This window comes from Primulina tabacum, chromosome 1, assembly GCF_025594145.1.
Source record: "Primulina tabacum isolate GXHZ01 chromosome 1, ASM2559414v2, whole genome shotgun sequence".
Lineage (NCBI taxonomy): Eukaryota > Viridiplantae > Streptophyta > Magnoliopsida > Lamiales > Gesneriaceae > Primulina > Primulina tabacum.
The window spans coordinates 45114808-45186896 of record NC_134550.1 but is presented as its reverse complement, the minus strand read 5'-3'; the positions used below and the strand labels follow the sequence as shown (position 1 = coordinate 45186896).

Genomic DNA, 72089 nt, shown 5'->3' with positions numbered 1-72089 from the left:
AAATTAATCTTGGAACTAAGTTCCAGACATTGTTATGAGTAAACTGATTTAGATCTTCTTGCATTGCATTTACCCAGTTAGGATCAGCAAGAGCTTCATCAGTTTTCTTTGGTTCTATTTGTGAAACAAAAGCTGAATAGATAAATAGATTTAGCATTTGATTGCGAGTTCTTACTGGATCAGATGGATTTCCTATTACCAATTCAGGTGGGTGTGATTTTCTCCATCTGTACTCAGTATTTGTTGTATCAGCAATTTCTTCAGCTGGTAACTGAATATCATCAGTTTGCTCTATCAACTGATCATTAGGAATGGCTTCTGGTTCAGTTGATTGATCTGACACTTCTGGTTCGGGTGTTTGAAGAGTGTTTTGATTAATATGATTGTCTTCTTCATTATCATCCTCCAAACTGATATCTGTCAGTCGATCAACTAGCTCAACTTGATCAGTTGGCTTATTAATTAGTTCAGTTTCATCGAAGTCAACATGAACAGATTCTTCAACATTTAGGGTTTTCTTGTTAAAGACTCTGTAAGCTATACTAACTGATGAGTATCCAAGAAATATTCCCTCTGTAGATTTAGCATCAAATGCTTTTAAATAATTTTTATCATTATCAAGGATAAAACATCTGCACCCGAATATTTTGAAATAAGTGATTATACTTTTTCTTCCATGCCAGATCTCATATGGTGTTTTCATATGATTCTTATTAATCATTGATCTGTTCTGAGTATAACACGCAGTGTTTACTGCCTCTGCCCAAAACCTTTGAGAAATACCAGAATCAGCAAGCATTGTTCTAGCAGCTTCTTTAAGGGTCTGATTTCTTCTCTCAGCTACACCATTTTGCTGAGGAGTTCTAGCTGCTGAGAGCTCATGCTTGATTCCAGCATTTTCTAGAAAATTTGAAAGAGTTTGATTGATAAATTCAGTTCCTCGATCTGATCTGATTCGATCAATTCCAACTAATTTTTCATTTAAAAGTCTTTTGAAAAGCTTGATCAGTTGTGCAGCAGTTTGGTCTTTTGATTTGAGAAAGATAACCCAAGTAAATCTTGAAAAATCATCAACAATCACCAAGGTGTATTTAATTCCCCCTAAACTCATGACTGGTATAGGACCAAAGAGATCCATGTGCAATAGTTCTAAGCATCGGGATGAAGATTTACAGCCCTTGTTTTTAAAAGACGATTTTACTTGTTTTCCAAACTGACATGCTGAGCAAAGTTTTTCTTTTGAAAATTATATTTTGGGCAAACCAGTTACAAGTTCATGTTTACTTAGATAGGCAATGGATTTAAAATTTAGGTGACTTAGTCTCTTGTGCCACAACCAGTTTTTAGATGATTTGGAAGCAATAAAACAAACTGGTGCATTAGTTTGATCATTCCAACTGACTTTATATGTGTTTCCACAATGTTTGCCAGTTAGTATGATTTCATCAGTTGAAGTTTTAACTGAGCATGAGTTTTTGTCAAAATGTACTGAAAATCCACTGTCGCATAATTGACTGATGCTGATCAAGTTATACTTCAGGTTTTCTACTAGTAGAACATCTTTAAAAGTAAAATTACCATGGATAAGCTTACCCTTACCCACAGTTCTACCTTTGGAATTGTCCCCGAAACTGATATTTGGACCACTGTATTTGATCAGTTGAGATAGCACACTTGCATCTCCTGTCATATGTCGCTAGCATCCACTGTCCAAATACCATATTGAGTTCTTGTTTGTACCTGTTACCTGCAGTCACACACATAATATAATTTGGTACCCATATCTATTTGGGTCCTGAACTGATTAGTCTCTTAGGAACCCATACCTGAATTAGTCTAACAGACTTTCCAGTAGCTGTATTCCAAATGGTTTTTCTCGGCTTTTGTGTGCTTGTGTAGTGTATGGATGATACAATATGAGTTTTAGCTTTATTCAACTGATTGTTCAGTCTATATCTCTTCTGAACTAGCTTGCAGTTATAGTAATTGGAATAGTCCATTCGAATAGTTTTTGTAAAAGCTTTTTGGTGACTGACTACATGAATCAGTTACCACTTTTGGGCTATAACCAATACCATATCTTTTGCCCTTATTCATACTTTCAGTTGTCTTTTCAACCAGTTTACTTGGCTCTGATTGTTCTTGTACCATAACTGATTTGACAAAGTGAATGTATTTTCCTTTGCTCATATTCAGTTTTGGTTGAGTATCATTGGTTGACATTTCATCTTGGTTACAGAACCCCAAATCAGTTTTATCAGTTACTGATTTTTGGGAGTTCTGTATATCAGTCAATGCGATAGATGATTTGTTCCACGACTGAATAAGCTCAGTCTGTTTTGTGTTCTCAAGCATCAACTTCTGTATTAATGACTGATTTTTATTTCTTTCTGCTTTTAGCTCAGCAATTTCCCTTTTTAGAATTAACCCTTCAACTGATTCATCAGTTTTGGTTTTATTGTCTGTGGGATCAGGTTTGCTTTGCTTTGAGTTTTTCAAATGATGATGCAAATTTCTGATACTCATCTACCATATCATGTAATGTGAAAATGAGTTCTTCTCGTGTAAAATCAGTTGAACTAAAATCAAATACATGTTGGCTAGATGACTCTTCTGCTGCATCATTAGCCATCAAGCACTTTACTTCCTCATCATCACTAGAACTGCATGAGTTTTCTGGTTCCGACTCTTCACTGTCAATTTCTGCCCATTTTGATTTGTTTTCTTCAGCTAAGAGTACTTCATGTTTCTTTCTGAAGAACTTTTTATCTTCTTTAGGTCTTCTTTTATGTTCATATGATTTCTTTCTTTTATCAGTTGAGCCTTGAACATCCTTCTTAGGTTTAGGACAATCAGCAATAAAGTGGCCTGATTTGCCACAGTTGTAGCATGCATTTGATTCATCCTTGGCGTTGTTTCTTTGATATGGTTTCTAGAAGTTCCCTTGATTCTTTCTCATGAACCTTCCAAATTTTTTGATAAACAATGACATAGCATCGTTACTCAACTGATCAGCAGATTTTTCAACTGAACTGATTTGTTCAGTTCTGACAGTGGCTAGAGCAGTTGTGGCTGCAGAAGTAGATGGTTCTCCTTCTCTGGTGTGCAGCTCAAATTCTTAGGCTTTTAAATCAGCAAATAGATCATGGAGTTTGATTTGGTTCAGATATTTGGACTCCCTCATTGCCATGGTCTTGACATCCCATTCTTTGGGAAGACCTCTCATTACCTTTAGTGCAATTTCTTTGTTGGTATACACTTTTCCAAGTACATTTAGCTCATTGATGATACTACTTACTCTTTCATCATACTCGTGCATCGATTCTCCTTCTTTCATTTTGATGTTATCAAACTTTTGCACAGCAACAGAAAGTTTATTTTCTTTGGTTTGATCATTTCCTTCACACAGCTGGATCAGCTTTTCCCAAATTTCTTTGGCTGTTTTACACATCTTTATTTTGCTGAAAGTTATTTTGTCCAGCATTTTGTACAGAATGTCTTTAGCCACATTGTCAAGATTTGCTTTTAATTTGTCTTCAGTTGTCCATTCATCTCTGGGCTTTTCTATTCTTTTTGATGCCCCTTCTGTGATGGCAATTGCTGTATTTGCTTTTAGAATCTTCATGGGTCCATTAGTTATGACATACCACATGTCATCATCTTGTGCTGCTAAATGAGCTTGCATTCTAATTTTCCAATCATCGAATTCTTCTCTGGAGAACATAGGAATTTTGTTGAATGAAGTCATGCTAGCAAGTTTATATATCAAAAGTATTCAAGAACAAGATTCACCCGCTCTGATACCACTTGTTAGGATCGGTTAACGTATCAAAGGTGTTTAGAAAGGGGGGGTTGAATAAACTACTCACAATTAAAATTGATCTTTTCAAATTTTGAGTTCAGTTTGGTGACAAACCGATTCGCGGAATCTTGTTGATCAATATCAATCAGTTGCGGAAGGTAACTGACTGAAAGATAGAATACAAAAATAAAATGTGCAAGGGTTGTTTCTGGATGTTCGGAGATTTCAATTACTCCTACGTCACCCCTTCTATCACAAGGATATGATATTCACTAAAAGACTTTGATCAAATACAAGAATTGTACTGACCCACTTCAGCTTGGACTTAACACTGCCAAAAACTAAAACTCTTAGTATAACAGAATGTTCTCAGTGCTTAACTGATCTTAGCACTATCGAATTTCAATGATTATTACAACTTGCTTGTAAGCTCAAATTGTAGCCTTAACTGCTACGAATAAATCAAGTAAGAGGTGAGTTGAGATTTTGACAGAGTGACATCAAGCTTTTTGAATAGTATTCACTTCGTTGTTGTTTTCAGCTGCTCTTCTGTCATATTTATATGCTTTTTTTCCAACGATAACTTGAGATAAATTTGAATCTATGTATCGTTGATTTCCACTTCATTATTCTTTGGACTTTGTTTGCGGCGTCTTAATTGCTTTAGCCGGAATGAGTTGTTCTAGGTACTCTTGGTTGTGGTGCGGCGTTTCATATTCAGTTGTAATCTGTTATGTCTCTTTGTCGGTTGAAAGTTCTTTCCCGAGACATGTTCAGCTGAGAGATACTTAACTTTAAGGCATTCTGCTGGATGTATTAACTGATCGGTTTCCAACTGATCTGACAGTCGATTTCTGTTGTTAAGTCCAGTTGCTGAGTTCAGTTGGTTTGTATTTTCAGTTGGTTGATCAGTTTGTCAAACTCCAGAATTTAGTTTCCAACAGAATTGCTGGTTCAGAAATCCCTTTTAACTTTGTGGCTGGGATTGCAGGGATTGGGGCAGGAACGAGTGGTGCAGAAAGATGTTTGACCAGTCTGATCTTTGCTGGTTTTGGGTGTGCAGTTCTCTTCTTCTTAAAAACTTGAGAGACTAGAACGTCATCCTTGGACTCATCATCGGAACTGGATTTTATAACCAGCTTCCTTTTGGTTTCTTTGGTTGTTGAAGCGGTTTTGGATGATTTCTTCTGTTTCACGAACTCTTCCCCAGTTTCGATTTTAATGGGGACTAACTCCTCATCTACCGGCTGATTTTTTTTGATAAATTTTTCAATCGATACCCAGTTGAAAAGCTTAGTTTTGCCAACTTCTATCATATCAACCGGTTGAACCACGGCATCAATCAGCATATGGCACATTTGAACCGCAAAACCTTGCGATTGATTTTATTTGTTGATCATGGCCACCAATATCTTGAAGAGAACGTCAGACCAATTTATTTGCAATTTGGATGAGATAGTGGCCATAACAAGAAATTTTTCCAAGGTGATTTTATCATAGGCACCAGCTTTGACAAGTAGTCCTTTTGCCACGATATCTGCCAACAGTCTGAATTCAATCTTTAAGTCACGTTTTTGACATGTTGAATGAGAAATTGGAGAAACTGTGTTTGAGAAGGCACTACGCCAAATGTCAATATTTTCGACCGGGAATGTGAAGAAATTAGTAATTCCTTCCGTGAGTAAGCTGAACAATTCAGAAACATCTTCTGTGTGAACAGAAGGTTCTTTCTTTGAACAGCACAAACAATTTCTTCGTTTTTCATGTACGCGGAATCAAAAAATTCCTTCAGTAGTCTGTCGGAGTAACTGTAGCGGTAGCCCAGAATGTTCTATCGTGCGAAACATGGCTTTCATAGATTTGTTGGGCATGGCAAAGATGGACGCAAAGTTGACAGCGACTGTGTTCTGAGCAATTGAGGCAGCCATTTCCTTGATTTACCGAGAAGATTTGAGTTTAACACCTGCAAGTTAAGTGAAAACACGATCGAGTGTAATAGCAAGGTAATATCAACAAGGTTGAAAATATAGAGTATGTATGTGCGGTTCAGATAATCACCAGTCAGTCTACGTGGAGGGCTGTTAGTGGAGAGAATTTTGTAAGTTTTAAAAAAATTGGGCGGCGATAAAATCATTAATTTGAAATTTCGAAAGTAAAAAACCGTCACGTCAGTCAGAGGCAGTCGAAAAGTTTGAGTAATTTTTTCGCAATGACGTGGAAGTATCGTGCCCACTGAAAATGAACCGTATGAATAATGTGATTAGGAAGAGACGGTTGAAAAGTCAATTTAATTAATGACTTAACCAATTTTCCCCCTAAACATGTTGATTAAAGCTATTCTTGGGAGATGGACCGGCGGTAGCTTTGACAGAAAGCTTCTTCAAATTCTGGTAGCAGTCATCATGAAAGAGAGACCCTTAATATGGTTCTTTATCTATAAATACAGGTAGATAGGTTAGTTTTATAATCACTCGAAACATAAGGCAGATAACAAGATGGTGAAAGCAAGCAGTTCTCGTGAGCCAGACTTGGCTAAGGAATTCATGAAGTCGGTGGCGGCTACTAGCAAGATTGGTTGGAGAACAGCGTCTCGGAGAAGATGCTGTCAACCTGGATGAAAGTCCAGGAGCTTCAGTCCTCCATTAGTGGGAGGACTAGTTGCTATCCCCAAGCGGGTAGCAACACTGAAGAAATATCAGTGATGTCTCCACGTCGCTGAGAGTGCAGACGTCTTCACTGATGACGACGTCTACCTCCTCATGCTCCTAAAGAGCAGAGGACTCTGAGAAGGATTGCCTTCTCTGAGGACTTTTTACGTACCTCTACCGAAGGGCTAACCACCTGTTTGGCCACCTGGAGGGAGGACGTCATGAAGAAATTAGGGTTGTACGCTCCCGCCTTTTTTAATGAAATACCTATTATGTATTTACTGATTGTCTCTTTATCTTTCTTTTCATTTCCTGCATTACAAACTGAACACATGCAAGAACTAATCATATCAAGATAAATCAATTAATCCAAGCATATTTCGGAAATGAGAGAACTTAGCCTCCGGTAATGGTTTTGTGAATATATCGGCCGTTTATTGATCTGTATGAACATATTCAAGCCGTATTTCTTTCTTCATGACGTATTCTCGGATGAAGTGGCGTCTGATGTCAATATGTTTTGTCCGAGAGTGCATAACAGGATTGTATATGATGGCTATTGCGCTGGTATTGTCGTAAAAAATGGGTGATTCAGTAGCTTGGATGCCATAATCTTTTAATTGTTGTTGTATCCATAGCATCTGTGCACAGCAACTTCCAGCCGCAAGGTATTCTGCTTCAGCGATTGATGTAGCAATTGACTTTTGTTTTTTACTAAGCCATGATATTAGTCTTTCGCCCAAGAACTGACATGAACCGCTCGTACTTTTTCTGTCGACTTTGCAACCGGCATAATCCGCGTCTGAGTACCCTACATGATTGAGACTTGAATCTTTGGGATACCAAAGACCCACATTAGCAGTACCTTTAAGATATTTAAGGATATGTTTAGAAGCAAACCCTCTGTACATTTTTGTGTCCACAGAGATTCTCCCTTCGTCTTTATCCAGTTTAATTGATGAACTCATTGGGTCGGAAGCTTGAGAGCAATTTTCCATGCCAAATTTCTTTAGCATATCTCGAGTATATTTGGCTTGATTGATAAATATACCATTTTCGACTGCTTGACTTGCAGTCCTAAAAAGTAATTTAATTCGCCCATCATGCTCATCTCAAATTGCTCCTGCATCATCTTAGAGAATCTCTCACATAGCTTAGGGTTAGTTGATCCGAAAATAATATAATCCACATATATTTGCACAAACAGTGAATGATCATTTTTTGAGAATCTAAACAGCATTTTATCAACCGTTCCGATTGTGAAACCATGCTCAAGCAAGAATGTGGTTAAAGTGTCATACCATGCTTTTGGGACCCTGTTTTAGTCCATATAGAGCTTTGTCAAGTTTGTAAACATACTCAGGGAAGGTATGATTAACAAAGCCGGGTGGTTGTTCTATATGAACTTCTTCATTTAACAATCCATTAAAGAATGCAGATTTAACATCCATTTGATATACTTTGAAATCTTTAAATGCTGCAAATACCAAAAATGTTCTAATGGCTTCTAACCTGGCTACTGGGGCAAATGATTCATCAAAGTTTATACCTTCCTCTTGTTTGTAGCCTTGAGCTACAAGTCTAGCCTTATTTCTTATAATCAAGCCGTTTTCATCCATTTTGTTCCTAAATACCCACCTAGTTCCAATCACATTAGTATTATTAGGCCGAGGAACTATATGACAGACCTTACTTTTTTCAAACTCATTAAGTTCCTCTTGCATGGCCTCTATCCAATTTGAGTCAAGTAGTGCATCATCGATTTTCTTTGGTTCTATTTGAGATACAAACGAAGCATGCATAAATTCATTTACCATTTGATTTCTAGTTCTAAGAGGAGCAGTCGGGTTACCGATGACCAGTTCGAGTGGATGATCTTTTCTCCACTGGAGACATGGTCCATATGGATTTAGCTCAGTTGGTTGAATGATTTATTCTTCTTGTTCCAGTGCTCCTTCTTCTATTTGTGTGTTTTGCATTTGTTGATTTTCTTCCGGTTCGTTCACCTGTGGAGTTTGTTCTTGAACGGTTGGATTTTTTTTTGCAATGTTTCCACCTATTTTTCTCAGATCTACCTCATCATCACTGCTTGTTTCAAGGTTAGTAGCATCAAGATTATTTATTAAATCATGTATACTGCTACTACTATTGTCATGACATATAAAAGATTCATCAAATACAATATATATGGATTCTTCAACAGTGAGAGTTCTTTGGTTATAAACTATGTATGCTTTGCTCACTGCTGAATATCCTAAAAAGATACAATTGTCAGCTTTTACATCAAATGCAGTGAGATGTGTTTTGCCATTTATATGAATGAAACACTCACAACCAAAAATGCGAAAGTATCCAACTTCTGGTTGCTTGCTGGTCCTAATTTCATATGGAGTCTTTTCATGACTTTTGTTGATCATGGACCGGTTTTGAGTGTAACAGGTTGTGTTAATAGCTTCTGCCCAAAACCTTTGTGAAATACTAGATTCGGCTAGCATAGTTCTAGCTGCTTCCTTTAATGTGCGGTTTCTTCTTTCAGCAACTCCGTTTTGTTGAGGTGATCTAGCCGCTGATAGTTCATGCTTTATGCCATGATCTTCAAGATATGATGACAGGAATTGGTTTAGAAATTCAGTTCCTCTGTCACTCCTGATTCTGTCAATGGCTTCGCTTTTCTCATTCTGAAGTCTTTTGAGCAGCTTGATTAGTTGATCGGCGGTTTGATCTTTGGAGTTTATAAATGTTACCCATGTAAATCTAGAGAAATCATCAATTACTATGAGAGTGTATTTCTTTTCCCCTAAGCTCGTTACGGGTATTGGCCCAAATAAATCTATATGAAGAAGTTCCAGACATCTTGCTGATGAGTTTCTTCCTCTGCTTTTGAATGTTGAGCGAACTTGTTTTCCTAGTTGACAGGTATTGCAAATTCTATCTTTGGCAAAGTCAATGTTAGGCAAACTAGATACAAGTTTAAGACTGCTAATAGTAGCAATGGATTTAAAGTTGAGATGGTTGAGTCGTTTATGCCAAAGACAATTTTTATTTCCATTTAAGGCAATAAAGCAGGTAGGTGCATTAAGATAATCATCATTCCATTTGACTTTATATGTATTTTGCTCTCTATGACCAGTTAACATGATATTATCAGCTATGGTTTTAATAGTGCATAAGAGTTTTTGAAACTCAACTGTATAACCCTTATCACATAGTTGGCTTATGCTAATCAAGTTATAACATAGATTTTCTACAAGAAGTATATCTTTAATGATAACTTTGCCATGGATAATCTTACCTTTACCCACAGCTCTACCTTTAGAATTATCACCAAATGTGATGGTTGGGCCTCTGTAGTTGACTATTTCTAATAGAAGATTTTTGTTTCCAGTCATGTGTCTAGAGCAACCACTATCCAGGAACAAGATGGACTTTTCCAGCTCCTTTTTCTTTGTTGCCTGTGATTATTGAAATAAGAGATTGGTACCTTTTTCTATTTTGGTCCTGAGTTTATTAGTCTTTTAGGAATCCACACTTGAATTTTTCATGATGTGTCATAAAGTAAGTGTTGTTGTGAGCATAATCAAGTGGTGTAGGTTGTTTCGACCGTCTGTCATTGTCACTCAATCGGTAGCCTCTTTTGAACAGGTCGGCTATTGTGGTGATGGTTAGATCTAGTTTTTGAATGATTTCCGGTTGACCCTGACTTTCTACTAACCCAACCTGAACCGTTGTGGGCGGTTGTATTTGGCATGCGTCTGAGCCATGATCGATTGGTTTTAGCATTCTCAATTTAGACGTATCCTAAACCACATCGCCTTCTGTTGTTTTCAAGATTTACATTCTGAGTACCTTGATCTTTAGTCTTATCATGTTCACATAACGTACTAGATCTGGCAAATTTAATTGGTTTTAAATTGTCTTTCTCTATTAACGGTTGAGTTGATCCTCCAGAGGTGCTGCATTCATTAATGCCATAACCTAGTCCGGTTCTGTCTCCGACCGGTTTCTGCATTTCATGTATCCTATTAAGAGAAACAAAGGACTTGTTCCAAGTGTTGATTGTATTTATCAACTGTTTATTTTCTTTTAACGTAGCATGGAACAATCTTCGCAAGTCATTGTTCTCAGCCGTTACAGACTTAACATTACTCTCAAACTATCAACCTCTTTTTGCTGCGAACAGCTAGAGATAGTTAACTTGTTTTCCAAGTTTTGTTTTTCTGTTTTGGCTTCATTGAACTGCTGTGATAGCCTCTTAAACTCATTTATTATATCGTGAAGTGCGGTGACAAGATCTTCTCGTGCGAATTCATCAGAGTTAAAGTCAAATACCATTTCATCGGTAGATTCTTGATCTTCTTTGGCCATGAGACATTTTACTTTCTCATCTTCGCTTTCACTTGAAGATTCTTCAGAGATGGACTTTTCAGACTCTGATTCAGCCCATTTGCCTTTATCTTCTTTTGCAACTAAGACTCGCTGAATCTTCTTTTTGATGAATCTTTTGTTGTCTTTAACTCGTCTTCTGTCACTTGATTTCTTTTCATCTTTTCTTGGCATGTTGCATCCTGCAATGAAGTGTCCTTTCTTTTCACAGTTAAAACAAGCTTGACCATCATCAGTATAGTCCTTGTTGAAGTGAGGTTTATTAATCTGTGATTGATTCTTACGCATGAATTTACTGAATTTTTTAACAAATAAAGACATGGCTTCATTGCTTAATTTCTCGCCCGATTTCTTACTTGTGGACTCTTCGACCGGAAGAGTCACTGTGGTAGCTGCCAATGCCTTCGCTTGTTGAGAGGTGGATGGTTCTTCTTCAGTTCGTATCCCAAGCTCGAACTCATACGCTTTAAGGTCGGCGAAGAGATTATGAAGTTCCAGCTTGTTTAGATTTTTGGATTCTCGCATTGCTATAGTCTTTACGTCCCATTCTCTGGGAAGAGCTCGCATAACCTTCAAGGAAATTTCACGATTAGAGCAATCTTTTCCTAATGAAATGAGTTCGATGATAATACCGCTGAACCGTTCATCAAATTCTACCAGAGTTTCTCCTGGCTTCATTTTCGCATTATCAAAATTCTGGATGGCGACAGTTAATTTGTTTTCTTTTGTCTGATCGTTGCCTTCACATAGTTGAATGAGTTTTTCCCATATTTCCTTAGCAGTAGTGCAAGTTTTGATTTTGGAAAACATATTTTTGTCCAGAGTCTTGTAGAGGATGTCTTTTGCAACATTATCCAAATTTGCCTTCTTTTTGTCTTCAGCTGTCCATTCGGATCTGTGCTTTTCTACCATCTAAAGAGCACCTTCGATTGTAGCGGCAGCTGTATTAACTTTCAAGATTTTCATCGGCCCATCAGTGATAATATACCACATATCATCATCTTGGGCTGCTAGATGTGCCTACATACGAATTTTCCAATCATCATAATCTTCTTTAGAGACCATCAGAATTTTATTGAAAGAAGCCATAAGTGTCCAAAAAGATATCAGTGTTTGAGAAAACCCTGTTCTGATACAACTTGTTAGGATCGAGAAAGAGTTTAGAAGGGGGGTGAATGAACTCTTTCAAATTTTCTTTTGTAAAATGTTGGTTTCGACTATTTTAGGCGGTTGAAACAATTCTTCTCAAATGGTTGGAAATGTGAACCACTATTTAGTGCGGAAGACGGTTCACAATTTCCAATAGAGACTTGGACACGTTAACAAGCTAATTCAACAATTTGAAACAAATCAAATGCTTGCGATAAGTAAAGTGACACAAGATTTTTTATGGATGTTCGGAGATTAAATACTCCTACGTCACCCCTTCTTCCTTCTTAGGAAGGTTTTCACTAAAAGACTTTGGCTCTACAAACTTTTTGCAACAGCCCACTCCAAACAGGACTTATCACACTGCCTGTTGGAACTCTTAGTGATCACTTTACACTTCTGGGTTTTAAGAACACTTAGTTCACCAGATATCGAAACTAAATCCAATAACCAAAAGGTTACTGATATGAACAATCAGTTTGTTTTGAGTAAAATTGATCCTTAGAAGATCGAATGTAATGATGTTTAAATCGTGCTGAAAGAACGATGAAGTATGTATGCTTTTGATAGCGCTATGAGATCTTTGTGTATGCTAGCAAAGAGATTTTTAAGCTGTCAATCAAGATGTGGTCTAAGCTAGCACACTCCTCCGATAATATATACGCGATCTTCTTAACGGTCGGAAAGGGTGCATCAACGTTAACCTGATCCACTGAACAGATGTGTTGCTATCGTCTTTATGAGCATTAAATGATCTTTCGTAAAAGCATTTACTGTTCCTTTTGCTCAGCGTAGTTCTGAAGCGCTTTACCTGAGGAGTTCCTTTTATGACAACTGTCTTCTTTAATCAGAACTTGAAGTCTATACTTGGTCTACCTTTTCTGGGATAAAGATATAAATGCAGATCATTCTTAAAACTGATGAGTGTATACGTTGACTTCAAGGCGGAGTAATACTTTGAATGTATTAAGCCGGTCAGAGAATGTATTTGAGCAATAAATGGTTCTCTTTAATGATCCGGTTCTGAGGATAATTAAAGTCCAAGATGAATCTGCTATCGATCTGAAGTAAGCGGTTGAGACTTCTTTGAGTTTTAGCCGGTTAGGAAGATATTCCAGCTGATGAGCCGAGCGGTTGAATTGATGCTTATCTCATTACGAACCGCAGCTGTTTTCGAGCTGACTTGTTTTTGTCATACACCAAAATTCTTGGGAATAATATTTTCTTAACAGTATGGTAATTGTAAACGATATAAACTTATAAACATAGTTTTTTTCATATTTAGAAAGTTCCGTCAAAATAATATGTTATAAAAGGAAATATTTATCAGGATTAATGTATTTATCTAATGAATTAAATATTTGAAAAAAATTTGTAATTAAATATAAATTCCTTTCAATTTCTTTTTAAAATTCGAATTTTAATTTGATGTCTCTTAAAAATATAAGCTACATTTAAGTGTCTGAATTGATCTTTATCATTTCATTTAACTTCGTTTATAGTTTTAAGTTTTGTGTTATTTTTACATCTTTAATATCACTATTCTTTATCATATTAAATAAAATATGAATTTTTTTATAGAAAATTACGTTTTCTAACTTTTTAAAAAAACATCGTCGTCACTTTTTTTATATTGATTGTATGTAAATTACTATTATTATTGTTGGGATCATATTGAAGTTTAGAAGGGGAGGTGGTGATTAAAATCTAATTAAAATTTTAACTTTAAATTGTTCTTAACAGTTTTTCAGGGCTGTCAAAAAGTATTCTTGAATGGCTAGACTTGTTGGACTACTAAAACGTGTAAGCGCGGAAATAGTACGACTTGACAAGTGATGAATTATATTTGACAGTAATATATGAAATAATTTATAGTGCGTAATGAAATAACATAGGTGTTTTATGCATGTTCGGAGATAAAACTCTTACTTCACTCATTCTTCCGCTCAGAAAGGTTTCCACTAAAAGAATTTATTTTCATAATTTCTTGTAACAATCAACTTCAATTAGCACTTATCACAACCTAACTGATAGATACTCTTAGTGATCACTTTATAACTCTGGACATTTAAGAACCCTTGGTTCTTCAGACACCAAATATAAAACTTCAAATGGCCAGACTTAAGGATACAACAACACAAAATGATCTTTGGATGATCTGATGTATTTTGATAAATGTGTGTTTGAGTGAGCAGATTATGATCAAAATATTAGTTGTGCTCGAAGATCTTGAAATATACAAGCTTGAGATAAATTTGTTGATAGCTTTTGTGCACTTCTTCTCTTCAATGTTCTGGATATTTATAATTGAAAAGCTCCAACGAACGGATTTACTTTTCAACGATCATATGTACTATCACTCGACAAAATGGATATGTCGCTTCATTCGTTGTACATATAATTAAATTCTCATTTAATGTTCCTTGTGATTTTGCGACTTTAAGCTCTTGCTTTTTAAAAAATTGACACATAGGTAACTTTCTGTCATTCGAGAGTTTGTAGGATACTATTAAATAATTCTACATGAAAAGATTTTTGAACGACTTGATTTCAACATCCTATATAAATACCACTTTTATGATTGGTGGCAGTTTGGTTGGATCTTCAACAATTTGAACACGTGTTCTTCCAATCAGTTTGATAGATGATATCTTGCAGCTGGAGTTCAGACAATCTTGCCAAAGCATATTAATATTCTAGTGTTCTTTGCCCGAATGACTTGAACTGATCAAACGGTCTGAAAACCTAAAAATACAATAAAAGAGTGGCTGAACTTAAAACATCTCGATGCTGTTATTTTGTCAATCACTAAAACTTCAGATAATATAAATATCTAACAATTTTCTCCTTTTTTGTGATAACAAAATCAGACTGCAAATCTATAAAAAAAATTATAGTAATCAATATAAAATATGCATAGAAGATAATGACTTTCACTGAGCAAATGAATTGTCATTTGTACAGGTGGAAGAGAAAAAATAAGGCCTAATACACCTAAGAAAAAAAAATATCTATCTTCTGTAGCTTCCACCACCATCGCTGCCACGTCATCTTCTTCTGTCATCCTCTTTCTACCTTCTCATCTCATCTAATCTCTTATACTCTTCATATCTTCCTCTCTCAGATCGACGCTTCTTCTCCTCTATTTTCTTGTAGTCCACCACCGTTTCCATTTTTATGGCATCACCAAGTTGCATATAATCAAGAATTTCTTTCAACTGGCAGCCCATAGTTTTGAACCGCTTGTGCATATGCTGTCTAACTTGAGCAATTTAAGCTTTCATCTCAGTCTCCAGATGATATTGACTTCGAGATATCTGAGCTGAAATTTCAGTGTTCGTGGAAACAACTTGACTTTTGATTTGAGTCTGATCATTCTTGGTCAGGCGAAACTAGGATTCAATGGCAGAAAAATTCTTGATTACTTGAACCCGAAAGCTATTGAACATCACTCGATGAGCATAGTTCTTGACTTCAATATCATTTACGTCTCGAGAGAACGAGACTAGTTGAGACATCAGATGTTCAAATGGAGTCTTGGTCTAAGAGTGTGATCTTTCATGTAGAAATTCATCTAGATAAGAAGATGACTGATTTATTTGTTGTTCCAAATCACCACCGGCTGGACAGGAGATGATGGCATTGGCTGCGGAAGTTGGAACTTGATCTGGCAGCTGATCTTCAATGTGTACCCTTTTAGCCTATTCTCCAAAAATGATTTAACTCCATTCCATACATAATTTAGGTGAAGCACTGAGATCTTCTGCTTTCTCCTCATCGGCTGGAGTGGTATGTGGTGACTCCACATTCAAATCTTTGTCGGCATAATTTTCACTTTTCTCGACAGTAAGATCTTCTAACATAGGAGTGGCAAGATCCATCTTGTTTTGTTGGAAGCCAAACTGGGAGAGAGACTTCATAACTTCATCAACATATATTAGAGGAATATTTGGGAGATCTTCAGCTTGTGCTTTCTATGGTGGTGAGAATGGGGCGTCTTCATTAAATGATTCAGACAGCTTGTCTGAATTACAGATTCCGGGTAGTTGGAATTTAAAGGAGTTCTTCCACAGGAGTGGGTATCTCAACCTCTTTATTGTTAATCACAATTTTTGCAACATCTTGTTCTTGAGGAGCTTCACCTTGAAAAATTTAGGGATGGTTCCCATTCTGACTCTCTCCTAAGTGAAATATGGCTTCAACTGTTACGCCGTCAGTGGTTGGAGGCTCTAGATCTTGTCGCTTGACTTTAACTCTCATTGATAGGGAGAGAGAATCCATTTTTAACTGGCTGATTATGACTGCATCATCTTTGACAGTTGGACAGTGGACAACAAAATCGTCTCTCTTCTGTTGAATCGAGTATCGCATGATACTTTCTTTAAACTCCAACTCGATGAACTCTCACCATTGTATAGCCTCTGAGATGACATCTATTTCTTCCCATTTCAGCATTTTTTAGGGTATCAACTTCCTTCACACTCTTTTCCTTCTGGATCAATTCAAAGTGAACAACAGTCCTAAAATCCTCCTAATGGTAAAATTCCACCATCTTCTCTTCAGTGATTTGATTTACACTCTCCACTGCAAGGTTACAGTGACTAGAACATTTGACATCATTGGCGCGACCATAAGGATTTTACTTCCTTTGGATTTTGGATCAATGAGGACTAGACCAGACTGTGAGAGGTTTAGTCCTATTCCACAATAGAAATTTTCTTAAGTTTTGATGTGGGAATGGAAGAAATTGGGGCAGGATGAAGCGGCTCATACGCATGATTTATTAGTTTGATTCTATTTATTTTGGGCTTTTTATTCTGCTTCTTATTGTCAAAGAATACTTGTGTGAGAGGAACCTTCTCTCTAGTATCTTCGGAGTTTGAAGAGAGAACCAATTATCTCTTAATCTCCTTGGCTGGTGTCTTTGCTTTATCGGTCAACTTCTTCTTCTATTTCTTGTTCTTTTGTTGTTTCTCAACTTTCTCAATTTAACACCGGGGAGTTTCTCTTTTGTTGGAATATTATTCCAAGCAAAATATTTTACAAAGTTCCAATCAAACAACTTGACTTTTTGTAGTTTGGTAGCGTACAATAACTTGAATTTCATCTGCTCCAGGAGATAACACAATGGGATGAAAACCTTGGAGATTAGGCCTCTTTCTTCACCATGGTTATGAAAATCTTGAAGAGTATATTTGACCAGTTAAAGTTAAGCTTTGTGGAGATGGTCGCCATGACCAAAACGTTTTATGTAGTAACTTTGCCGAAAGCCCAAGTATTGACCAACAATGACTTACTCATGATATCTGCCAGCAATTTGTATTCTAGCTTGAGATTTTTCTTCTGAGCAGTGGGCTTATCCAGAGGAAAGCTGGAAATGGTGAACCATGTTCTCTAGTGATCAACATTATTGTAAGGAATTTTGTGTTGTTCGACAGATAATAAAGTATCTCTAAACTAATCAGATCAGTATAAGGTGTAAAACAGAGGATTTGTGTTTTATCGGAATTAAATGTTGTGCCAGATGTTCCAACATCTAAGGCAACATGCAGCGGAAAATTAAAGTGTGTAACACAAATTCGCTTAAAATAAATAGATGGACGAGATTAAATATGCACAAGTATAAATACTTGTGCGGTGCCTTATGGCAAAAATTAATCACTAGAAAACCAAATCGTTTACAAAAACCTATCACTAGTGATTAAGACTAAAATCAATTTCCTCAATGCTTTGAGAAAATAAAGCTTTCTAAAAACTACCAATAATATTAAAACTGTAAATAAGAAAGCAAAAACTTGATTCCGGAAAGCACGATCAATTGGATGTAATCTTCAGTCAACATCGTTACGGATGTTGTCTGTAAATGTTGGCCACATTCAGAGTAACACGGTGATCATCACTCTTCACACAGCAACGACTTCGAGAAATATTTTTTTTCTCTGAAAAAAATCTTCTCTTCAGTGTATGTATGATTGATATTCAAGCCGCCCTCGCCAGTATCCTTGACCTCTTATTTATTGGTGAACTATCTTATCTCTACAAGGAAACCTATAACAAAAAGAAAGTGAGTTTTATTAGGAATAAACTCTTTTTAAACACCAATATCATATCTTATCAAATCAATTCAAAAGTAACAAATCTTTGAATATATATCTCATCAACTAAGAAAGGTAAAATCACATTAAATATTTACTTAGGTAAAGCAATAAGGAAAGAAATAATTTAAGTAACAGAATATATCAATTAAATTCGGAAATAATATTTCCCTTCAATCTCTCCCTTTTTGCCTTTTTTGGACAAAATGAGATCAAACCCATTTATCCTGGAATAGCTCAAATTAACTCCCCCTGAGTTAGAGAAATTTTCTCCCCCTGAATAAAATACGGTTAGCACGGGTGTTGCTAGAATTGTTGGCAACACTTGAGACAACACCTGTACCAGTTCATTAACAGTTCACAATAGAGAGAAGTAGGTTGGTCTATCACACCAGAAAACAAATTTACTAAACAGAAGTAAAAGAAACAAAAACAGAAACACAGTCAAGCATCTCCACAGTCAAGCAACTCCCTCTCCATCATCATCCTCTTCCTCCTCTATATCATCCTTGGTCCCATATGGACCAGCTGTTTGATCATCATCTCCCCTCTTTTTGTCCGAGAAAGACTGCTACATCCAAAAGGAGTCGAAAGTTTCTGGTCACAGCTTCGTAGTAGGTAATGTCAGCGTTGGCCTGGTCAATCGTATTCATGGCATGCACAATAGTAGCCTTGGCTTGCTTAACCTTTGCCATAGCATGATCAATGTGGGCGTGAGCATCAGGTACAGAGATCATGATGTAATCAGTGGTCATCGGAGGAGTATGAGCGCCGTGCTCTCTAGTAGGTGCGGCCGAAGGTGCAATCCAAGGAAGATCAATCTTTCGATTTCCTTTGAAGAAGGCATGGGCAATCTTGAAAGGTTCACCAAGGTCAGATAGGTGCTCAGTGAGATCTCGAACAAATCCTTGGGATATAAGCACTCCGTAGATGAGGCTTGGAAAAGGAAGTTTGGATGACTTGAGACCTCCGTCAGTATACTGAATTACCGTGTTGAAAACTAACTGGCCAAAATTGAACACCCCATCTGTCCCGATGGAGTACAGAACCAGTGCTTGGTGTCTCGTGACTGTTGTGGTGTTGGTGGAAGGAGTCCAATTCCGAATAGCCAGTTTGTGGAGGACCGAGTAGAATGTGGTGAGGTTTGCAGCTAGTAGTTTCGTTGGATGACTCGGAAATTGAGTAATAATGCCCCCGGTGAGTGCGGAAGTGATTAGATGAATATCCGGGGCAATTCCATCAATATCAGGTGTTGGAGTCTGGTAAAGTGCATAGATACCGAAGGATTGAAATTATAGATCCTGCCTCGGACGAACACTTTCCCGTACTTCAGAGAGCGTACATCACTCACCCCTGTAGATAGATTGGCATAGAATTCCAAGACAGGGCAACGAGAAAATGGCGTGACTGCCGATACAGTGGAGAGGAGTGTGCACTTTTTCAGAAATGTCACCAAATTGTATTGTTCGAAGGCATCAAAATCTATATTCCTTTCCTCAAGAAAGACTCGGTTCGCATATAAGTACCACTGAGATACCATGTGTTCTGTATTGAACTGTGTGCTGAACGCACCATCAAGATCATAATCAGCAAATTCGATGTTGACAGGAATGTGGGCAGCATTTTCAGTGACATCCTCTTCAGCAGAGGAATCGTCATGATCAGCAGGAACAGATGTGGCACCCTCAACCGGCAAATCATCAGAAGAGTGAGAGGACGTACCAGAGCCAATGCTTATGGTAGGAGGAATGCTTGGTTTGGGCACCGAGGTGGACGCGCCGTACTTCTTGTCCTTCTTCAAGTTGGCCATAAATTCGGCCAAGGAGATTTCATCTTCACTTTCCTCAACAGGAGTTTGAGTTTGCTGTGCAGTGAAGGGGACAGTGTAAGGAGGAGAGTCGGCATCCTCATCAGAAGATGAGAACGAGGGTTCAGTAACAATCCGAGATGTGGGTCTTTTACGAGCTACCAACTCGTAGTCCTCATCATTTGAGTCATCTCCCGAAGTCTCAGCAGGATCAATGAGAGAAGGGTGAGTGGAGGGCTGGCCCTTAAATCGAAATCTTTTGCCTGGAGTGAGATCTGGGTTATACCCAGCCTGTCTCTTTGAGCGACGAACATGAGGGCGTGGAGGATCAAAGACCTGGATTATTGGCGGATTGTCCAGATCAATTGCATTCCCAGGTTCACCGGGAGCAATAACTTCCAAAGGCTCGGGCATGAGAGCAGCAGGAATGATCTGCAGGTTCTGCGCAGAAGGTGTTGTAGTAGATGTTGCGGGAGGTGAGGAAACATCCTCTGTATGGCCCATTTCGCTTCGGATATCGTGCGGATCAAAGCCCTTTCCTGCCATTTTTCACAAAATAAGATTCAAGCGAAGATAAGAATTGACAATTTTGGGAAAAAATTTTGCACAGAGAAATTGCGAGAAGATGGTACGGAAATTCGAGAAATAATTAGGCAAAAATTGACGAATTAGACGACAACAAGAAATGAGATAAGCATGAATGAACAGTGCAACGGTAATAAAAAAAATAATTAAGTGAGTCCAAACGGTTAAAAGGAATTGATTTACTCCACTGAAATCTCCCAACGGTAAGAAAATTAACGGCACTTTTTAAGGGCTTAATACCTTTCCAACTATTACAAAGACAATTTTAGGCTAACCACTTTTCAAAATTTCCAGATATAACTCCACATCGAATTTTAGCCCCACTAGACATCAATGATCACATAGATTAGAGATTTTGCAAAGTCTGGAATTTCACCGAATTTTTATTTATCGAAATACACATATCCTTGTGGCACAGCAATATTCACGATAATATGTTTATGCATGACCTATTTATGCGTAAAAACAGAATGTAACATAAATAGAAACATGAGACAAGTATGCTGATATGTTTACAAATGAGGTGTTGTCGCAGATGTTGGCAACATCTTCTCTAACACAACCAATTCCTAAAAGTTTTCTTGATTTTTCTTCACACTTAGAGACTTAACCAATTTCAGATCATAGAAGTGGTAGCTCCCACACTAGAGGAACGGTCTTCTTTTGGACTCCTCTAGGTAGCTTTTTCCATTTTCTTCTATTTTGATTTATGTATTAGATTCAGAAGAGGTAGCTCCCACACTAAAAGTACAGTCTTCATTGGACTCTTTTAGGTAGCTTTTTCCAATCTTTTCTTCTGATACAGAGCATGATTATAAATATTTTCAATTTTCTCAAATCACCTTTTTCATGGGACAAACTTATGGTGTACATGATCATTCTTCACTCCTTAGTGACTTAGTTACAATAGTTTGCATGTCCAAGTGTGTTTAAAAACAATAGAATAAGGAATTGTTAGTGTAACCGAAGATTGAGCAACATCACTCCAACACATCATATCACAGAGTGGATGAAAAATGCAGAATATGAAAAATGCAGAATGCCTAAGTCCTAGAAATACACATGCATGTTAGATGTTGTCCGAGATGTTGTAACATCTGAGACAACATCTATGAATAATTAAACAGAACAGAACACATGCTGAGAGATTTCCTAAGGTTGGAGAATCTCTCAAAATCTAATGCTTTGGTGAATATGTCGGCCAGTTGGTTATTGGTATCAACAAATTCCATTCGAATCAATCATTTCTCTACTAGATCCCTAATAAAGTGATGACGGATGTCAATGTGTTTAGTACGAGAGTGTTGTACCGGATTTTTTGAAATGTTTATTGGACTAAAATTGTCACAGTACACCACTAAGGTTCACTCTTAAGGCCATAGTCTTCTATCATCTGATTCATCCATAGGAGTTGAGTGCAACCACTTCCAGCTGCCACATATTCAGATTCAGCAGTCGAAAGTGAAACACAGTTCTGTTTTCTGCTATGCCATGATATCAAGTTATTTCCAAGATAAAAACACCCTCCAGAGGTACTCTTTCTATCATCCAAATCCCCTGCCCAATCGGTATCAAAAAAACCTACTAAATTTGAATATGTGTCATGAGTGTACCATAGTCCTAAGTCAATTGTTCCGGCTATGTATCGTAGGATATGTTTTACAGCTTTTAAGTGGAAAATCTTAGGATTAGATTGGTATCTAGCACACAAGCAAACACTAAACATTAGGTCTGGGCGGCTAGCCGTCAAGTATAGGAGACTTCCTATGATGCTGCGGTAAAGGGTGTTGTCAACATCTTCGGCCGCAACATCCTTGGATAATTTCTCATTTGAGCCCATAGGTGTTTTCACATGCTTGGTGTTTTCATTTGCAAATTTCTTTACTAGATACTTAGCATACTTACTTTGACACAAGAAAATGCCATCATGCATTTGTTTGATTTGCATACCAAGAAAAAAGTGTAATTCACCAACCATACTCATTTCAAATGTAGTAGACATGCATTCAACAAAATCATTCACATGTTTTTGGGATGAGGAACCAAAAATGATATCATCGACATAAATCTGGCAGATAAGAATCTCACCTTTGGCTTTTTGAATAAAAAGCATTTTATCTACCTCACCTCGTGTAAATCCAATGTCAAGTAGGTAGTCAGTCAATCTGCCATACCAAGCACAGGGTGCTTGCTTCAAGCCATAGAGAGCCTTTTTCAGCTTGTACACATGATTTGGATTGTGTGGATCTTCGAATCCTCTAGGCTGTCTAACAAGTACTTCTTCACTCAAGAACCCATTCAAGAAAGCAATTTTGACATCCATTTGAAACAGTTTTATTTTCATGTAGCATGCAATGGCTAGCAAAAGTCGAATTGACTCAATGCGGGCAACAGGAGCAAAGGTCTCATCAAAATCAACCCCTTCAACCTGTGTGTACCCTTGAGCAACCAATCTTACTTGGTTTCGAATGATGTTTCCTGACTCATCAGTTTTATTTTTAAAGACCCACTTTGTTCCAATTACATTGCCATGGTCAGGAGGTGGAACTAAATCTCAAACATCATTTCGAACAAACTCTTCAAGCTCATCATGCATAGCATTAATCCAAAATTCATCTTTTAATGCTTCCATAACATTTTTAGGCTCAATCTGAGACACAAAGCATGAAAATCTAACCTGTGAGTTTATGGTACTCATGCACACTAGTCCAACGATTTTTCGGTAGTCGACTTTATCTTTCTTCCTGGTTTGGACATCCTCACTCATTTCTCTGATAATTTGAGATGCTGGATGGTTCTTTTGGATTTTGCTTGGAATACATGGTCCATCATCTACTGCCTCATGATCGCTGTGAGCATCTTCTCGTGATTTGGTGACTTCAGTGTCACATGTTGTGCCAGATGTTGCAACATCTGGGGCAACATCTGTGTATTCCAGTGAAGTTTGAGCTTCTAGAAGATCTTCAACATCATGTTCAGCAGTTTTCTTCTTAAGATCTGCACAATCATCAAAAACAACATTAGTTGATTCCATAATAGTCCTCGTTCTTAGAATAAACATACGATAAGCACGACTATTAGTGGCATAACCAAGGAACAAACACTTATCACTCTTTGTATCGAAATTAGCAAGTTGATCCCTGTCATTCAAGGTGTAGCACACACAGCCAAAAACATGAAAATATCTATGGTTAGACTTCTTTCCCATGATTATTTCATAGGAGGTCATGGTTGATTGCTACTACTTAAATAATAATTCACCCAAGTGTAGGTTGTCTGCAAGTAATATATTTTGTAAGTACGAGATCGATCCTCAGAGAGGTTATTTTGAGTTTAAATTTATTAATTTATAGATTACCAAATGCAAGAATGAAGTTTACAAATTATAAATTTTGTCAAGGCTTGAGGATTTATTCTTGGTTTATGTAATATTGTTTAACTAAAAGTAAAACAAAAGAAACCACAATAAATAATGGTTCCAAGAAAATTAAACACACACATAATATAATATAGTTCTCACGATAGAAATATCGAATTAACCGATATTTTATATATGGTACCTATGATTATAATTATAACTATATAAATAAATAATTGTATAAAATAAATGTTAAATTAAATATTATATTTCATTTAGAACAACCGGCAGAGCCACGCTATTGCCTAATGAAATATATTGATTTAATAAGTTAGTTGCGGTAAAGTAAAAGTTACTTGCGATAAAGTAAATGTTAGTTGCGGAAAAGTAAAAGTTAGTTGCGAGAAATTAAAAGTTAGATGCGAAAAATAAAAGTTAGTTGCGATAAAGTAATTTTAGATTGTTAGATGTTAGTATTAAATCATAATATTTCATTTAGAACAACCGGCAGAGCCACGCTATCGTCTAAATGAAATATTATAATATTATTATATAAATATATATATATATATCTATATATATATAATAATAATAAGTTATGAAATATTTATTGTATCAAAATTAAACAACAAATCAAGATAACCACTTTAATGGTATCAAGCATTTGATTTAAATTGATGACAACAAATAATTCATTTTTATACCTACAATAAAAATAATTTAGCTAAATGAAAAAAAATAAAGAAAGAATATACAAAATATAAACAATCTTATTTCACCAATAATGCATCCTCTTCACCTTGACATAATTGATTTAGCTTGCCATAAGCTTACTTTTGATCAACACTAAAATATCACTCATAGTTGAGAACATGAAAGAAAATATATTAGAACTTAGAACTTTGATACACACTCACACTATATTTTACAATGAGATAGAATGATTCTCAAGCTAGCACAAGGCCTCTATTTATAGGCCAAATGAGAGAAAGGGTCAAAATTTTTATTAATGCCATGTAGTTACAATAGTATTCTTTGTCTCCTCCAAGTTCAATTCCATGTCCCTTCTTTCAATGCTTTGTTCCACAACTTTAATCACCGAATTTGACTCTGCTCAAAACGGTAAACATGTGGGGAATTGTCTGTAAATGAATTTGGCCACTTGGTTCACCTCATTTGGTTAAATATTGAAATAGTTATGATTTTTTTACTATATGCTGGTCATAGTAAAAGTAAATTTGTCCTCCTTTTGATATTTGCACAATTTGATCATCTTAATGAACTTTTTAGGCAATCATGTCTTCTGCAAAGTTGTAGATAATTTCTCAAGGATTCCAAACATGTTTGAGTCACCTTCATTTGAATTTTCTAGCTTGAGTTATCATGATTTTACCAACACGTAGAAAACCTGAAAATAAAACATATTTAGTAAGACAATTAAATATAAACAAACAATACTAAAATAACATAATTTTATAATTTTAATGAAACTTAAATTTTAAAATACAGGTTTTAACATATCATAAATTATTAATTTTAAGTTTCATCACACCCCCACACTATCTTATTACTAGTCCCTTAGTAATAAACTTTATCGGAAAATCACAACCTAGATTCTTTATTCATTTTATATATTCAAATACAAACATATTTATTAAAAACAAAATCATATACCGATTTATATATATATATATATTTTCGTTTAATATAATAATATATAATTAAATGTGTTTTTATTATTATTCTTATTTTCACATAATATATAAAGTAACAATATATATTTATATAATTTTTTTTTAAATTCTAAATTTTTTATAATAATATAGTCAAAAAGATAATTCACACCACCCACCATAACATTTATAATATCAAGAATATTATTGTAAAAGCCTCAACTCCATATATTCTTTCAGGTCAAAATGTTTAAGGAATAGCTAGTTTTCACTCATGAAGTTGGAATGAATATTAACTCTTATTGAAAAAGGCTAAGTCTTCAAGCAGACAATTAATTAAACTAATATTGAAAACAAAATAGAAAAATTTACAAAGAATAAAATCCCCATTTTTTTCTTTTTTTATTGTTTTTTTTAAATAACGTGACTGCAAAATTTTACTATAACATAAAATTTTTTATCCAAACATTCTACCATAAATATATATATATATATATATATATATATGTGTGTGTGTGTGTGTGTGTGTGTGTATATATATATAAACATTTATATAACGGATACATCCGACTACCTTTGAAACTTATCTAGCACAAAAAAATCTTTTTGTTTGTTTGTTTGTTTTTTTGTTTTTTGTTTTTTGTTTTGAACACAATATTGATGTTTTTAGAACACATTGATAGTACATCAATCAAATCTAAAAAAATTACAATGAATAAAGTATTTTGCAGTCCGTTATATATTTACTTCTTTTTTTTTCTTTTTTCAATAAATATTTTTTTTAGGGGAGTTATATTTTTGTAATTAACCATTTTTTAATAATCAATAAAAGTTTATTAATTGTTTTCTCATTTCTCACCACTCACTCACAAAAGATGTGTGAGTATATGTAATGCCCGAGATTTAATATCGTGTTAAATTACGATTATTGATTTTAATCGAGATGATTATGAGAGGGGCTAACCGAGACACAAAAGGAGATTTTATGTGGGAATTGTTGGTGCGAGGACCGAAGGTCTCGCGCATATGCGCGAAGAGTAGGCGCGCATATGCGCGAGCTGTGCGGAAGCCATAATGAGAGACGGAGCATTGGGTGCACATGCGCGACCTCAATACGCGCACATGCGCGAGAAGTCCAGAGAGTTGGGCGCACATGCGTGACTTAGATCCGCGCATATGCGCGAGGGTACCCAAGAGTTGGGCAAAATGAATAAGGGCCTCGCGCATATGCGCCGAGTAAGGGCGCGCATATGCGCGAGGGTACCCAAGAGTTGGGCAAAATGAATAAGGGCCTCGCGCATATGCGCCGAGTAAGGGCGCGCATATGCGCGAGCTGCCGTGAGTCAAACGCGCCGAGACATATTGTCTCGCGCATATGCGCCGAGACAGGTCGCGCATATGCGCGAGACGTGTTGCGTCAAGGAATGAGCCACCCGTCCTATGCATGCAACGATAAATATATATATATATATTCAGAATTCAGAAACAAAGAAACGAGAAAAGGTTTCTGAGAAGTTGTGAAAAACCCTTATGCCTTTTGTGAGAAATCCGTCCGTCCGATTTTAAATCCGACTTCAGTACTGTGTTCCTATCGACGTAGGCTACAACTAGACGTAAGTTTTACTACGTTTTGATATGTTTTCAAATTATGATGTTGTCAGAATTGAATGGAATTCATATATGATGTTCTTGACATGTTAAACATCATAGAATCGAAGTCAGATTAAGAAACGGACTGATTATGAAATTGTTATGATTTTCTGATTATATTGATCTGAAATCGGACAGATTTGGATTATGGATGGATTACAAATTGTATTGGATATGAGTTATGATTTATAATTGATGTCTGTTGATATGGTATTGACGGGGATACTGAGATTGTGCCGTTATGCTGTGATTTGAATTAAATCCGGATTAATCAGATTCAGTGTTGAATTGAGAATGGAATATTGATATTATGATTCTCAATATGTCGTTTCAGATTTACAGAGACAGTCTTGAGTTCAGAATTGATATTGCTACAGACCGAGACTACAAACGAAAGGTATAAGTCAATGTGGTATTGGGAGATCGATTTGAGTCGGTTTAGACTTGAATTTCCCTAAATCACATACTTTACTTTATTGCATTGATATTTGCATTGATTTGATTGATGTACTTGTTCTCTTGAATTATAGATAGCAGGTATTAGACGAGTAATCTTGTGACAGAAGTGCCTGATAGTGGCGGGATCGCCACGGGCACATTGCACGATGTCACAAGATAGGATATTGGCGATAGAGCCACAGTCCATGACGGTTAGGTCAGGACACTGGATGTTTGATTATATCGACGTGGATAGAACTGGAGTCTTTTCTATTACTGTTGATCGATATAGGAATACCCACATCTGGAAACCGGGATCCCTAGACTAGGATTGAGTCTAGTCTGAGTAGTGGAATCACGAGAATTGTCGACAGTTTGATATTGATTATGTTTCAGCTTTTGATATATATTGCTGTTATCTATCCATGCTTTTATGTTTATTATATGATTGCATGTTTCGTTGATTTATACTGGGATTATATTCTCACCGGAATTATCCGGCTGTTGTCTTGTTTGTATGTGTACATGACAACAGGTGGGACAGGATAAGGGTCCAGAAGATGAGGAGAGATCGTGATAGAGTAGAGACTTCGGACTTTGATGTATATAGGGTTTTGGCACTTGATAATTATATGTGGAACCTTAGTTTTTACTGATTTGTAGACGGTACAGGACTTGTACTTTATTTTATACTGAGTTGTATATTAGTTTGATTTCACTACATTCCGCATTAAAAAGAAAAAAAAAATTTTATGACCCTAATTACTTGATTAGTAAATTGATCCTGATGACGATTAAGAACTGATTAGCGTCCGGGTCCCCACAGTAAATATTATACTTTTACAAAAGAATTCTTTCAATTATATATGTTAACAACCATACAAACCATATCTTTTAACTATATTCTCATAAAAATTTTAGAAATTATTTTATTTGAAAACACATACAATTATATATATATATATATATATGAACACATCTCTTATATATTTTATATTAATTGATCAAAAAATATATATATAAATTGGTACATATGAAAAACAAATTTTTCTTTTAGTCTGTATTTTGAATATAATGAATATTAAAATCTAGTGTATTGTGATTTTCCAATAATTATTAACTAATGCGTCTCAGGTGCATTTTACTGACACCTTACTCGACATTGAACTAAAAATTATTATTATTATTACTATATATAAGTATATATTTTAATTTTTATATAAAAAAACTAAGAGGAGAAGAAGAAGAAATTATTCATACCTTAAAGAAAAACATTAAAACATACCGTTGAATCACAAGTTTAGCATCACATGAATTTTCTGTTCTTACTTTTGGATGTTGGCCAATTAAGTTGAGATAAGGATGGATCTGGTTCATGACTAAATCCTTGCAGTAAATCAATAAGTTCATCTTCACTTGTAGCAGAAACTAACATCCTTCGTGAAGCTAATGAAATAAATCCCTGTTCCACAACATCATCAAGAAACGATAACAATTTATCATAATAATTGTTAACATTTAACAAACCAATTGGCTTATTGTGGATATTTAATTGTGCCCAACAAACAGTATGAAATATTTCTTCCAAAGTACCGAAACCTCCTGGCAAAGCAATGAAAGCATCTGAATGTTCAATCATTTGAGTAATTCGTTCATACATGTTGTCCACTTTCATTTCTTCTCCTATTGTTGGTCCTGTAAGATTGGCTAAGGTAATCGGAATAATGCCTAAAACTTCACTTCCACCTGCATGCGCAGCTTTTGCAACTTTTTCCATGAGGCCAACTTCACCACCACCATATACCAAATGAATCTTTTTTTTAGCAAGTGTTATTCCAAGATTTTCTGCTACTTCTTCATAAATTGAATCTTTTCCTGCACTAGATCCACAAAATACACAAATATTTTTGATTTTACTTACCGTGGACGTTGACATGTTGAGAAATATGTTTTTTGTAATTGTTTGATCACAGCATATGAATTTATAAGCGTAACATGCCAAAAGTCAATATTTGAACAGGAAATTATTATTATTAAAAGAAAATAAAAATGACAAAATTAAAACAAATATATACAGCGTAGTTGTGATTGTGGCTCACATCTTCCTCTGATTTTACGTTCAGTAACGGCTTCAACGCCTTCTATGAGTCGAGAATATGCTTCCCATCCAATTTTCTTATAAATTGGAAAACATGGTCTTTTAACGTCAGATTCCCAAGACGAAATTGTGTATATATATTTACTTATCTAAATAGATATGCGTTACTACAGTAGGATCTTTGTAAGGCTGATTCCACCGTCCATATTGATATTCCTCCTGTTGAAATTGCCACCATAGTTTAAGAAATTCATTTTGCACGTACCCACTAGAATGCGTATCAAGAACCTCTAGAAAATTATCCAAAGGCTCTTTACTCAGACCATTCTTAATGAATAAAATTTTATCTTCTCTATTCATTGATGTCATTCCAACATTTTTGCATTTTCCCTTACAAGTCCACCTTGCACATTTATGACATCCACCTATACGTTTAGCTCTTCGCTTTTTGGCATATGTGCTTATACCAAATCCTGGCATATGTCTTATTATTAATTCACTTGCTTCCCTAATCAATCGGACTTTTGCTTCAATTATCAAACGGACATCATTCGGTATGCCATATGACATCATCAACCTTAGCCGCTCACATCTAGCTTTATAAATTTTTTTCAACGCATTATCAGGTAAACAAGCAAAATATTTACGAAGATTCATAATACACACATCCATATTTTTATTATTATATATATTTCAATTATTTTGGGAAAACTGAAGAAACCGACTTAAACAGTCACGGAGTACCGTTATCCGCCACTTAACCGGGAAATGAACTAGAATCTGCAAAACAAAATGAAAATATCAAACAACTATTGTGGATCATATAAAGACATAAACTCATTATTAAGAATTTCATTTTCTATAAAAGGCTTAAGTCTTTGCCCATTAACTTTAAACACGTCATTATTTTTAGGATTTTCAATATCAACAGCACCATGAGGATAAACAAATTTGACTATAAATGGTCCTGACCACCTCGATCTTAGTTTACCTGAAAATAAATGCAAACGACAATTATAAAGCAAAACTTTTTGTCCAATTTCAAATGACTTTCTCATAATATTTTTATCATAAAAGGCTTTAGTTTTATCTTTATAAATCTTTGAATTTTCATATGCATCATTTCTTAATTCTTCAAGTTCATTTATTTGCAATTTTCTTAATTTAGATGCATCATCTAAATTAATATTAAATGCTTTAATTGCCCAATAAGCTTTATGTTCAAGTTCAACCGATAAATGACAATGCTTACCAAAAACTAACCTATATGGTGACATTCCTAATGATGTTTTAAATGCAGTTCTATATGCTCATAATGCATCAGTTAATCTTAAAGACCAATCTTTTCGATTTGGATTAACTGTTTTTTCTAAAATTTGTTTTATTTCTCTATTTGCAAGTTCAACTTGACCATTACATTGAGGATGATATGGGGTAGAAACTTTATGTGTAATGCCATATTTTCTTAACAAAGAAGAAAATGATTTATTTATAAAATGACTTCCCTCATCACTAATTATTGCTCTAGGTATTCCAAATCGGCTAAAAATATATTCTTTTAAAAATTTTATAACAACTTTATGGTCATTAGTTCTACATGCAATTGCTTCAATCCATTTTGAAACATAATCAACAGCGACTAAAATGTACGTATATCCAAAAGATAATGGAAATGGACCCATAAAATCTATCCTCCAACTATCAAATATTTCAATAATTATGATTGGATTTAAAGGCATCATGTTTCGTTTTGAAATTGATCCCATCTTCTGACAGTTTTCACAAGATTTGCAAAATAAATGCGTATCTTTGAATAAAGACGGCCGATAAAATCCACATTGTAAGATTTTTGTAGCTGTTTTATTGGATGAAAAATGACCTCCACATGCTTCAGAATGGCAAAATTTAATAACATTACTTACTTCATTGTCGGGTATGCATCGTCGAAAAATTTGGTCAGGACAATACTTAAATAAGTAAGGATCATCCCAATAAAATTTTTTAACTTCTATCAAGAATTTATTCTTATCCTGTGAATTCCAATGAGAAGGCATTTTATTTGTCACAAGAAAATTTACAATGTTAGCAAACCAGGGCATAATAGTAGCATAAAACAACTGATCATCTGGAAAATTTTCATTTATTGGTATTTCATTATGAGATGATTCAGTCATTATTCTAGATAAATGATCGGCTACAACATTTTCTTTTCCTTTTTTATCTTTAATTATAATATCAAATTCTTGTAACAATAAAATCCACCGTATTAATCTTGGCTTAGCATCTTGTTTATTTGATAAATATTTTATGGCAGAATGATCGGTGTAAACAATAGTAGTAGAACCAATTAAATAAGATCGAAACTTATCTAATGCAAATACTACTGAAAGTAATTCTTTTTCAGTAGTTGAATAATTTATTTGGGCACTATTTAAGGTTCTACTAGCATAATAGATTGCATAAGGTTTTCCTTCTTTTCTTTGTCCTAACACAGCTCCTATAGCATAATCACTTGCATCATACATTAATTCAAATGGTAAAGACCAATCTGGAGGTTGTAAAATAGGTGATGTAACTAAAGATTAATAATTTTTTTAAAAGCATTATCACATTTCTGAGTCCATTCAAATTGTGTATCTTTTGTTAAAAGATTTGAAATTGGTTTAGATATTATGCTGAAATTTTTTATAAACCTTCTATAAAATCCTGCATGACCCAAGAATGATCGAACTTCTTTGACCGTTTTTGGTGATGTTAAATTAGCAATAACATCAACTTTGGCTTTATCAACTTTTATTCCTTTTTCAGATATCACATGTCCTAAAACAATCCCAGATTTAACCATATAATGACATTTTTCCCAATTTAAAACAAGATTTTTTTCTTCACATCTTTTTAATACTTCTTCTAGATTTTTAAGACAATTTTCAAATGAGTTTCCAAAAACAGTTATATCATCCATAAAAACTTCTACATATTCTTCAATCATATCACTGAAAATACTTAACATGCATCTTTGAAAAGTAGCTGGAGCATTACATAAACCAAATGGCATTCTTTTAAATGCAAAAGTTCCGAAAGGATAAGTAAAAGTAGTTTTTTTTTTATCTTCTAATGATATAGGTATTTGATAATACCCCGAATACCCATCAAGAAAACAGTAATAAGAATTTCCTGCTACTTTTTCTAGAATTTGATCTAAAAATGGTAGTGGGAAATGATCTTTTCTAGTTACATCATTTAATTTTCTATAATCAATACACATACGCCAACTAGATGGAATCCTAGCTTGTAATAACTCTCCCCTTTTCATTTTTTATAACAGTGATGCCGGACTTTTTAGGTACTACTTGTGTTGGACTTACACATTTACTATCTGAAATTGGATAGATAATTCCAGCGTCTAATAGTTTTAATACTTCATTCTTAACAACTTCCTTCATATGTGGATTTAACCTTCTTTGTGGTTGTTGATATGTTTTAGCATTTTCTTCCAAGTGAATTTTATGTGTACAAATTAAAGGATTCATACCTTTTATATCTTTCAAAGTCCATCCAATTGCATTTTTATATTTTTTAAGTAATTTAATCAAATCTTCTTCTTGATTTGGCAAAAGAGTGGAAGAAATTACAACAGAAAATGTTTTATTTTCACCAAGAAATACATATTTCAATTCTAATGGTAAAACTTTTAATTCAAGTTTTATATTATCATCTTTTTTAAAATTATTTTTAGACTCAAAACTTTCTTTGAAAAAACTTCAGATTGTTGATTTAAGTTTTCTTCTTGTATATTTTCTTCCACAATTGTTTCAATTTCATTATCATATTCATTTTCATTAATACTTGGTTTTTTACATAAATTGAACACATTAAGTTCTAGAGTCATATTTCCAAAAGACAATTTCATTATTCCATTTCGACAATTAATTAAAGAATTTGAAGTTGCTAGAAATGGTCGTCCCAATATTACTGGAATTTCATTATGTACTTCTATTGGTTGTGTATCCAAAACAATAAAATCTACAGGATATATGAATTTATCAACTTGAACCAACACATCTTCTACAATACCTCTAGGTATTTTGATTGACCTATCCGCCAATAAGAGAGTAACAGAAGTGGGTTTTAATTCTCCTAAATTAAGTTTTTCATAAACCGAATAAGGAAGTAAATTCACACTTGCTCCCAAATCCAACAAAGCTTTTTTAATTTTATTTTCTCCAATAATACATGAAATTGTTGGACAATCCAGGATCTTTATATTTTAAACTAGAATTATTTTGAAGAATAGAACTTACTTGTTCAGCCAAGAATGCTTTTTTCTTCACATGCAATTTTCTCTTTACAGTACATAAGTCTTTTAAAAATTTTGCATAAGAAGGTACTTGTTTAATAGCATCTAATAATGGAATATTTATCTTCACTTGTTTAAAAACTTCATAGATATCAGAATCACTTTTTTGTTTTTTAAGATTTGTTAATGCATGAAGAAATGGTGGAGGTTTATTTGTCTTATTTACTATTTCAGATGATTTATCATTCACCATATTATTCTTAAAATTTAAGGTATCATCATTCTCAAAAGTATCAGGATTATCATCCTTACTCTTTGATTTTAAATGATCTTTGTTTTCATTAGTATATGGATCATTAACTATTTTACCACTTTTAAGGGTAATAACAGATTTTATTTGATCAATTTTTTCATTTTTTAATTCTTGATTTTGATTTTTAGGATTAGGTTGAGGTTGAGATGGAAATTTTCCTTTTTCATGAATATTAAGTGCAGATGCAAATTTTGCAAGAGTTTCTTTCAAATCACTCATAGATTGACTGTTTTGAATATTGATAGACTCTTGCTTTTGGATAAATGCATGAATTACATCTTCAAAGTTTTTTCTTGGAGGTGTAATATAAGGAATATAACCTTGATGATTTTGGTTATTTTGAAAATATTGTTGTGACGGTTGTGCATTATTATCATTCCTCCAACTAAAATTAGGATGATTTTTCCATCCAGGATTATATGATGGTGAAAAAGGATCTAGTATTGGTTTTTTATAATTGTTAACATAATTTGCTTGTTCATGGAGACATTCTTTAAATGAAGGTAATGTTGGACAATCTTTTGTAGCATGATCATGTGTATCACATATATGACAAACAATTTCTTGAATACTTTTTAATTGACCACTCTTTTTCATTTCTAATGACTCAATTTTTCTTGCTAAAGATGCAAGTTTAGCTTGAATATCTATATCATATTTAAGATTATAGATACCACCCCCATTTGTTGAATTATTGTTTTTAGTTGTTGGTGGTTCTATTGTGCCTATATTATCCCAATTTTGAGCATTTTCTGCTAATGAATCCAAATATTTCATAGCTTCATTTGGGTTTTTATCTTCAAAAGTTCCATTACACATAAATTCTATCATTTGCCTATCTTTAGGTATTAGACCTTCATAAAAGTGAGAAACTATTCTCTATGTTTCAAAACCATGATGTGGGCATGTATTAAGTAATTCTTTATATCTATCCCAACATTGATAAAACGTTTCTCCTTGTTTTTGAGAAAAAGTTGTAATTTGTCTTTTAAAAGAGTTTGTTCTATGGGAAGGGAAAAACTTTTTGAGAAATTGTTGTTGCATTTCTTCCCATGATCTTATTGAACTTGATCTTAAATTTTGTAGCCATGTTTTAGCTTTATCTTTTAAAGAAAAAGGGAAAAGATTTAATCGAACTATATACATGCTACAATTTTGATCATTATAAGTGTTACAAACTTCCTCAAATTCTCTTAGATGCAAATATGGATTTTCAGAATCTAAGCCATGAAAATTTGGTAAAAGTTGAATAATTTGAGGTTTGAAGTTGAAATTAGATGCATCAGGAGGAAAAACTAAACAAGATGGGGCACTAGTTCTAATAGGGTTCATATGGTGCCTAAGTGTTCTTAATTGATCATGTTCTTGATTATTATTATTATTATTATTATTATTATTATTATTATTATTATTATTATTATTATCTTGATTATTTGAATTATCATCCATGTTTAAATTATTTTCAGATACTCGAATAAGTCTACCACTTTTTTTTCGATTCCAAATACTCATACAAAAAAAACAACACAATACTTATAAATAAAACATAATTAACAAATATAAACTTAATTTATACCTCCCCGACAACGGCGCCAAAAACTTGCTACTACTATAATAATAATTCACCCAAGTGTAGGTTGTCTGCAAGTAATATATTTCGTAAGTACGAGATCGATCCTCAGAGAGGTTATTTTGAGTTTGAATTTATTAATTTATAGATTACCAAATGCAAGAATGAAGTTTACAAATTATAAATTTTGTCAAGGCTTGATGATTTATTCTTGGTTTATGTAATATTGTTTAACTAAAAGTAAAACAAAAGAAACCACCATAAATAATGGTTCCAAGAAAATTAAACACACACATAATATAATATAGTTCCCACTATAAAAAATACCGAATTAACCGATATTTTATATATGGTACCTATAATTATAATTAACTATATAAATAAATAATTGCATAAAATAAATGTTAAATTAAATCATTATATTTCATTTAGAACAACCGGCAGAGCCACGCTATTGCCTAAATGAAATATATTGATTTAATAAGTTAGTTGCGGTAAAGTAAAAGTTAGTTGCGATAAAGTAAATGTTAGTTGCGGAAAAGTAAAAGTTAGTTGCGAGAAAGTAAAAGTTAGATGCGAAAAATAAAATTTAGTTGCGATAAAGTAAATGTTAGATTGTTAGATGTTAGTATTAAATCATAATATTTCATTTAGAACAACCGGCAGAGCCACGCTATCGTCTAAATGAAATATTATAATATTATTATATAAATATATATATATATATATATCTATATATATATAATAATAAGTGATGAAATATTTATTGTATCGAAATTAAACAACAAATCAAGATAACCACTTTAATGGTATCAAGCATTTGATGTAAATTGATAACAACAAATAATTCATTTTTATACCTACAATAAAAATAAGTTAGCTAAATGAAAAGAAATAAAGAAAGGATATACAAAATATAAACAATCTTACTTCACCAAGAATGCATCCTCTTCACCTTGACATAATAGATTTAGTTTGCCATAATCTTACTTTTGATCAACACTAAAATATCACTCATTGTTGAGAACATGAAAGAAAATATATTGGAACTTAGAACTTTGATACACACTCACACTATATTTTACAATGAGATAGAATGATTCTCAAACTAGCACAAGGCCTCTATTTATAGGCTAAATGAGAGAAATGGTCAAAATTTTTGTTAATGCCATGTAGTTGCAATAGTATTCTTTGTCTCCTCCAAGTTCAATTCCATGTCCCTTCTTTCAATGCTTTGTTCCACAACTTTAGTCACCGAATTTGACTTTGCTCAAAACGGCAAACATGTGGGGAATTGTCTGTAGATGAATTTGGCCACTTGGTTCACCTCATTTGGTTAAATATTGAAATAGTTATGATTTTTTAACTATATGCTAGTCATAGTAAAAGTAAATTTGTCCTCCTTTTGATATTTGCACAATTTGATCATCTTAATGAACTTTTTAGGCAATCATGTCTTCTGCAAAGTTGTAGATAATTTCTCAAGAATTCCAAACATGTTTGATTCACCTCCATTTGAATTTTCTAGCTTGAGTTATCATTATTTTACCAGCACGTAGAAAACCTGAAAATAAAACATATTTAGTAAGATAATTAAATATAAACAAACAATACTAAAATAACATAATTTTATAATTTTAATGAAACTTAAATTTTAAAATACAGGTTTTAACATATAATAAATTATTAATTTTAAGTTTCATCATTGATCCGCTCATTAAATACACCCTATTTGAAATAAGACATGCCGTGTTAAGGGCTTCTGCCCAAAAACGCTTTGCAATGTTCTTTGAAGTTAGCATTACTCTCGCCATTTCTTGCAAAGTCCTGTTCTTACGTTCGGCAATGCCATTTTGTTGTGGTGTTTTTGGTGCTGAAAATTCGTGTGAAATACCTTTCCTGTCAGAGAAGGATGAGAACGAAATATTTTCAAATTCTTTACCATGATCAGTTCTGATCCTTCTTACCTTCAGGTTGTGGAAGTTGGTTATTCTTGTGATTAAATTTTTGACTACATCGAAAGTATCTGATTTCTCTCTAATAAAACTAACCCATGAAAATCGTGAGAAATCATCAACGCACACATAAAAGTATTTCTTACCTCCGAGGCTTTCAACTTCCATAGGACCCATAAGGTCCATGTGTAATAATTCCAGACAGCGTGTTGTCCCAGATGTTGGCAACACTGGATGCGACACGCGAGTCTGTTTTCCTTTTTGACAATCCCTGCACACATATGGTATACCAGAAGAGAGATTAGGCATACCTCTTACTGCATTATACTTACTCAGGTTCTTCAAGGTTTTAAAATTTGCATGTCCAAGTTTTTGATGCCAAATGTCAAGTTCAGTGATTTGTGCCTGTTTGCACGACAGTTCTTCACCAATTTGGTAGCAATTATCCGATGACCATGTACCTGTCATGATGCAAATGTTAGATTCATCAAAAACTTCACACACATTCTTATTAAACTTGACATGCAGGTTGCCATCGCATAATTGAATTATTCTTATCAAGTTTGAGGTTAGCCCTTCAACATGGAGCACATTGTGGAGCTTTGGTAGTCATTCGATATTCAAAGTTCCCTTTCCAACAATTTTTCCTTTTGCTCCCCCTCCATAGGTTACTCTGCCACCTTTTTGTTCAACATAATCGATGAGATAGTCTCGTGACCCTGTCATATGGCGTGAGCTCCCGCTATCAAAGTACCAGTAACCTGCAGTGTTAGTTTTTAATGAAGTATATACAACATTACAGTGAATTTGTACCTTTGGTACCCAAACCCGCCTTACTGTAGGTCGATTCTTGGAGGTGTTGTTGCGGAAAGTGTTGTGCAACATTTGAGGCAACATCTGACTTAGGTTTTGGTTCATGCGATTATCCCTGAGTTTAAAACAATATGGCCTGATATGTCCAGGCTTGAAGCAGTAATGGCATACATACCTTCGTTTTCTCTGCTTAGTAATAGGTGCAGTGGGTTGTCTTTTCGGTGGAAGGCGTTTGGTTGATGGTGTAGACTCTGGTGGTGTGAATGTTTCAGTCTTTCCTTTTACAAAAACAGTGGTTGTTGAAGATTCACCAATTTCATGCACACTGTATTTGAACCCTAAACCCTTCTTGTCATCTCTTCCCATTGAAAGAATGGTGTCAAGCTTGGAGGTGCTCGAGTTAAACTTGGACAAGGTTTCAGTTGCCTTTTGAAGTTCTTCTTTGGTCTTTCCAAGTTCCAAATCCTTTTTGCTCAACATTACCTCGAGTTTGGCAACTACGGCTTTTAGATAAGTGTTTTCCTTCATAAGACTCGAGTTTAACTTGTTTCTTTTGGTTCAATCTTCAAACAACTCTTCATAAAGTTTTTGCACACTCTCAAGAGTGATTTCTTCATCATCAGCTTCTGATTCATCATCTCCACTCAAATTTCCAGAAGTTGTGGATTTTAAACATGCTGAATGTTTGCAGATGTTGCGGCCTGGTGTGGCAACACCTAGGGCAACACCTAAAGGGTTCACCTGCAGTCTGCGATTTTCTGTCAATAATACAGTCAAGGATGTTTGATTTTCTTCATCAGTGGATTTCTCCTCAGCATCGGATTCTTCATCGCTTAGAGACACATTGTATCCTTTGTTATTTCGCAATCTGTTAGCACATTCATTGACATAATGTCCAAGCCCTTGCACTCTCTACACTGCACCAAATCATATCTTTTTGAATTGTATTGTCCCTTGCCTTCACTCCGTGGTTGAAATTGTTGCTTGGCAGGGTACTTTTGTGACTTTTCAGGTGCAGGAAGACTTGAAAATTTAGATGTTTGTGTATCCTTCTTCTTATCTCTGATTCTTTTCAAATAATCACCAAATTTCTTTGTGATAAGGGAGATAGAATCCTCACAGAGATCAGAATCATTGACTTCCTGAGATATTTGAAGAAGTTCGTTGTAGGAGTCATTTGACGCTTGGAGTGCAATTGTCTTCCCTTTATCCTTGTTCTACATATCCAGGTTCATCTCAAAAGTGCGTAGTGAACTAATGAGGTCTTCCAAGGCCACCTGAGAAGTATCCTTAGCCTCATCTATTGCGCAAATTTTTATGTTGAATCTTTGGGGGATAGAACGAAGGACCTTGCTGACTAGGCGCTCATTTGAGATAGAGTCTCCAATACTGAATGCCTCATTAGCAATTTCCCGTAGGCGACGATCATAATCGAGTATGTTCTCAGATTCTTCCATCCTCATCATCTCGAATTTGGAAGTGAGCATCCTCAATCTGGTTCGTCGCACACTTTCAGAACCTTCACAGTGTCTTTGGAGAATATCTCATACACTTTTAGCAGAAGTACAGTTTGTGATTAAACTGAACATGTTGGTGTCAACCATCGTAAATATAGCATTCAAGGCCTTTGAGTTGTAGTTCGAACTTTGCACTTCATCAGCAGTCCAGTCAGTTTCAGGTTTTGGCAAGTTGTCACCCTCTTGATCTATCATGATTGGTGAAGTCCATCCATTGATGACATGCTGTCATGCCCGTTCATCTATAGATTTTATGTAGTATCTTATTTTGACCTTCCATAGGCTGTAATTGGTACCATCTAGGACTGGTGGTCAAAGTGCTGCGCTTGCAAATGAAGTGTCCATTTGATCAGATCTGTCAGACAAAACACAAACCAGAATCAACACTTAGTATATCAAGAGTAGGCTCTGATACCACTTGTAAAGAATTTTGTGTTGTTCGACAGATAATAAAGTATCTCTAAACTAATCAGATCAGTATAAGGTGTAAAACAGAGGATTTGTGTGTTACCGGAATTAAATGTTGTGCCAGATGTTCCAACATCTAAGGCAACATGCAGCGGAAAATTAAAGTGTGTAACACAAATTCGCTTAAAATAAATAGATGGACGAGATTAAATATGCACAAGTATAAATATTTGTGCAGTGCCTTGTGGCAAAAATTAATCACTAGAAAATCAAATCGTTTACAAAAATCTATCACTAGTGATTAAGACTAAAATCAATTTCCTCAATGCTTTGAGAAAACAAAGCTTTCTAAAAACTACCAATAATATTAAAACGTAAATAAGAAAGCAAAAACTTGATCCCGGAAAGCACGATCAATTGGATGTAATCTTCAGTCAACATCGTTACAGATGTTGTCTGTAGATGTTGACCACATTCAGAGCAACACGGTGATCACCACTCTTCACACAGCAACGACTTCGAGAAATATTTTTTTCTCTGAAAAAAATCTTCTCTTCAGTGTATGTATGATTGATATTCAAGCCGTCCTCGCCAGTATCCTTGACCTCTTATTTATTGGTGAACTATCTTATCTCTACAAGGAAACCTATAACAAAAAGAAAGTGAGAGTTTTATTAGGAATAAACTCTTTTTAAACACCAATATCATATCTTATCAAATCAATTTCAAAAGTAACAAATCTTTGAATATATATCTCTTCAACTAAGAAAGCAAAATCACATTAAATATTTACTTAGGTAAAGCAATAAGGAAAGAAATAATTTAAGTAACGGAATATATCAATTAAATTCGAAAATAATATTTCCCTTCAATTATCATTTGGTAGAGCAGCAAATGATGCGAGTCCAACCGCTGGCATATCGAACATTTTGGCGAACAATTTCTGTGTGATATTGAAACTTAGACCATCCACAGTGCAGAAAACCGATCCATGCTCTGCTCCATCCTAACAATCTCAAAAAACTCATTTAAAGAGGTTTCGAACTCTTCAAATTATTGAAAACCCATATGTATGCATATCATTTGTTAATGTTTGAAAATTTGAAAGGTAAAAAAATGACTTTAGGCAGTTCTTATAACCGCGTAAGAATAAATTGATAATAATTATCAGAACAATAATTGCAACAATAAAATTATTTCAAAATATGAAAAGTCAGAAATAATGAGATTTCGAACTCTTCAAATTATTAATATGCCTTAGGAAAAACTCTTCATAGCATGTGATAGAATCGAGCTTTTACAACTTCTGATTGGAGCAGTAAAAAAGATATACTAGTTAGATTAATTATTTTACAGACTCAACTTTTGTTTCTCTTAAATATATGTACCAATTAAAATCAATTAAACCAATAATATTTTGAAAGTGAGAAATCTTTGCGTCTGATAATGGCTTAGTGAAGTTGTCAGCGGTTTGTTAATCAGTTGAGATGTATTCCAGCTGGATGTTCTTCTTCATCACATGATCTCGAATAAAACGATGTTTTATATCAATATGCTTGGTCCGAGAATGAAGAACATGATTGTAGGTGATTGCTATGTCACGCTTATTATCCAAGAAAATGGGGGACTCAGCGGCTTGAATTTCATAATCTCTTGATTGTGGTTGAATTCAAAGAAGTTGTTTACAACAACTCCCAACATCAAGATATTCTGCTTTAGCCGTTCATGTAGCAATTGAGGTCTGTTTTTATTTTTCTGAACCAAGAGATCAATCTATCTCCCAAGAATTGACACGATCCACTGGTGTTTTTTTGGTCAATCTTGCAATCTGCATAATCGGCATCTAAATAGCAAATAAGGTTAAAAGTTGAGACTTTGAGATACCAAAGATCCACACATGGAGTTCTTTTGATATATTTAAGTATGTGTTTAATTGCAGTGTAATGAGATTGTTTAGGACTAATTTGAAAAAAAAACACATAAACATACTACACATAATGTCTAGTCAGCTGGCGGTCATATATAAATGTGAACCAATCAAGCCTCTGTACATAGTGGTGTCCACCTGAAATTTTCCCTTCATATTTGTCTAATTTGATTGATGAACTTATTGGGAATAAAGACAACTGCACAATTATCCATGCCAAACTTTTTAAGAAGATCTTTTGTATATGTATATTTGGTCTGGTTGATGAAATTGTCATTTTTGAGCTGTTTGACTTACAACCCAAGGAAGAATGTGAGTTTTCTCATCATGCTCATTTCAAACTTTTCTCGCATTATCTTGGAAAGTTTTGGATTAGTTGAACTAAAAATTATGTCATCAACATAGATTTGAATAAGTCAAGCATGGTCACCCTTAACGAATTTGAATAATGTTTTATCGACTGTTCCAATCACAAAGTCATGGTCAAACAAGAATTTAGATAATGCGTCATACCATGCACGATGAACATATTTTAACCCATTTAATGTCTTATCAAGTTTATAAACATAACTTGGATGAATGTGACTAATAAATCCATGATTTTATTCAACATAAACTTCTTCATTTGACAGACCGTTAAAAAATGATGATTTAAATTCTATTTGATAAACCTTAAAGTCTTTAAAATCAGCAAAGGCAAAAAATATTCTAATGGCTTCAAGTCTAGCATAATGAGTAAATGATTCATCAAAGTCTATTCATTCTCCTTATCTATATAATTGTGAAACTAATCTTGCTTTATTTTTCTTACTACTAAACCACTCACATCCATTTTACTCCTAAATGCCCATCTAGTTCCAATAAAACGTTCATTTAACGGTCTAGGAACTAGGTGCCAAACCTTACTTTCCTCAAATTGAGTAAGTTCTTCCTGCATTACATCTATCTAGTTTGAATCTCTTAGGTTTTCATCAGTCTTAGATTCAAGTTGAGATACAAAAGCAACACGCATAAAGTCATCTATCATTTGTTTTCTCATTGTAAGAGAAACGGTTGGGTTACCAATGACCATCTCGAGTGGATGATTCTTATTACATTGGTGACTTGGTTCAAGTGGATTTGAATCTGGCTGTTGAACTATTGAATCTTCATTGGTTTCGTCTTCATCAATAACTTTGATGTATTTCATGCTGGTAATCTATCATCGGCTCAACTTCTTCAACAATCTGATTTTGATTAGTTTTTTCATGCTGGCTGGACTTGCTTCATGGGTGATTCCGACCATTATTCTTAGATATATCTCATGATTACTGCTAGAATCAAGATTAGTAGAATATAATTTATTGCTTAAATCATGTATATTGCTACTATTATTATCATGACAAATAAAAGATTCATAAAAAACCACATGTACAGATTCTTCAATGGTTAGATTTCTATAATTGTAAACTCTGTAAGCTTTTCTAATCGAGGAATATCATAAGAACACACCAGTGTCAGATTTATCATCAAAAGTAGTTGAATGTATTTTACCATTGTTATAAATGAAAAAATTGCAACCAAATATGCGAAAATATGATATTCTGGATGTTTTCTTGTCCAAATATCATAGAGAGTCTATCCATGATTTTTGTTAATCATTTATTTGTTCTATGTATAGAATTCAACGTTGACAACTTCTGCCCATAAACTTTGTGAGATATAAGACTATGTTTGCATGGTTCGAACCTCTTCTTTAAGTATTATATTTCTTCTCTCAGCAACACCATTTTGTTGAGGTGATCTTGCGGCTAAAATCTCAAGCTTGATTCCATTATCTTCTAGATAGGTTGATAGGAGTCTGTTGGTAAATTCAATGCCTCTGTCACTCCGGATCCTATCCATCATAGTGGTTCTTTTGATCTGCAATCTTCTTAAAATATTGATTAGCTGGGCAGCGGTATGATCTTTAGAAATCAGGAAGATCACTCATGTAAACTATGAAAATTCATCAACAATCACCAGGATGTAATTATTTTCCCCTAGACTAGGACCAAATAAATTCACGTGTAGAAGTTCAAGACATCGAGCCGTTGATGTACTACCTTTGTTCTTGAATGTTGATATGACGTGTTTACCTAACTGGACATGATGAACATATTTTATCTTTGGCAAAATCAATGTTAGGTAACCCCAAGACAAGCTTTTGCTTACTTAGATTGACAATAGATTTAAAATTTAAATATTTAAGCCATTTATGCCAAATCCAGTTCTTAGATTGACAATAAATTTAAAATTTAAATGATTGAGCCGTTTATACCAAAGCCGATTCTTCTTTCCATGCATGAAACAAAACATGTATAAGCAACAAAATTATTATTATTCTAGCTCACTTTATAAGTTTTTTGTTCTCTTAGTCTAATTTGCATAATATCACCACTTGCAAATTTAACTGTACAAGTATGTTCGTGAAATTCAACTGAATAGCCATCGTCACAAAGTTGGCTTATACTAATCAAGTTGTAACACAAATTTTCAACTAACAAAATATCTTTAATGATGACCTTGCTATGAATAATCTTACTTTTATCCACGACCTTACTTTTGAAATTATCACCAAATGTGATTTTTGGTCTTTTGTAGTCAATGACCTCAGATAACAACTTGATGTCTCTAGTCATATATCTTGAGTACCCATATTTGAATTAGCCTAACTAACTTGCTCGTGTGTGTCCAAATAGTACAAGCTTGTGCATAAACTGATGAAGTTGTGTGTTATGTGTTCTTTCTCTCGCCAGATGTTGTTTAGATCATTCCTTCTTCCTGTTCACTTTGCATATCTTTTGAACAGGTCTACAATTATGGTAACAACTATATCTACCCTTCGCAGAGCACTGTCCAGTTAGATTTGGCTTTGTGCGATACCAGTTCGAGCTGTTATAACTAGATTGACTTTGTCTGCATTTTAACCATGTCATATTGGAATTAGAACTCTCCAAATCGATATAGTCTAACCACGCTTGCCTCTGTTCACAAAATTTACATTCTGGCTGGGTTTAACTTCGTGTTTGTAATGTTCATATACCACACTAGACTTGAAAAAATTTATCATTACAAATTTACCCTTGTCTAGACATGATTGAATTTTCATCTCAGAAGCACTATACTCATTGTTACCAAACCTTAGCTCAATGCTATTATCGGTTGTTTTTTGCAACTCATTGCATCTTCTCAACATAGGCAGAAGATTTGTTCCAATAATTGACTATAAGAATCAATCATTTATTTTCATTTAAAGTTGCTTGGATCACTCTTCACATATCATCATTTTCAGCAGCTAGTAGATTGTCTTTGCTTTCAGTCCGTCAACCTCTTTTATTGTGAACAACTAGATTTGGTTGACTTATATGTTAGCCATTTACTTTCTGCTTCAGCTTCATCAAATAATTTTGAGAGTTTCTTAAACTCATCTACCACGTCATGCATTGTTGTGATAAGATCATCACATGTAAATTTTATTTGTCGAAGTTAAATACAATATCGTTGGAAGTTTTCAGCTCATCGTCTGAAGTCTCCAGCTCAAAATCTGCCATAAGACACTAGACCTTCTCTCGCTGGTATACGTCTTTGAACTTGATTGTTCTGAGTCTAAATCATCTCATTTGCTCTTGATTTCCTCACCAACAATCACTTTCTGGTCACTTTTATTCTTATCGAATCTTTTCTTATCTTCGGATCATCTCTTCTCAAATGGCTTCTTATTATGTTTCTTTGGCCTGTTGCAATATGCAATGAAATGGACTTAGTATTATATAGTTAAAACAAGATTTATTTTCATCAGCTTTGTATTTTTTACGATAAGAATTAAATTTAGATTGATTTTTCTTCATAAATTTACCAAATTTCTTAACAAATAAGAACATAGCCTTGTTACTTATCTGGTCAGCAGATTTTCTGCTAAAAGCTTCTTCGCTGAAGGTTGGAGTTGATGTAGTGGCGGCTAGAGCTTTGGTAGTTTGAGGAGCCAATGGCTCTTCTTCTATCTGGATCCACAGCTTAGACCCGTAGTCTTTAAATTCGGCAAACGAGTCATGCAGCTAGAGTTTGTTGAGATCTTTGGACTCCCTCATGGCCACCGTTTTGACATCCCATTCTCCGGGAAGTATTCTCATGACCTTCAAACAATATCATGCTTAGAGTATTCTTTACTAAGATAAGTTAGTTCAATAATAATATTACTAAACCAATTCATTAAGAGTATTGCAGGGCTTCATCTTGGTATTATTGAACTTCTGGATTGCAACATTCAGCTTATTCTCTTGGTTTGAACGTTTCCCTTGCAAAGTTGGGAAAAATTTTATCAGATTTCTTTGGATACAAGTCTTTAGTCTTCCTGAACATGTTTTTTTCTAGGGTCTTGTTCGAAATTTCTTTGGCCACATTCTCGAGGTTGGCCTTCTTTTCATCCTCTGTCTTCCACTCAGATCAGTGCTTCTCGATCATCGGTGGAGCACATCAAATACTGCGACGTTTTCTTTGAGTGTTATTATTGGACTGTCAGTGATGACATAACACATGTTATCCTCTTGAGCTGCAAAGTGTGCTTGCACTCAAATTTTCCAATCATCATAATCTTATTTGGAAAACATTGGAATATTGTTTAAAGATATCATTTAAAATATAGTTATCATAGTTCACTAAAAAACCTCTCTGATACCTACCACTTGTTGGGATTGGATTGAAGTTCAAAGGGGGTGAACAAATTCTAAATAAAATATTTGACTTTCAAAAGTTCTTAACAATTTTTCAGACTGTCGAAAAATATTCTTGAATTACTAGACTTGCTGAACCACTAAAACATGTAAGTTCGGAAACAACCCGGCTTGACTAGTCATGAACTATATCTGAAAATTTAATAAAAACGGCTTGAAATAATATTTACAAGAATTTTAAGTGCGTAATGAAATAACACACGTGTTTTATGGATATTCAGAGATAAAACTCCTACGCTTCCCCTCATTCCACTCAGGAAGATTTCCACTAAAAGACTTTGGTTTTATGTCTTGTTACAACCCACTTCAATTAAGACTTATCACTATCTAACTGAAACTCTTAGTTATCACTTTTGGACATTTAAGAACTCTTTGTTCCCCAGACACAAAATATAAAACTTTAATAGTCAAACTTGACGGTTTGAGTTGGATACAATATCACAAAATGATCTTTGGTTGATATGATGTATTATGATAAGCGTGTGCTTGAGTGAGTAGATTATGATAGAAAGATTATGTGTGCTCGAAGATCTTGAAATATGCAGGCTTGAGATAAATTTGTTGATAGATTTTGTGGTCTTCTTCTCTTCAAAGTTATGCATATTATAGTTGAAAAAATTCAACGGTCGGATTTGATTTTCAACGATCATCTATACTATCACCAGATAAAATGAACATGTCTCTTTCATTCGCCCTACAAATCATTGAATCCTCATTTAATGTTCCTTGTTCTTTTGCGACTTTAAGCTCTTTCTTTTCAAAAAAGTTGACACACCGTGCCAAAAATAATAAATTTATGTTATTCAGGAGTTGATACGATATTGTGAAATCATTCATTATTGGGCAGACATATAAACGTCTTGAATTCTACATCCTATATGAAATTACATTTTTATGACATGTGGCAGTGTGGTTGGCTCTTCAACGGTTTGAACACCTATTATGTTTGTCAGTTTGACAAATAATATCATATTTGAAGTTCAAATAATCTTTCCAGAGCATCTTGATCTTCTAATGTTCTTATCGGAATGATTGGAATTGATCCAATTATCTGAAAATCTTAAAATACAATAAAATGGTGTAATTAAATATTTGAAAATAAATAGAAAATAAACGCGTAATTAAATGTGAAGTCTTTTCAATTTTGATGTTATTTGAAAATATAAACTACATTTGAGTGTTTACATTTGTTATATAATTTCATTTAATTCTATTATTATTTTAAATTTTGTATTACTTTTATTTGTTTAGTTTTCACTTGAAACATCCTTAACTTTTAACTTTAAAATATAATAAATACTATTATTTTTTTAAAACATTTTCCTCCAAACTCGAAACCAACATAAATAACTAATATTTAAAAATCTTGAATACATAAAAATCCATAAATCGTTAATCATAAAACTTAAGTCGATTTAAAATAACCCAACAATTTAAGCTTCAAAATCAAACATTAAATTCCATAAAATAATCCTCAAAATTTTTATTAAACTTTTAATATTAAGCTAATGCGGAAAATATATATTTTCTATCGAGAGTGTACTGCCGGGCATGATCCACTCAAGCGTCAGCGCTTCCCTCCACCTTATCCTCACCTACAACCATTCAACCTAGTGAGTCTAATAACTCAGCACGTTCTAACAATACATAACAAATAATACATATACATGCATATGCAGCTTTGAAATAAATATTTTAATAAAATAAGCTAACTTAAAAACTCGTAAGCATATATCATTTTCGTAAATCATTTAAATATATATCATCATTCAACCTTTCCTCTTTGTAAATCATTTTAGCATATAACATCATAAATCATTTCCTCATCATATATCATTTTGGGTGAAATTTGATCCTTGAAAGTAACAACATTAAGTCGATTGATCAATCTATAAACCCTAGTACTAGGCAGCCGGGTTCCACTTCTTCGACGATCCTTCCGACTATCATAAAATAACTTCATCGTTCACTTTTTCAACAGATACATTATTATTGAGATTCCCGCACATGTTTTCGACAGTTCACTCTCTTTTCATTGTAAGGTCACCGTTCCCGTTTTCAACGGATTTCTTAATTATGTTTAAGTCACAATCAATTCACATTACTCAAAAATATTTTTCCTTTCCTTTATCATATCATAAAACATTCATAAATTTCCATATCCATTAAAACACAACAAAAATAGCTTAAAACATTTGGTACGTCGAGACTGCTAAAAATAGCATAAACATGCAGATATATTAAAGCTTCTAAAAATAGCATATATCATGTATATACCTTTAAACTTCTAAAAATAATATTTAACATGATATGAAATTGTTTTAGGAAGATGCAAACCGCCTTTGAGTTTCCTCGAACCGACCGCACACGATTCTACTCTACACTTACTCGGACGACCTCGAACTTTGATTTAATGGTAACGAATCGATTTCATAATTTTATAAATACCAAAAATGTCCAGAAGCTTGCTGGGAATTTCACCTTAGGACCTACATTTCAAAAACGACTCGATTCGCTCAATGAATGACTCGTTTACCTCTGTTTTCGTGTTTTCGGACAAAAAAATGACCAAACTACCCTTCCGACTCGAAATAACCCGAGACCAGACCCTTATTAACATCCCAAGACTCAATTCAAGCTACTGAAGTCCCAATCCCAAGCCAAAACCGAAACTTGAATCAAAATTCTAACCTAGGGCCATTTCATCTCTATTTTGACATGTTCGGACAAATTACGACCCCGAACGGACCAAGGTTCGAAACGACCCTGAACCAGGCCCTAGAACACTTCCTTAGATCATAACTAAGAACATTATCAGGCCCTTTCGGACATAGACAAGGCACCCTACGCCCTAGACTTTGTGCAATAGCAAGGCACCACATGCACCCCTTGCATAGTAGCAGCCCCCTCGCGCACCAGCGTCTGTCGCAGCCTTTGGCTCGACTCTTGGCTCATCCCAGCCCCTCACTAGGACCCTAAGGAATGTCCCAATCCCCTGGTCCAGCCCTTTACACCATCCCCTTATCCCTAGGACCGCACACACAACACAAGACAACAAGTGCAACTTTTGGAGTCACGGCCGCAGCGCTATACCATCTTGTCCAAGCCCTGACTGAACCCTTTCTAGACCTTACTAGGACCATAAAACTTCCCTCAAGACCACGGCTGGGGCCCCATGCAGCCCCCATAGCCTAAAACGCCCCAAAGCCTGCGTCCCCTTCCCTCTCGGCCTGCACGCTTGTTGCGTGCAGGGCTGTGCAGCCCCTAACCATCTCTCTTATGATTCTTACCCTTCAAAAAATACTCTAAACATTTAGGTCTACCCTTGGATCTCTTGGTTTACATCCCTCCTTCAACAATTCTAAAAACGTCAAGGATTTCTTATTGAAAACATGAGATGCATATGAATAAAACTTAAAACCATCATCCTTATGAAATTTTCACATAAAGTCAAATACATGCAATATTATGGATTGGATGGAGCATAAAGAAAGGTTTGAAAACATATATTTTCATTTAAAACGCTCGAAATATGAATACCGAAGTGGTGGAACATCGGTGACGAACGGAGGACGATTTCTACCCTTTTTCTACCATTGTTTTTGTCAAAACCCCACTGGAAATCACATTGGGATCCAAGGGAGTCGGGTGATCGTTATTAGAAGGAAGAACGAGGAAGAAAATCGAAGAACGAATGAGAAAAAAATCGAAATCTTCCGCCTTGACAAGCCTCCAAGTTTCGACCGTGCACTTCAAGTTAGGTGAGTGGTGTGTGTGCCTATGGGGTGTGTGCGCGCGCGTGGGATTAAGGTTTAATAATTATTATATTTAAAAAAACAAAAACGAAAAGGCTTTCTAAATAATTAATTAATGAGCTTAACTAACTTTAGTTTTTAATTACTAAATTAGGCACATTAAGATCAATAAAATCATTATGCCTCAAATTTAAAAGATCTAAAAACACTTATTCCCAAAATCTCATATAAATTATATAAAAAAATTTGCTCCACTAATTAATTTAAATTTGACCTTAAAAATGATAAAATTCTTGAATTATTTAAAATAAATTATTTTCTTACCTAAAAATAAAAATTTAGTTTTTAAATCTTTAACACCTTAATCGTTTTCGGTCCTCCGTCCCTGGCTAACTACCGATATTCGTCTGAAAATCTTTAAATTATGCAATCGAGCAACATTACACAATTAATCATTTATTCACTCAAAATATATCATTAATGCAACTAAAATCATTTATTAAAATATTTTAGTAATTTAACAATTCTCATGCATACGGTCTACGTAGACTGATTTTCGGACGTTACATCACTACTCTTTATCATATTAAATAAAATATATTTTTTATATTATATTACGTTTTTGAACTTTTAAAAGTGTGTTGTCGTGAATTTCGTTATATTGACTATCAGTCATTGATATTATTATTATTATTATTATTATTATTATTATTATTATTATGTATCTTAACTAAAAATTTAATATAATATTTTTTAACATGTTCTAAAAATAATAAAAATTTAATCAAAATTTATTCATCTAATTAATGATAATTTTTTTGAATTTTTAGAAAATATTTATTTATTATTTAAAATTTCAATAGATAAAATAATATATGAATTTTTAGATTTTTAAACTTTTTTAATTTGTAATAGTTTCACTCAGCCATGACAAAAAAATTGATTTAACGACAGAAGATTGTTATCTTCATTTAAGTGTTATACAAATAATATAACATTTTTGATATAATAATATTTTCATTATAACTATATTATATCAATAACTTAATAATTATTCAAACACTAATACTCAATAATTTTAATAATTAAATATATAAAATAATATTTCATGAATGGCACGGGTAAAATATTAGTGATGATAAAAACTCACATTTTTTACTTGTTTATCTTTTGGTATGTACTGAGTAGATCTCCAGAATAATGTAGTAAGTAACCTAGTAAACCATGCTACTTAGATAAATTAAATTGGAAAAACCTTCTCAACAAGTTCATCCGAAAAATATTAACAAGAAGAATCGAACATTATCCGTTGCTTATTGATATTCAGGTATATAGTTATAGGCTAAGATGAAAGTTAAGAAGAATTATCTGTATCTTTTTTATGTAATTATTTAGTATTTAATTTTATTGAAAAATTGGCCCCATACTATTAAATTTAAACATTTAATGCAGGTGAAGCAATATTATACTATAATTTATGGGTAAATGGTAGATAAATCCCTAAAACCCAACTCAAATTTATTCGAACTCGCTAACCCTAAAAATATTTGTTTAAACTCCCTAAAAGGTTAAAAATGAAAAAAATACCCCTTATAAGTGTATTTTCTAATGATTGATTTTCTGGGCCGTAAATGATATCAGATCCAAGGTAAAATTATTTCAAACACAAAATTTATTATTATCAAGTAATTAAATGTTTGAGGAGGAGAATTTCAAAAAAATTATGAATCTGAACTCTGGTTCGAGAAAAATAATTTACAAGAACTATTCCAATATTTTGGAATATACAAAAGAGCATCTAACCTTGGTTAGATATCAGGAGCAGCAAGGGACGCTACAGCACCCTCAGATAAACTTATGATTCAAGCAAATAAGTTTTCGGAGATGGTACCAGATTCTTCTAAGCTCTCTTCGGATCTTAGGAAAATCCAGAAAACAGTACAAAATTATGGCAATGTACTATACTTTGTACCTCAACGAGTAGAAAAAATCCTTGAAAACAAAGAAGAAATTCTTGGAATATTAAAGGATATTCAAACAAGAATTCAAAACTTAAAACAAGAACCAAGTTCTCGTAAAAAAACTTCAGGAGGATGATTACCACCATCATTTGGTACTGAACCTTTGTTACATCAACAAGGGAAGGCTAAAGTGGTGTCAAAACCTTTGACTGAAGAAGAAAAAATGATCAATATAATTAAATCTGTCTCAGAAAAGAAAATAATCTGATGACAACTTTAGAAAAGATTGGTCTGGAGGATCTACAAGAACTTGCGGAATCTTTCGCAAATCTTAAAGTCGTAGATCTAAAAACGAACACAGCAGGAGGTGAAACACCTGTTATAACCTGGTCATCTTCTCAAGAACCACCAAGGGAAAGTGTGGGATCTCAGAATGTAAACATGAGAGAATCTCAACCCGATTTCCATACTGGTGGAGGATCACACCCAGCGGGAACAAGGACAAGGAGAAGTCAAATTCTCTTACACCAGACACCATATGGGAAAACTGTTTTAGAACCTATACATCCTTATGAGGTTATGCTTAACCTTGATGTATTAGATTTCAAAAACAGAGAAGATCTCATAGATGACTGGACATCAGCTATGAGAATCGTCGCAAGAAAACTTGATCTCAACAGAGAATGATTCATTAAAATGTTAGAAATGAGTCTTATGGGATCAGTTAAAATTGCTTGAGACATGACTTCATTAGAAACTAAAGAGTCAGTCCTAGCGGGAGAATCTCTCAGCGAGATCGCTGGAAAAATAGCTACCCTATTTAAAGCACAATTTATAGGAGTAGACTATTTTAACAGTCAAGATACAAAGAAGAGGAAGAAATATACTCAAGCTCTGTATAGTCTTGAATTACATGATATATGTTTGGTGGATGAATACATTTTGTTATTCACTAAATATAGATGGAATTCAGGGGTCGAAGAAGATATAGCAATGCAGCTATTCTTCGCCAAGATGCCAAGTCCCTGGAGAGAAATACTCATAAGGGAATATGTACCTGGCAATCCAGATACATTGGCACGAAGAGCCTCTTTTCTTAAAGGAAAATTGGCAGAATGGTGTCATTTGACAACATTACAAAAAAATTACAAACGTTTAAGGGGTATTAACAAACGTACTCCTTTGTGTTGTAAGGAAAATGATCTTCCAACCATTATTGGTAGTAAACCACAGAAGCATAAGAGGAATAGTTTTAGGACTCATCCTTATGCTAGAAGTGGAAGAAGTTCTTGGAAACCAAGAACAGTTTGGTCTAGACATAAAGCCAGATCTTATAAATCTGGACAAAGAAGTGGACCATCAAGAAGTAGGATATCATCCCAAGCATCGAGTTTATTTCGAAGCACATGAAGAACACCTACGAAGAAAACTTTCAGAAGAGCTCACACTTGAGCTAATGAAAGTTTTAAGGATTGTAATTGCTGGACATGTGGAGCAAGAGGTCATATTTCGACCAACTGTCCAGAAAATGAAAAAAGAGGTATGAAACGCTTCGATCCAACCCTAGATATTGAAGAAGCAGTTTATTACCAAGATCTTAAAGAAGAAGAAGTCTTAAGTCAGGGAGAATATGATGGAACTGAGTCGGAATCTGACTGAAGATGAGGTGTTTCGACACAAAATACATGAAGATTTGTCCGGTTTCTTTAGTCAGACAACAATATCTCATAACATGGTCCAGAAGATCATGAGAGAAAATCCTAGTCTTCAGAGATATCAAGGATTCTCTGCAGGACAGGTAGAAAAGTTTTTTAGGAAGTCTTGGCCTAAGAAACAGAAAGCATAATCTAATCTATAAAGTTTCTAGAAGGGAAATGCCAATGATGGAACTTACGAGAAATAGAATAGAGATGCAGTTAATTTCTTCCAATGAAATTAAGGGGGAATTACAAAAGCTCAAGATAGAAGTAGCAAGGACTATGTCCTGGATTCATATTGGATCAATCCAGATTATGATAAAAGCTACTTTCAAAGAAGGAATAGATTCACCCATTGATATTGCTATATGCGATAAAAGAATGGGGAACCTTCAAGATTCAGTACTGGGAACTATTTCAGAAAATCTCTGGACATGCAAGATTGTAGGAGTAATCTATCCAAGAATAGCTTACAACCTGGCAGATCGAGATTTTAGTCGAGCCTTGACATTGCACCAAAATTTCAAGGAAAAAGGCTGATGAAAGAAGGTAATAGACCATATTCTATTACCTATCAGATTTCATATGCTCTATCTAATACACATCATTCAGAATTGTTTATTAGAAATGAGTTCATTGAAATACCCGAGATATTCTGAAAAGTTGCCCAGGAAATTTATCCAGAAAGAGTTGAGTTTCTTTTAATACAGGAAACATATATCCAGATACAAGACAAGCCGATTCTACAAAGGAATCAAAGTCTTAGATTGGAATCAAGAAGACTATCTTTTCAAGAAGATAGAATTACAAGTTACAGGTGGGGAAAAACACATGTCCTAGAAACCCAACTGGAGCTAAAAAGTTTTTCTACAATAGGAAAGCTCAGAAGGGTGGAAGGAATAACTGGAGCTAAAAAGTTTTTCTACAATAGGAAAGCTAAAAAGTTTTTCTACAATAGGAACTTACCAAGGAATAATCAATATCGGAGAATTGGAAGTTCTTATTAAAGGAATTCCAGGGAAAGAATGAGATCGACTGATTCTTGTACTAGAGTTTCTCGAGGAACACAAACCTTGAAACATCTAGAGTATGGAATAGAGTTTATGGCAAATGATAGAATGTGAAAAATCCAATGACCACAAGCATATTCTCCATATACATTCCAGTAGGGATGTTATATGAACAATATAAGGCAGAATATTTTGTTGCTTATATTGATTCAGGATCTGGAATCTGTACAGCAAAACGAGGAGTTTTTCCAAATAATTTGGAAGAAGAATTACCCAAGATTGCTGGAAGAGATTTTTCCAGAAGAATCTTAATCTTATGTAAGGGGATTAAGATGACAGAAATCATTATTGGCGGTGCTGGACAAACACCTTGGTATAAGCTAAAAACACCATCAATTTATTTTCATGATACAGGAGCTGATATTTTGCTAGGAAACAATTTCCTACAAATGTTCAAAGCCTATACTCAAGAAAATGAGACTAGTTAGTGTTCACAACACCTTGTGATCACAAAATTATAGTCCAGAGACTACGAGAGGCATTCTACCGAAAATTGCCACTCCAGTTTCGCAGCAAGCGTGGTGATGAAGGAAAACTTCTGAACTCAAAAATGAAATATTCTAGACGGTTTGGAGAAACAATGCTCCAGTTAAGAGCAGATAAAGAGCTCCAACTAGAAGAAATAGGATGCCTTAAGATAGCTCTACATAAGAATGAAGTAGAGTTTGAATCTAAGGTATCATTGGAAGATGTCAAGAAAAGGATCAAAGAAAATTACAATGAAGATCCTTTGGCATGGTGGGACAAAAATCAACTTAAAGCTTGCCTTAAAATTAAGGAAGGCAAAGAGTATAAATTTGTCCGTTGTAAGCATATCCCAATTAATATCATTGATCAAAGGGATATGCAGATTATAATCAAGGAACATTTGGACCTTGGATTAATCAAAGCAAGAATGTCACCATATAGTAGTCCAGGTTTTCTGCTTAGAAATCATGGTGAGATAAAACGAGAAAAACCCAGATTGATTATTAATTATCAAGAAATTAATAAAATTCTGAAGTTCGATGGGTATTTTATACCTAGTAGACAACATTTGATTAGTTGCATACGCAACGCCAAGATATTCTCGAAGTTTGACTGTAAGTTCGGATTTTATAAAATTCGGATGCAAGAAGAAAGCAAAAAATTCACAGCTTTCTCCACACCACAAGGACATTATATTTGGGAGGTATTACCAATGGGATTGGCTAATTCACCCCAGATATTTTAAAGGAAAATGGATAATCTTTTTAGAGATTATTTTAAATTTATGTTTGTTTATATTGACGATGTTTTGATAGCATCTAAAAATATGAATGAACATGTTAAACACTTGGAGATCTTCTCTAAGGTTTGTAAAAAAGAAGGACTGGTTTTATCTGAAAAGAAAGCAGTCATTGCAACAAGAAAGATTGAATTCCTTGAAATTGAAATCGGTGAGTCAGGAATAATTCTGCAATAACACATAGTTGAAAAGGTGCATAATTTTCCAGATAATCTTAAAGACAAGAAGCAACTTCAAAGTTTCTTAGGAGTTGTTAATTTTGCTAGGATGTTTATTAAAAACCTAGCAAAACATAGAAAGGTGTTTAGTCCATTATTGAAAAAATATTCTAGATTTATATGGACAGAAAAACACACAAAGGGACTAAGCCAATTAAAAGATATTTGTAAAAATCTTTCAAAAATGGTTATTCCTCAAGATGAAGATGATCTGGTATTATACACAGATGCTAGTGATCATTGGTGGGCAGCTGTTCTTACTAAGCTCACACGGGACGGAGAACAACCATGCAGATATTGTAGTGGTTTATTCTCAAATGCAGAAGCCATTAAATGGCATATCAACGAAAAGGAATTTTATGCAGTAAAAAGAGCTTTTCAAAAATGATCATTATTTTTACTTGCAAAGAAATTTACTTTGACGGTTGATAATAAACAGGTGAAAGATTTTCTGAGAAACAGGATTGAATCCAAACCAGAAAAAGCTAGACTTTTAATATGACAAGCTTTATGTCAAAGTTATATTTTTGATATAATTATTATTAAATCTCATAAAAATATTCATTGCAGATTTTTTAACAAGAGATGGACAGCATTGACATTGATGCTATTATCAAGATACAGAGGCATTTGAGGGAACACCTTGAAATGCTTCAAACCGAGTAACTTGTTGGCACTGAACGTAGAAATTGCGGGAAGGCTTCAACAAGAGGATAAGAGAATTGTCTCTGATCGAATTACAGGATTTTTACAGACATATACTCAGTTATGGTCTGTGACACAAAGGCCTATCCTCCAAGGCATCGAGAAGCCATTGGTTTCCCGAATGGAGAGTTTTCGAGTACATGACTCTATACCTGGAGCAGGGGATTCAAATACCCCTAGCACAAGTGTTAAGTCGGGATCATTTTTTGATGAGTCGGCCAAAACAAAAATTGAAACGCTAGATTCTAATCTCAAGTCTTCAAGTCAACCCTTCACCTCGGAGATTGAAGATGGAGATATCAACCTTAGACCCAATACTGACAGGGGCAAAACTAAGGTTGGTACTAATGAAACTACAATTTCTCCATTCCAGGTTTATCAACAGACTTGGGAGAAATTAAACACAAGATTTGGCATCAACCTAGCCATGGTTCGAGTTGATGTTACAGGAAAATATCCTAGGGTATGGATGAAACAAAATTCATATCCAAAGGAGGTCAAAGCTTGGTATGAATTTGGAGCTCTTGCCTCAGTTTATACTACTTCACCTAGCTTCCCGGAGATTTCAGCATTACCAAAATGGATACAGGAAGCAGTGCATGAAACTTGGACAAACAATGAACATTTGTCCAGAGGAGATATTCTGGAGTTGTTTCAGTGCAGCACAAGAACCAGCAGGGAAATGCTCACACGAAGCCTTTCATTTTATCAAGTTAAGGAGGCCAGACATGAATGTCCAGAAATTAATCAAGGATCCTCCTACAAACGAAACATCCCTAGTCTCTTCATTCAATGAAGATGACATATCTACCAGGAGATGATGGGGAATTTGGGTCTGTCTAACAGAGATTGACAAAGTCAGGTATCTATTTAAGCTTTATCAAAATTTTGTAAATGGATCTTTCCTGTTGAATACAATGACAAAAAAAACAACGAGTTTTGTAGAAGATCAATTCGAAAAGAAAAGAAACCTTCTGTGGAACAGTAAGCTGCCGGCAAGTAAAGAAACTCGCCGAAAATTCTGTAATATGGCACATGTGGGAAGATGGTCGGAGAACATATGCCTAGAATGCCAAAACTAGAAAAAATCAGAGTTTGGTAAAGGATTCAAGCCGGGATCTGATCGGAAACACTTTACCGACACCAATACAAGTGGGGAAGGACCACAAGCATGTTTTCCTCGGGGACACAGAAAAGCCAAAGATTCCCCGACAAAGCTAAAGTGGACATGTGATCATTCTACTAACAAGAGAAAGGACCACCATGTGAGTGGAACACAAGGACCACCAATAATCGGTGGTAAAAGACAAAAGACTTTTGGATTCCTTATCTTTAAAGATAAGAGAAATCTAATAAACGGACAAGAAACTTTAACCCAAAATCACCTATAAAAGAAGATGAAACGTGGTAAAAGAAAAATCACAAGAAATAAACCAAAATTTGGAAACAGAGAAATGTATAAAACAATCTTCAAAGTTTCCAAACGAAGGATTAGAGCAATCAAAAAGAATCTGGAACCTCTTAGGTATATACACAAAAATATGAAAGAATCAAGGAAACAGATTTAGCCGATATAATCCAGACGCATATCCACTGGTTATGCCAAGAGATAAGAACAGAAGAAAATATCATTTCGAATTTAATGATCTAGAAGAGGGACCACCTCAATGGTGGAATAAATGGACCACTCAACCACTACAGAAAGTGGTCCACATGCAAGCTGTACATGCTCATCAAGAATTGAAGTTCGTGTTTCAAATCCGGTGAGCCTTTTATAAATAAGCAGGAATAAGGAAGTTGAGATCATCGAACATTTCCTCAATTTCTTTCAAAAATAAGTTGTAATATTTTCTTTCAGGTTTATGTGTTCTGTAAGTTCAGCTACTATTAGTAGCTAAACAAGTTTCTCTTCCTCTACAGAAGGTTACTATGTAATAATAAATGTTTGTGTTTGAATAAAGAAAACATTTGCTCCAGTCCCTCTCATGTATTATTTTCAAAATTTTATCTTTTATTGTACACCCTAAGGTAGGAAACGAATTAGGGTTGTGCCAAGTGCTGCTGAAGAAATCTGCGTCAGTAACCATCTGTTGCGACTGTGTGGTTAGGCTGTGAGGAGCAGTCTGTAAAACACGGTGGATATAACCCGGTGTGAAAGAGGTAAAAGATTTAATTTATATTTCGGAAGCATGATGGGCCTTTTATAAAATAAAATAAAATCGATCATTTGAGCAAGGTATATATGCTGGAAACCTTGCGTAGCTGTATGTCTTGGGGCTATATGCTTCAAGAACAGGCTCGATAGGTATAACAATGCCACGTACCAAACAGAAAAGGAGTAGGTATTTTTTGAAAATTTAAAATACCGGAGGAGTTAAAATAAAGAATTGAAGAGATATGGAGTTAAAATAAAGTTAAGAAAAGATGTAAGGAGTTATTGAAAGTTTGCGCATAATTTATTGATTAGTTTTATGAAATTGACCAAGTTTTATCAAAGAGAACAAAGATGTCTCTGGAATCGTCTCTCTTAAGAGTTTAAGGACTCCAACACGTATGTGCGATCATCCAACGCATGCTTGACCGTGACACCCTCGAGAAGGTTCCTCGACCACTTTAATCTTCTTCGTTACCGAACAATTAAGTCATCCAAAATTCACAAACTCAGCATCCCCACTCGAGGAAAAAGACCAAAATTCTTGAATTTTAAGCATCATCAATTTAGAGTACGTAGTAGATAATTCGATTTGATTGAAGATGTGGGGTCAGTATTACCGGAAGGATGACGTGGAAACCGGCCACCGGCCGCTGTATCCGATGATGATGGAAAGCCCAGAACTCCGTTGGTCGTTTATTCGGAAGATATACACAATAGTCAGTATTCAGTTACTTCTCACCATAGCTGTTGCTGCTGTAGTGGTTACCGTTCAGCCCATTTCACGTTTCTTTGCCACCACTGGGGATGGTTTAGCGCTTTACATAGTTCTGATAATCACACCCTTTATCGGTATGGTGCTTTGTTTGTATGTTTCTGGCGGTTGGCTCGTTATTTTTATTTATTTTTGTGGTTGTGTTGAAGTTTCGATTTATTTGGTGGTCTGTTCTTATTTTCTTGGTGTGTGTTCTGGTGTTGCAGTTTTGTGCCCGTTGTATTACTATTATCAGAGGCATCCTTTGAACTATTTCTTGCTCGGGGTCTTTACATTGGCGCTTTCTTTTGCTGTGGGGTTAACTTGTGCATATACCAGTGGTAAGAATTTTTATTTTTCATTTCTAGTTATCATAGGAGAGTTTCTGTCTCGATGATAGTTGGTAGAATATTTAATCGCTGATCAAAATGACTGTATACTAATTACTATGATTTTAGTATTCTTGGTTGGGAATTATTTATCAGTTGGATGATTTAAACCGGGAAACAGGGAAAGTTATTCTGGAGTCTGTTATCTTGACCGCCGCTGTGGTCGTTAGCCTGACATTGTATACATTTTGGGCTGCAAAAAGAGGACAAGATTTCAACTTCCTAGGACCTTTCTTGTTCGGAGCTGTTGTGGTGCTTATGCTGTTTTCACTGGTTCAGGTATGTTGATTCCCACTTGTTTAAATGGCCCCTGATTTTGATTCATTAGGAAATGAGGGATGGTGATTAGTAATTAACTGAACACCGATCGATCCGGCTTAACTTTTAAACTTGCAGATCTTTTTCCCTCTGGGTAGGGTGAGTCTTATGATCTACGGCTGTTTGGCGTCAATCATCTTCTGTGGGTACATCATTTACGACACAGACAATCTGATCAAACGCTACACGTACGATGAGTATATCTGGGCCGCCGTCGCGTTGTATTTAGATGTCATAAACCTGTTTCTATCTTTGTTGACCCTTTTCAGAGCAGCAGAAAGCTAGTTTGATTATCAGTAGCTTTAGTAAATTCTAGAAACATGAAGCAAACTCTGATCCCATGCATGGATGCTAAAGAGTTTTATTATAGCTCAAGAACACAAATCAACATGCATTACACACACAGAAAAGGCCTAGAACCCCAAGTGCTTCACTACTCTGTACAGTGGTGGAAATCCCAAATTTGATCCTGCGGAAAGCCAAACATTCGTCTGTATTACCATTTGGACATAGAATTTCATAATGTATCTGGTTGCATTCTGCATCAGCCATTTTTCGAGGGAAAGTTGTCTTTGTATATGAGAGGGGGAGTGATTTTTTTTAACCAATTGGTTGCAGTTTTTTATGGTGTGATTGATGCACGATATTTCAGAAATATTACCAGAGTGTAAGAGTTGTGTAAACACATCCTTCAATTTTTTTAATTTTTTTTTATTTTACTTGTAGAAAACGATTTTAAGTGTTTATACAAACAAAATCCAAATGTTGGCAAAGCAATAACCGCCCTTACCATAATGGATTTGCAATTTTGTTTTAATTTTGGAAGTGTTATTATTTTTTAAGTGTAATTCACCGTAATATAAATATTTTATGTAACAGAAAAAAATATTAATATTTTATGCAACCAAAAAAAATATAGGGCAAATTTGCAATCACTTTTTTTTCCCTTTCTCAACTTTCTCCTCACTCTCCATCCTTTTATTTCTTTATTTAAACTCCTCGTTTTTCTAAAATTTTCAAAACATCCTTAATTCTTTGATTTTGGTACGTGACATTGTTATACTTATCGAGCCTGTTCTTAAAGGTATATAGCCTCAAGACATACGGTTATGTAAGGTTTTCAGCCTATATATCATACTTAAATGAACGATTTTTTTTTTAATAAAAACCCTATCATCGAATTGTTTACCTCTTTGACTAGAGTATCGTCGATTATATCCACCGGGTTTTACAGACTGCTCCTCACAGCCTAACCACGCAGTCGCAACAGATGGTTCCTGGCGTAGATTCCTTCAACAATACTTGGCACAAACCTGTTTCATTTCCTAACTCATGGTGTATAGTAAAAAGCTCAATTTGAAACAATACATGAGAGGGGCAAAAGCCTTGGTTCTTTTATTCAAACATAACAAATTATTATTACATAGTAACCTCCTGTAGAGGAGGAGAAATTTGTTTAGCTACTAATAGTAGCCGAACTTACAGCACACATAAACTTGAAAGAGAAAATATTACAAATATTTTGAAGAAAAACGAAGAGGTTGAGTGATGCCTTCATCTTCCTTCTGACTGCTTATTTATAGAAGCCCATGACGGATTTGTATATCGGACTTCAAACTCTTGCTATAACTTGATGCCTTCCATCTGTGGTTGGCCCTATCTGGTGGAGTGGTTGGATGGTCCCTCCACTTCTCTTGATTTGTCTTCTTCTAGATCATTAATCTAGAAATAACTTGTTCTTCAGCTTTTATCTTTTGGCAGAAATAGTATATATGCATCTGAATTATATCAACCGAAATTTCTTTTCCTGATCCCTTTAGAAGTTGGTATAGATCTCTAAGATTTTCCATCTTCTTTCTTTTTTCCTTGAGGCGTCTTTTAGAAACCTTTAGACATGTGAAATACATTTTCTTTGGGTTTCGAATTTTTCTTGTGTGTTTCTTTTACCCCGTTTTAACTTCTTTTTATAGATGATTTTCTGGGGTTAAAGTTTCTTGTCTGTTTATTGGATTTATCTTATCTTTAAAGATAGGGAATCCAATGGTATTTTGTCATTTTCCACCGATTTTTGGTGGTTCTTGTATTCTACTCACATGGTGGTCATTTCTTTTGTTAGTGGAATGGTCACATGTCCACTTTAGCTTTGTCGGAGAATCTTTGGCTTTATGTGTCCCCGAGGAAATCGTGCTTGTGGTTCTTTCCCACTTGTACTGTGTCGGTAAAGTGTTTCCGATCTGATCTCGGCTTGAATCCTTTACCAAACTCTGGTTCTTTCTGGTTTTGACATTCTGGGCAAATGTTCTTCGACCATCTTACCACATGTGTCATATTACAGAATTTCCGGCGGGTCTCTTTGCTTGCCGGAAGCTTGCTATTCCACATAAGATTTCTTTTCTTTTCGAATAGATCTTCTGCAAAGCTCGTTATTTTTCATGTCTTTGTGTTTAATAGGAAAGATCCATTTACAGAATTTTGATAAAAATTTAAATGGATATTTGACTTTGTCCATCTCTGTTAGACAGATCCAAACTCCCCATGCTCTCCTGATCGATATGTCATCTTCATTAAATGAGGAAACTAGGGGTGTTTCGTTTATAGGAGGATCCTTCATGAATTTATAGGCATTCATATCTGGCCTCCTTAGCTTGATGAAATGAAAAGCTTCGTGTGAGCCTTTCCCTGCTGGTTCTGGTGCTGCACTGAAAAAATACAACTCCAGAATATCTCCTCTGGACAAATAATCATTGTTTGTCCAAGTTTCGTGCACCGCTTCCTGGATCCATTTTTGTGATGCTGAAATTTCTGGGAAACTGGGTGAAGTAGTATAAACTGAGGCAAGAGCCCCAAATTCATTACAATACTTTGACCTCCTTGGGATATGAATTAGGTTTCATCCATACCCTAGGATATTTTCCAGCTACATCCACTCGAACAATAGATGGGTTGATGCCCATTCTTGTAATTAATTTCTCCCAAGTCTATTGGTAAACCTGGAATGGAGTAATTGTAGTTTCATTAGTACCAACCTTAGATTTGCCCTTTTCGGTATTAGGCCTAAGGTTGATCTCTCCCTCTTCAATCCCCGAGGTGAAGGGTTGACTTGAAGACTCAAGATCGGAATCTGAAGTTTCAATTTTTGTTTTGGCCGACTATTCAGGAGATGATCCTGGTTTAACAATTGTGCTAGAGGTACTTGAATCCCCTGCTCCAGGTATAGAGTCATGTACTCGAAAACTCTCAATTTGGGAAACCAATGGCTTCTCAATGCCTTGGAGGATAGACCTTTGCATTACAGACCATAATTGAGTATATGCCTGTAAACATCCTGTGATACGATTAGAGACAATTCTCTTATCAGCTTGTTGAAGCCTTCCCGCAATTTCTGCGTTTAGTGCTAACTTGTTAAACTCGTTTTGAAGCATTTCAAGGTGTTCCCTCAAATGCCTCTGCATCTTGATAATAGCATCGATGTCAATGATGTCCATCTCTTGTTAAAAAATCTTCAAGAATATTTTCGTGAGATTTAATAATAATGATATCAAAAATATAATTTTGACATAAAGCTTGCCATCTTAAAAGTCTAAATTTTTCTGGTTTGGATTCAATCCTATTTTTCAGAAAATCTTTTACCTGTGTATTATCAACTTTCAAAGTAAATTTCTTTGTAAGTAAAAATAATAGCCATTTTTCAAAAGCCCTTTTTACTGCATAAAATTCTTTTTCGTTGATATGTCATCTTATGGCTTCTGCATCCGGGAAACGTCCACTGCAATATCTGCATGGTTGTTCTCCTTCTGGTGTGAGCTTGGTTAAAACTGCCGCCCACCAATGATCACTAGCATCTGTGTATAATACTAGATCATCCTCATCATGAGGAATAGCCATTTTGGAAGATTTTTACAAATTTTCTTTAGTTGACTAACTTCCTGTGTATGTTCTTTTGTCCATATAAATTTCGCATTTTTTTTCAGTAATGGACTGAACACTTTTCTGTGTTTTGCTAGGTTTTTAATAAACATCCCATTAAAATTAATAACTCCTAGAAAACTTTGAAGTTTTCTTTTCTTTTAGTTCGTTTGGAAAATTTTGCACATTTTCTACTATATGATCCTGCAAAATTATTCCAGACTCATCGATTTCTATTCCTAGAAATTTGATCTTTCTTGTGGCAATGATTGATTTCTTTTCTGATAGAACCAGTCCTTCATTTTTACAAACATCAGAGAAAATCTCTAAATGTTTAATATGTCCTTCTATATTTTAGATGCGATTAACAATTCATCAATATAAACAAACATAAATTTGAAATAATCTTTAAATAGATTATCCATTTTTCTTTGAAATATCTGAGGTGAATTAGCCAATCTCATAGGTAATATTTCCCAAATATAGTGTCCTTGTGGTGTGGAGAAAGCTGTGAATTTCTTGCTTTCTTCTTGCATTCTAATCTGGTAAAATCCAGACTTACAATCGAATTTAGAGAATATCTTTGCGTTGCGTATGCAAGTGATTAGATGTTCTCTACTAGGTATAAAATACCCATCAAACTCCAAAATCTTATTAATTTCTTGATAATTAATAACTAATCTGGGTTTGTTTCTTTTTATTTCACCGTGATTTCTTACCAGGAATCCTAGGTTGCTATATGGTGAAATTCCTGCTTTAATCAAACCAAGGTCCAAATGTTCCTTGATTATAATCTGCATATCCCTTTTATCAATTATATTCAACAAATTTATACTCTTTGTCTTCCTTAATTTTAAGGCAAGCTTTGAGTTAATTTTTATCCCACCATGCCAAGGGATCTTCATTGTAATTTTTTTTGATCATTTTCTTGACATCTTCCAATGATACCTTATATTTTAACTCTATCTCATTTTTATGTAGAGCTATCTTAAAGCATTCTATTTCTTCATGTTGGAGCTCTTTATCTGCTCTTAGTTGGAGCATTATTTCTCCAAACCGTCTAGAATCCTTCATTTTTGGGTTCAGAAGTTTTCCTTCATCGCCACGTTTGCTGCGAGACTGAATTGACAATTTTCGATAAAATGCCTCTCTTAGTCGCTGGACTATAATTTTGTGATCACAAGATGTTGTTAACACTAATCTTCTAGTCTCATTTTCATGCGTATAGGACTTAAACAATTGTAGGAAATTGTTTCCTAGCAAAATGTCAGCTCTTGTGTCATGAAAATAAATTGGTGGTATTTTTACCTTATACCAAGGTGTTTGTCCCACACCGCCAATTACAATTTCTGTCATCTTAATCCCCTTACATAAGATTAAGATTCTTCTGAAAAAATCTCTTCCAGCAACTTTGGTAATTCTTCTTCCAAATTATTTGGAAAAAATCCTCTTTTGGCTGTACAAATTCCAGCACCTGAGCCAATATAAGCAGCAAATTATTCTGTCTTATATTGTTCATATAACATTCCTACTGGAATGTATATCGAGAATGGGCTCGTGGTCATTGGATTTTCCACATCTTATCATCTGCCATAAACTCCATTCCATACTCTAGACGTTTCAAAGGTTTGTGTTCCTCGAGAAACTCTAGTCCAAGAACCAGTCGATCTGGTTCTTTCCCTGGAATTTCTTTGATATGAACTTTCAATTCTCCGATGTTGATTATTCCTTGGTAAGTTCCTATCATAGGTTGTTCCAAATAGTATATGGTATTACAAGGAAATTGATTCCTTTGTTTTATAATATCAAATACTATTTCTACTTCCTTTCATCCTTCTCGGTATCTAAGTTTTCCTATGGTAGAAAAGCTTTTAGGCTCCTGTTGGGTTTCTTGGACATGCACTTTTTCCCACCTGTAACTTTTAATTCTATCTTCCTGAAAAGATAATCTCCTTGATTCCAATCTAAGACTTTGATTCCTTTGTAGAATCGGTTTGTCTTATATTTAGATATCTGTTTCCTATACTAAAGGAAAATAATTTGAATTATGTGTATTAGATAGAGCATATGAAATTTGATAGTTAATAGAATATGGTCTATTACCTTCTTTCATCAGTCTTTTTTCCTTGAAATTCTGATGTAATGTCAAGGCTCGAATGAAATCTCGATCTGCTAAGTTGTAGGCAATTCTCGGATAAATTATTCCTACAATCTTTACTGCGCAGAAATTTCCTGAGATAGTTCGCAATACTGAATCTTGAAGGTTCCCCATTCTTTTATCGCATATAGCAATATCAATGGGTGAATCTATTCCTTCTTTGAAAGTATCTTTTATCATAATCTGGATTGCTTCAATATAAATCCAGGGCATAGTCCTTGCTACTTCTATCTTGAATTTTTGTAATTCCTCCTCAATTTCTTCGGAAGGAATTAGTTCCATCTCCATTCTATTTCATGTAAGTTCCATAGGAATTGCCATTTCCCTCCTGGAAACTTTATAGATCAGATGATGCTTTCTGTTTCTTAGGCCAAGACTTCCTAAGAACTTTTCTACCTGTCCTGTAGAGAATCCTTGATATCTCTGAAGACTTAGGATTTTCTCTCATGATTCTTTGGATCATGTTATGAGATATTGTTGTCTGGCTAAAGAAACCAGACAAATCTTCATGTGTTTCTTGTTGAAACACCTCGTCTTCAGTCAGATTCTGATTCAGTTCCATCAGATTCTTCCTGACTCAAGACTTCTTCTTCCTCATATATACTTTCCTCTGAGGCGATATCCTCAAATCGGTATACTTGATTAAGATCTTGGTAATAAACTGCTTCTTCAATATCTGGAGTTGGATCAAAGCGTTTAATACCTCGTTTCTCATTTTCTGGACAGTTGGTTGAGATATGTCCTCTTGCTCCACATGTCCAACAATTACAATCCTTAAAACTTTCATTAGCTCGAGTATGAGCTCTTCTGAAAATTTTCTTTGTAGGTGTTCTTCCTGTGCTTCGAGATGTACTCGATACTTGGGATGATATCCTACTTCTTGATGGTCCACTTCTTTGCCCAGATTTATAAGATCTGGCCTTCTTTCTAGACCATACTGTTCTTGGTTTCCAAGAACTTCTTCCACCTTTAGCATATGGATGAGTTCTAAAACTTTTCCTCTTATGCTTTTGTGGTTTACTTCCAATAATTGTTGGAAGATCATTTTCCTTACAACACAAATGAGTTCTTTTGTTGACCCTTAAGCGTTTATAATTCTTTTGTAAGGCTGTCATATGACACCATTCTGCCAATTTTCCTTTTAGAAAAGAGGCTCTTCGTGCCAGCATATCAGGATTGCCAAGGACATATTCCTTATAAGCATTTCTCTCCAGGGACTCAGCATTTTAGCGAATAAAAGCTGCATCGCTATGTTTTCTTCAACCCCTGAATTCCATCTATTTTTAGTGAATAACATAATATATTCATCCACTAAAATATGTCATGTAATTCAAGGCTATACAGAGCTTGAGTATATTTCTTCCTTTTATCTGTATCTCGACTGTTAAAATAGTCTACCCCAATAAATTGTGTTTTAAATAGGGTAGCCATTTTTCCAGCTATCTCACTAAGAGACTCTCCAGCTAAGACTGACTCTTTGGTTTCCAATGAAGTCATGTCCCAAGCAATTTTAATTGATCCCATTAGACTCATTTCTAAAAGTTTAATGAATCCTTCTCTGTTGAGATCAAGTGTTTCTGCTGCGATTCTCATAGCAGACGTCCAGTCATCTATGAGATCTTCTCTTTTTTTAAAATCTAGTACATCCTGGTTAAGCATAACCCCATAAGGATGTATAAGCTCTAAAACATTTTTCCCGTAGGGTGTTTGGTGCAAGGGAATTTGACTTGTCCTTGTCCTTGTTCCCGCGGGATGAGATTCTCTACCAGTATGGAAATCGGATTGGGATTCTCTCATATTTATATTTTGAGATCCCACACTTTTTATTGGTGGTTCTTGTGAAGATGACCATGTTATGGTAGGTGGTTCACCCCCAGTACTGTTCATCTTTAGATCTACAATTTTGAGATTTGCAAAAGATTCTGCAAGCTCTTGTAGATCCTCGAGACCAATTCTTTCTAAGGTTGTAATCAGATTAATTTCTTTTCTGAGACAAATTTAATTAGATTGATCATCTTTTCTTCTTCAGTTAAAGATTTTGGCATCACTTTGGCCTTCCCTCATTGATATAATAAGGGTTCAGTTCCAAAGGATGGTGGTAACCTTCCTTCTGAAGTTTTTTTACTAGAACTTGGTTGTTGTTCTAGGATTTGAATTCTTGTTCGAATATCCTTTAACATTCCAAGAATTTCTTCCTGATTTTCAAGGATTTTCTCCATATTTTGTGGTACATAATACAGCATATTGCCATATTTTTGTACCGTATTTTGAATTTCTCTTAGATCTCCTGAGATCTTAGAGGAATCTGGTACTATTTCTAAGAACATGTTATTTTGAATCATAAGTTTACCTTATGATTCTGATAAGTTCCTCCTTGATATCTAACATCGGTTAGATCTTCATGTTGCAAATATTCCAGAGTTCTGGAATAATTCTTGTGAATAAATAATCTCGAACCTGGGTTCGGATTCATGTAATTTGAGAAAATTATCCTCCTCAAACATTTAATTACTTGATAATAATAATTTTGTATGTTTGAAATAATTTTACCTAACTCTGATATCATTTCTCCCAGGAAAATCAATCAATATAAATTATAAGGGTATTTTGTCAATTTTAAACTTTTAAGGAGTTTGGCAAAGTTTTTGAGGTGTAGGGAATTTGGGTAAAGTTGAATTTGAGTTTGGGGATTTAAAACCAATTTACCCAAAAATGTATGAAAACTTGCATTTTAAAAATTAAAATAAAATTGCAAATTCATTATGTTACGTTACGGTGAACTGGGTAGTCATCTCTAGTAAATGAATGTTGGCAAAAACTTGTGTGAGATAGTTTTACAGGTCGTATTTTATGATACGGATATCTTATTTGAGTAATCCATAAAAAAATATTACTTTGTATGCTAAGAGTATTAATTTTTATTGTGAATATTGATAGGGTTGACTAGTCTCACAGATAAAGATTCGTGAAACCATCTCACAAGAGATCTACTTATCAATGTTTATATTAATTACACTGTAAATGTGATCTAAAATTTGATATTATTGTAATAGTAATAAAATCACTAATACAGTATTGGTCCTTTATTTATATAATATGTTTTACTTGTATGCGATTTTTTAAACACTAATTATGCGATTTCATCATTTATATTGGTAAAATGCAATTTTAGTATGGTATTTTATAATTTTTGATAATTTTAATCATTTTTTATTGAGATTGATATTTTGGTATGAATACAATCAATATTATTTTGACATCACATTAGTGTCAAATCAAAAATATTAGTAAAGTTGCAAAAAATAAATGAAAATTTAGTGGATCACGATTGAAATTTGAAAGCATGAAGAATCAAAATCACAATTACAAATAACCAAGTATGTAAATAAAAAAACAATTTTTTCGGTAATTTATTATTATTATGAGAGACATCACCATCATTGTTTTGTTACATTATTCTATAAAACAAAAGGTGAAGAGTGATTAATCAATTGAATAAGGTCATATTGTGATAATCCACTCTCGCACGAATATAGAGTAGGATATCCAAAAATCCAGATTGTGATAATGTAAGAAGATTTTGCCCCAAAAAATGGTCCAATGAATAAGAAAATTTGAAAGAGAGACAATAAGGCATAAAATTGAGGAATGAAATTACAAAATCATGTTGTTGGGTTTCGAAACTTTAACAATCTTGATTTTAGTGATCATAAAATTTTTACCGTTTTTCTAACATATTTGCTCAAATGTGAAGTTGCTAAATCAAGATGGAAGCTGAAACTCGAATTTAACAAAACTGAAAATTTGGCTAGTTGCAGTGTTTTCATGATATCTTTTAGCTCGTTGATAAAAATGACTAGTCGTCAAAACGGTTGAATAGAAAACTCAATTTGGGATAATTCGTATTGTACATCAGTTGGACTAAATCAGATGTTATCTAATAAAAAAACGGATGGCTGTAAGGCTAATCAATTTGGCTGATCAGCAAGGTTAGTTTGGTATGAGCAGTTACGGTATTTTGATCAGCCGGATCAGCTCGTTTATCCAAATAGGATAATTCAGTTTGTGCTACGAAGATAAGACGATGATTTACAAAGCATCTTCACAAGTCAAAGCCTGAGTCGAAGTTCATGATATTGATAAATGACGATGAAAATACAAATTCTACGCATGCTAATTTTAACATACCTCATCACTTTAGTTCATTCTAGCTGACAAACAAAACTGACAGTGGACCTCAAAATCAGTTAGGCTCTGGAAATGTGGTCAGCAAGACGAAATTTCTGTTTCAATAATTAAGAAACAGTACAGAAATATTCCAAACAATCATATTCTTGTGTCTAACATATATATTACTCTTGGAGACTAAAATACAACATATTGAAAAACAAGTACAAGCTTTTTTAGGAGATTTGAAGCATGAGTATTCTTCATGAATAAATAACTAGCATGAAAGCAAGTCCTGGTATGATGATACTAGATATATACATACGCTATAAAAA

The 72089-nt window shown here is 34.4% G+C and overlaps 1 protein-coding gene and 1 non-coding gene across 2 annotated transcripts; both read left to right on the top strand.

The window, feature by feature from the left end:
* The first annotated feature begins 35185 nt into the window (after positions 1–35185).
* LOC142521338 (small nucleolar RNA R71) lies at positions 35186–35296 on the top strand. The gene has a single exon (XR_012814132.1). It is a non-coding gene; the product is annotated as a small nucleolar RNA R71 (small nucleolar RNA).
* A 25153-nt stretch (positions 35297–60449) lies between these two features.
* LOC142544381 (protein LIFEGUARD 2-like) lies at positions 60450–62191 on the top strand. Its single transcript, XM_075651438.1, has 4 exons — positions 60450–60914; positions 61044–61157; positions 61327–61484; positions 61602–62191. Exons 1-4 carry the CDS (start codon positions 60665–60667, stop codon positions 61806–61808), a joined length of 729 nt encoding a protein of 242 aa, XP_075507553.1. The 5' UTR covers positions 60450–60664; the 3' UTR covers positions 61809–62191.
* The last annotated feature ends 9898 nt before the right edge of the window (positions 62192–72089 follow it).

Excerpts from the sequence above, each read along its gene's own strand:
- LOC142544381 (XM_075651438.1), top strand. The coding sequence starts at position 60,665 with ATGTGGGGTCAGTATTACCGGAAGGATGACGTGGAAACCGGCCACCGG. Across the intron at positions 61,158-61,326 it reads AACTTGTGCATATACCAGTG|GGAAAGTTATTCTGGAGTCT; the intron begins GTAAGAATTTTT and ends ACCGGGAAACAG. Across the intron at positions 61,485-61,601 it reads TGCTGTTTTCACTGGTTCAG|ATCTTTTTCCCTCTGGGTAG; the intron begins GTATGTTGATTC and ends TTAAACTTGCAG.